General features: G+C 31.0%; 3 protein-coding genes across 3 annotated transcripts; 1 reads left to right on the top strand and 2 right to left on the bottom strand.

The window, feature by feature from the left end:
* Positions 1 to 28,078: 28,078 nt before the first annotated feature.
* On the bottom strand, positions 28,079 to 28,510 carry LOC140448927 (protein FAM200A-like). Its single transcript, XM_072542062.1, has one exon. It carries the CDS (start codon positions 28,508 to 28,510, stop codon positions 28,079 to 28,081), a length of 432 nt encoding a protein of 143 aa, XP_072398163.1.
* A 308-nt stretch (positions 28,511 to 28,818) lies between these two features.
* LOC140448928 (zinc finger BED domain-containing protein 5-like) lies at positions 28,819 to 29,226 on the bottom strand. Its single transcript, XM_072542063.1, has one exon. The coding sequence runs from the start codon at positions 29,224 to 29,226 to the stop codon at positions 28,819 to 28,821; it is 408 nt and encodes a 135-aa protein (XP_072398164.1).
* A 15,747-nt stretch (positions 29,227 to 44,973) lies between these two features.
* Positions 44,974 to 49,557, top strand: LOC140448929 (uncharacterized). Its single transcript, XM_072542065.1, has one exon. The coding sequence runs from the start codon at positions 44,974 to 44,976 to the stop codon at positions 49,555 to 49,557; it is 4,584 nt and encodes a 1,527-aa protein (XP_072398166.1).
* The last annotated feature ends 22,532 nt before the right edge of the window (positions 49,558 to 72,089 follow it).

The following is a 72,089-nucleotide window of genomic DNA, read 5'->3' on the forward strand; positions in this document are numbered from 1 at the left end:
AATTGACAAGCTTAAAGTTGTTTTCTCTACTCATGGCATAATAACTAAATTTATGTCTGATAACCAACCATTTAACAGTAAGCAATTTAAAGACTTTGCTAAAAGTTGGGAAATAAATTTGATAACCTCCAGTCCAAAATACCCCAAATCAAATGGACTAAGTGAAAAAGCTGTTAGTATTTGTAAAAATACCCTTAAAAAAATGTTATGATTCAGATAATGACATTCATAAAGCCTTATTAGAATATAGAACATCCCTCCTCTCTGGTCTAAATATTTCCCCATCAGAGCTATTGAACAAACGATTGCTTCGAACCAATTTACCTGTTACTAGGATATTATTAACAGAAACAGCTGATTAAAACTAAAAATTTATATAACAAGCAAGCTCACGAAAGACCTTTATTTGTAGAAGGGCAGAGTGTAATGATAAAGAAAGACAATCATTGGGTACCAGGTGAAGTGGTTCAAGAACATAGTACTCCTAGATCATATTTGGTGAGGGAGGATAGGGATAAGGTTCTAAGATGGATTCATCGTTCTTGAGACCAAATCCAAATCCGGTGTCTCTGGAATACAATAATGAGGATTTATTACCTATGTGCAAAAATGATGTCTCTAAATCAAAATTTGAGATTCAAACAGAAACATCTATTAGTAATGAAAAATCAGATAAAACTCAAAGTAAAACAATTATACCAGTAACAGGCCCTAACAAAACCCGCTCTGGTCGTTGCATTATAAAACCAGCTAGATATAGAGATTAATCATATTTTAAATATTGTATTTTTTAGTTTAGTGTTTTCAGTTGTTTTTAAGTATTGTAAAAGAGGGAGATGTAACATAAACAGCTGAGTGTGAACCAACCTTAACATGAGATAGTGCACCTGTCGGTGTTACGTCTGTCACTTGTCACTAGAGAACAGACATTGTAAAAGATATGTAGAAGTCTAAATAATAAAGATTTAACTAACAATAGTTGTCTCAATAAAACATTACACGAACGACGTCCTTATAAACTTCCCCAATTAGGACCGTTGTTAGGTCAAAAACCTTTTGATATATTACATATCGATCTATTCCACTGCAATAAAAACCTGTATCTCATAATAATAGATTCTTTTTCCAAATACGATCAATGCTATAAGCTCACCGACAAAACCTATGTCCATACTAAATAAATTAAGACACTACTTTTTGCACCACAAGTATCCAAAAAAGATCGTATGCGACAGCGGCACCGAATTCATTTCCACAGTCAAAGAATTCCTAAATATCCACAAAATCGAAATACATTTTACAACAGTAAACAATTCTTCCTCAAGATCTCCAGTAGAGCGCGTTCATTGAACTCTTATTGAAAAACTTGGGACCTTACAAGCCCAAAATCCAAATGATTCGTTAGATGACATTCTAACACATGCCATTCTCATTTACAACCAATCAATCCATAGTTTCACAGATTACTCCCCTTTCTCAATTCTGTACGGACCATATGCAGAAGAAATACATTTTGACTTTGATCTTCCGATATAAGGAAACATATAATAAAAGACATAAAGAAGAATTCCAACCCTTTATTGCAGAACTATATAATAAACAAAAACAAAAAAGACAACAACATATAGACAAAACGAAAATGCCGAAGATATTCTGGAAATAGACCTCACAAAATCCCTATATGTTTCTAAGTAAAAACATAAGTCTAAATTACAAGCCCCCTTTCTCCACTATTCATCCAGAAACACAAGACAAAACAAAAATTATCGGTAAAACAGATAAACAAAATTTAACAAGGACTCACCTTAAATATGTAAAAAGAATACGAAAACATGTAGACAAACCTACTCAAGACCCAAATTTTTCACAGGACAATCCTCGCCCTGGTCCATCCACTCAGTATTCAGGAGATTCTGAATAACGGTTATAATCCAGTCGACTCTGACTTAGACTTATTAAAATCACACATAATCTCTTTAGAAAATAAACAAAATAAAATTATTAAAAAAATTTAATAATCAAATATCTTAAATATCTTATGGAAACTCTTTTAACACGAGATTCGATAAACTCTTAGAAAAACTAGATTCTGATAATTCAATTCTAATATCTGCACTTAACAAATTATCAGCTGATTTCGACAGCTATATCATTCTACACAATGAGATAATAAATCTACAAAATATAAACGAATTTCTAATGAAACTTATTAGAACCTACCTACTTGTATAGGACAAGGTGATAACATAGTTTGTTCCAACTATGTACAATCCAAATGTAACATACCCAATGTAGATAATTGCACAAAAACATTAATCACAGAGAACTTTTTTCAAGAAACCAGCAAAGTCATATTGCTAGGAATAGTTCACCCGACGAGAATCCAGCAGATAGAAATTAATTCAACCAGCCTCTTGACGACAGATGTACCAATAATGATCGAAGGTATCCAATTTAATTAAAAGACATCACAAGATATTTCCATTCCAAAAATTGTTCCAATAAAATTAATACCAAACCATGAGATGAAAATCGAAAAATTAACAATCCCAGAGACACATGGCCAAATTCAACCACTAGATACCATAGACGTACTACCCCGATTATGAATAGGACTGAGCACCACTTCTGTTATATAATATTTTTAACTATTTTAGCTTTCCTAATAATCTTCCTAATTAGGAAAAGAAAACGAATTTCCAAAATACTATTTGGAGAAAAATTGCATCCTGCCCAGATCCAGATATTGGACGATCTGATAGCCGAAGTAACCAAAACTTCGAGGACGAAGTACCAACCAATGGAGGGAGGAGAAATGTAGCCATAAGCTTAACTACTATTAAGAATCAGCAGATTCCGATGTCCGATGTTATAAATAGGAAGAAATCAATATTTTTATTATTATTGTAATTATTATGTTTCAATAGTAAGTTTAAATCATTAAATGTAGTAGTTGGTAGTATTTCTCAAAATTGTAAACTTTTAATTTCGAAATAAAGATTTTTTTTGGAAACTTAACGTTGAAGAAACATTTCTATATATATTGTTATAATTCATTTTATCCGCCAAAGATAAAATTAAAATTACTAAATAGACCATCTAAATAGATTTTCAAGATATCCTGGAGAGTTTTTATGCTATGTAAAAATACAAAATAATATTGGTTTGCTCTTAATATTTCAAAGTATAAAATATTAAACAAATAATTCACCTAATAAACTATAAAAAATATTTCGAAGAAATGAAAGTCCATTATCTTTGGATTACCTGTAGTAAACAAAATTTAAAGATATGCATAAATTATTTTCTTTGTAAAATATTTTTGATGGAGCTTAACCCTTCAAAACCTACTGTCTAAATATCCATACGCAAAACATACCATTTTTGTTTACCTTTACAGCGAAAAGACGGCGCTGGTTTCTGTTTATTGTGTCAAATATCAATTAAACAACGTGTGGTGTTTATATTTTACCGGTTAATTGGTGTATTTAGTTAAAAATTTGGCTTCTAAATCAAATCAAACTGACGTGACAACTAAATTCCGTCAAAAGTGGGACAGGAGGTAAGTCTTTATACAAAAATATTGCTAAGTTGTTATGTTTTTAGTCAGATTCTTTGTTTATTTTTTCATTTAAAGGTTATATTACACCACTGTTTATATTTAGTGGTATACAGAATAACTTTGTGTTACCGAGGGTATTCAAAAATTAAGCGTATGAAAATTCATACGTTAGGATTTTATGACCATTAGTTTAGTTAGGCATTGTAATTTTATATTTGTTTTTTTTTAGGAGACCACTCACTACCGAAGAGCTAATAGCGTGTCTGGAAGAGTCCGATAGTGACGATGAACTTGCCGGTGCACAATTAATAGACATTACATTGTTTCCCCCTGAAAACGACGGAGACACGGATACCGATGAAGTTCCAGAGGAAGAAAATTTGGTGAATACTAATAGCGTAAATTTATTGGGCCCTGGTCTACTAGCAGAGTGCTCTCAGGTGGAAATAATTACACACGACCGTGAAAGGATGGAATTGAATTTGGAACCCTCTACTTCAAAAATGAGAACAGGATTAGCATACCTAAGCCTAAAAAATTGAAAGTCGAAAAAACAAGACGTTCGTGGAAACCCTTGCATTTTGTAGAAGAGTTGCCAGAGGATTCTAATTTAAAAACAAAAAATCAAATTCAAAATCGACCTCAAACCATAAATGATATGATCGAGTCAGGAGGTCGCCCAATTGATTTTTTTAAGCTTTTCTGGCCATTGGAATTTGTTCAACAAATTTGCGAAGAGTCCCAAAAATATGCGAAGTACAAAAATGGAAATGAATCTTTTACAATTGCTCCTGAAGAGTTCTATAAATTTTTGGCTATTTTGTTGCTTTCTGGATATGTGAAACTTCCAAATCGAAGAATGTATTGGGAGAAATCGGCTGACACCTACAACCCGACTGTGTCAAATGCTATGTCCCGTGATAGGTTTCTGGTTATTTTTAAATACCTTCATTTTAGTGATAACAACGAAACTGATCCACAGGATAAATGCAGAAAAGTAAGACCCCTTTTGAAGCATATGTCATCAAAGTTTCAATTGTATGCAAACCCGTTACCTACTGTATGGTCTCTAGATGAGGCGATGGAACCCTATTACGGTCGTCATCATTTCAAACAATTCATTAGGGGAAAGCCCATTTGATTTGGGTTTAAGTTTTGGTGTTTAAATACTCCTAATGGATACTGCGTTAAGTTTGAACTATATGAGGGGAAAAGCCAAAGAGATACTAATATACCTTTAGGCAGTTCTGTTACAAAAAGGATGGCTTTAGGATATGTTCCTGAAGGAAGTGAAATTTTCCTAGATAATTATTTCAATTCCTTGCTATTACTTGAAGAAATGAATGATCTTCGTACTCCTACACCTCAAAGAACCTCAAATGTCCTTGATGAAGTTCGATATGACAGACTGAATCATTGGCCGATCAAAAATCAAACACAGAGACGTTGTGCAAGATGCCATAAATGTGTAACTTTTATTTGCACCAAATGTAATGTTGGACTTCACATTAACTGTTTTAAATTGTACCACTTGAGATAAATTTATTTTGTTTATAATTTTAAGTTTTTTTTGTAAACGTTCATTAGTTCATTAGTTTCGTTTCTATTATTGTATAATTTCTAATAAAAACATGGTGTTGTGAAAGCCTAGCGTATGAATATTTAGACAGCTATTTACGACCACCTAGGTATATTTGAAACAAAAATGCCTGAAGTATATTGTATCTTAATCCATTTTATTGCCAAATTGAAGAGAAAAACATTTTTGAATAAGTTTTAAGGGGGTCAGGTTTTGGGGGGTTAAGTGAATTGAACAATACGACCGGGTTTTCCAAATGGACTTGTACAGTGAATAAAGACAATAGGGTAGAATTTAGAAATTGTATTTCTCCGTTGGTTCTTAAGAATTGGTAGAAACCGATTAGCATGTTAATAGTTTTTAGGAAATTTATAATTCTAGGTAAAATTGTTATTTGTCATCTAAATGGTAGATGGTAGGAAGTATGAGGAACTCTGATTGGAGGACATTGAAAAAGAGGGAGATAGCTATGTAGGAATGAGAGTTTAGCTGGATTTTTGAGGGAGAAAATAGGTTCAGTTGTTTTCCAAGGGTGCAATGCGAACAGTCGTTGTTCTTTGGCGGTTCCCAAGTGATAGTAAGCATTAGAAGTGAATGTTTGTGAGTTTTCGTGGACTAAGTGTATCCTGACGGAGGCTGATCCAGTAAAATATTGTAAGTCATACTTCATCATCATCATTGGTGCTACAGCCCTAAAAAAGAGCCTCGACCTTCCCAAGTCTATTACGCCAGTCAGTTCTATCCATTGCCAACTGTTGCCAGTTTGCTGCGCCTATTTGTCTACCATCCTCATCTACACCATCCCTCCATCTGAGTTTTGGTCTACCCCTTTTTCTAAAAAAGGGGTAGACCGTAAAATATTGTAAGTCATACTTTTCTACTTATATATTCCAAGAGTCACTGTTCAGACCAGAACGAGAGATTCAGTTTATCGAGAGGAGAAGAGGCTAGCATCTTTTGAACGATACGTGCATCTGAAGGAGATCATTGAAGACGAGAAGCTCGCAATAATTTGTTGTAAGATTGCTGATTACCTATGGAACTGATAGAATAGATAGTGTAGGCTACAAGGAACAAGGATTTGGACAACTCATCATCAGAGAGATAGTTTTTTTTACCATTCGTCAGTTTTTCCTGTATCAACAAAGTTTTTTTTTTGTTGCTTTAGAAAAGATAGAAATATTTATCAGGAGATATAGAACAACAATTTTGATTTGAAATTTTCATTTATATAGTATATAACATTAATTTTTAAAGGTTCACGTACGTAGAACAAAATTTTGATAATCCTTATATGAGATATTTTTTGTTTAAGATATTTGATTGTAAATTTTATTTCAATATATAATTTTGTATCATATATGTTTATTATTCCGGTATCCCTCAGACCTTACCTATCATATGTAAAGCATAGATATTGAAGCACGAATATAACCCTGAGATAAGAGAAATAAATAGTGTGATAAAATCATAATTGCATCATTTAAATAAGTTTAATTAATTAATTAATTAGCTAATTAATTGCTTGGCGCACCTCTGACTTTTATTATCACATTAATATATATATATATATATATATATATATATATATATATATATATATATATATATATATATATATATATATATTGTGACAATTGGGGTTTATAGAAAATAATTTATAAGTTATATACTACATAATATTAGATATAAAAAAGTATTTGATTATTTTAAATAAGTTATATACTAGAGAATTTAATAAAAATATATTTATGTGAGGGCATTTTTAATAAATTAGCATATAATAATTGTAAAAAGTTGTATTTTAATGTTGTAAATATATTTAAGTGAGCCATGTGCATAGGCAACCAACTATACAGTGAGTTATAGACAGATATACATACTCTGAAGTGACGTTTAAGAATAAATACGAATATAAGTGGGGTTATAATAATATTGTTAGTTTAAAATGTTTAATTTATATATATTTAATGATTTAAATGTTTATTCTGATCTGAAAAGCCTAAATGTCAACAAAATTATTAATAGAAAAGAATGGAATTCTCTGGATCACCGGAGATGGCCATGTTTGCGAAATGGTTTGTTCCAGAAAATTCAGACATGTATTTAATAGAACAAATTGGAACATGATCTCTTACCAGATGGTTCTAGAATATCCAAAAAGATATAAATACCCGTGATTTGGATTCAAGATGGCAGTTTTTAGTCAGAAGTCAGGCCAGTTCATTATGAAAGTTAGTAGACACATTTAGTTAGTGAAGTAAATTGTTCAGAATTTTCAAGAAGTCAGTCAGAAAAGTTTAGTAAGAAATATGAAAGTTAGTTGGAGTCAGTGAATCAAGTACAAATAGTCCAATTGTTTAATATAGTGAGTTAAATGAAGATTAAAAATTATGCATATAATTTAATGCACATTTATAATTATACACAAATAATTATTGAAGATTATAAAAGTATATTAGAAGAATATTGGATGGACATTGGAAGGAATTAAAATTATATTATGATTGGAGATTAGTATAAATCAACTTATAATAATTGGATATTGGTATATTGAAAAGAAGAATAAATATAAATGGTGTTTGCTGGTTTGCTTGGTGGTGTAAAAATGCTGGTGAAGAAAAATATATCTTAAATTGGTAGAAGCTGATAATTGGAAAAAGAAATTTCACAAAAACAAGGATAACCGAAGTACGAAGACATTCAGTGGTGATTAGAATATATATAGTGGAAAACAGTTCATTTAGGCATTCAGTGAAAGAAAGGTACAAAATGTTGTTAATATAATTTAGTTAGTGTTATAACAATTTCAATTTTGAAGATAGTTTGTTTAAATTTAACATTGTCTATAGAATTTAATTAGTTTTATAAGAACATCAATTTAAAGATAGTTTATTTTAAATTTACATTGGCTAGGTTAGATATACATGTGTGTTTCATAATAGTTATAATAAAGATAATTTAAAAAAGTACTTACAAGCTAATTCTTTGAGAACCGCGATAAAAACCCTATATATTATATTATTAAAAATACTCATTGCTCATCATTCAAACAAAAAACACATCATAACAATTTGGCACCCAACGCGGTGGCTCTCTATTTAAAAGAATTAGTTTGGGAAGATAAGTGCTCTCATATAATTAAATTAATTTTCATTAGAAAGAAAAAATTATAGATTTTATTTTTAATTATATTTGAAGAAGTAAAGTCTCAAAATGTCTCAAGGAAAGAAAGGTACAAGAAACAAAAAGAATGAAGAAGATGTGGAAGTAGAAACACAACCTATACAAGGGGAGAGTTTAGTTCAAGTTCCACAAGATACTGCAGAAATGAATCCAGAAAGAGAGGAAAATGTCAATATGGCAGCTTTGATGTCATTAATGATGCAGATGAACAAGACAATAGAAGAGAATACGAAAAAAATGGAAGAGAATTCAAAAGAAGTCAAAGAAGACATGAAAAAAATAGAACAAAAAATGGAAGAGAATTCCAAAGAAGTCAAAGAAGACATAAAAAAAATAGAACAAAAAATGGAACAGAATTCAAAAGAAGTCAAAGAAGACATGAAAAGAATGGAACAGAAATTGGAAGAGAATCATAGAAAATTAGAAAAGAAAATAGAAGATAATAATAATAGAATTGTAAAACAAATGGATAAAAAACTTGAAGCTGCAGAGAAAAAAGTAGCAAATGAAATAAAAAGTATACGGAATGACTACAAGAAAAGGATAGACAATGAGAGGACAGAAGTAAAGAGGATTATTCAAGATAATAAGATAGATATAGAACAGAAAATAGAGTTGCAAAAATGTAACTTAGAAGTAAAAATTAACGAAGACAGGAGAAACACAGAAGAAAAATTAGACAATATACAACAAAATATCCAAATAAATTGTAATCAAATAAGAAATGTGGAACAGAGAATAGATGATATTTCACAAATGAGAGACATAGGGAGACCTTACTTAAATTTAACAAATGAGACTGGGAGTAAATTCTCTGGTAATATAAAAAATTTGCATCCTAGAGTATACATAAATAGTTTAAAACATAAATTAAGATTTGTGAATAATATTAATGATATTAAAGATTATATTAGAATGACATTAAATGACAATGCAGCAACTTGGTTTGCTAGTATTGAGAATGATTTAGATAATTTTCAAACATTTGAAAATAAATTTTTAAATTATTATTGGGGTGAATTAGAGCAAGCCAAGTTTAGAGAAATTCTATATTTTGGAAAGTATAATCAAAATTTAAAATCAAATATGGTAGATTATGCATTGAAACTGATAACAGTTGCAAAATATTTAGAACCACCACTTAGAGAGGATGAAACAGTCTTAAATGTATCTAGACATTTTGATGTTGATGTTGTGCAAACAGTAACTGTACAAAATATTCAAACAATAGATAGTTTTATTAATTTTATTCAAAGAATACAAAGAGGCAATATGACAAGTAATAATAACAACAGAAAAAACAATAATAACTTTCAATATAATAAAAATGATAATCAACAATATAGACAATCATATAACAATAATACTAGGTATGGTGATAGTTTACAAAATTTTAATAATAATAACAGTAATCCAAATAGACAGAACTTTAATAATAATACTAGTTATAATAGACAAAATTTTAATAATAATACTAATTATAATAGACAACATTTTAATAACAGTACTAATAATAATAGACAAGATTTTAACAATAGAAAAAATACAGAGCGACCTAACTATAACAGACAGGTAAATTGTGTTCGAAGGAATAGAAGCTGCGAAGACAGGGAACGAAGTAGTACAAGGCAGGAAAATGTGAGTAGAAGTCATAGTAGGGAAAGACATAGGACATCAGATCCAAGTGGTCAGATACAATCTGACAATTCTAATAATCAAAATTTTGTGCAGTAAACTTTCTGAATTACAAGTTAGGCCATTGCTATTATGAAAAACCTTCTGAATTTATTTCTTTAGATGAAGAGAAAATTATTGAATCTATTAATTTAATTTATATAAATGCTTTGGCCAAAAATAAAATGATTAAGATTATGATAGATACTGGTTCACAAAGTACTTTAGTCTCGGAGAATTTTATTTTTAATACATTAAAATTATCAGATATAATAAAGATTCCAAAAATTAAAATTGTTGGTGCAAATAATAAGAAGTTGGGTGAAATTGATAAACTAGCCAATTTTAAAATTAATATTCTTAATAAAGAAATTAATATGCAAGGATTTATTGTCAAGGATTTATGTGTTGATATATTAATGGGAAATGATGAATTGGAAAAGAAGAAAGTAAAGATAGATTTTGAAGAAAGAATGGTAACTTTGGAAGGGCAAATAATTAAATTTATGCAGAAAGATGAGGTAGAAGAAGGAATAAGAGTTGATAGGATATTATTAAAAGAAAATAATGATGTTTATGAAGAAGAAATGTATTTTGATGATAGGGATATGCCCAAAAAGAATGTAAAGAATAATTATTGTAGTGAATATTTAAGGAATGGAAATTTTAAGCAGATGGATGCCTACGAGGTGGAGTGCGTAAAATTGGAAGCAAGGAATAATGAGTACATAATGAAGAATAATGTTATTTGTAAAGAAGAAGATATGATGAAAGTTTTAAATTGCCCTGAAGAATATAAATCAATAGTCATTTCCATATTGCAGCAACACAAGGGACTTGTCAATAAAGAAAATAGAATTGCACAAAATTATATCCATAGTATAAAAGTTAAAGAAGAAAAAGATTTTAAAACAAAATCATACCTAATACCATATAAATACCGAGAAGAAGTAAACAAAACAATTAATAATATGTTAGAAGATGGGATCATTGAGAAGGCAGACACACGTTTTATTAACCCCATAGTAGTAGTACGAAAAAGATCAGGTGAAATCAGGTTATGTTTGGATGCAAGGAATATTAACAAGATTACTGAAAAGCAATTTGAAGCACCAATGAGTATAGATGGAATACTAGGAAGAATTACAGGAATGTCATTTTTCACTAAAATCGATTTACAGCATAGTTTTTGGTTAATACCTCTAGAAAGAAAAAGTAGACAGTATACAGGATTTCAGATAGATGGAGTAGTATATCAATTCAAAGTAGTACCATTTGGACTTCAATCATCTTGCAGTGCTCTATGTAGATGTCTTCATGATATTTTGGATCAATATGAACATTTTGTAATTCACTACATTGATGATATATTAATTTTTTCTAAAACGGCTGAAGATCATGAGAAACACCTAAAAATTATAATAAATAGATTAGACAAAGTTGGACTAAAAATAAATCAAGAAAAATGTACATTTTTTCAAAAAGTAGTGATATATCTAGGTTATAAACTTAACACTAACGTAGATTTCATTATTTTGAATCAATTTGACATCATACTTGTTGAATTTTGTATATATGGAAATTAATTTGTACCCTAAAAATCATAATTTGGGGTTAGACACAAAATTGATACTATAATTGCTATAAAAATGTCTTTCTAATATAATAAAGTGGAAAAACTTAGCAATTTATATTGATGAAAGTTATTTTGAATGGAAATAATTCCTAGATTTTGTTTATAAATAAACAGAACACAATATAGATTATATTTTAATTAAGGTTATATTTTATTCTCTGATAAAATCCATTCTCCATTTGACATGACAGTTTGACCATAGAATAGCCGAACTGTGCTACGTTGTTCTCTGCTTTGATATAGACAGCGAACAGGGATGTATTTAACACATTTTAAATAAAAAAAAATTGATTTATTAAATTTAATAAGGTATGAGAAAATTAATATTTAAAAAAATAATAAGTAAATTATTTATTTTAAATATTATTTTGGGGTATTGTGACAATTGGGGTTTATAGAAAATAATTTATAAGTTATATACTACATAATATTAGATATAAAAAAGTATTTGATTATTTTAAATAAGTTATATACTAGAGAATTTAATAAAAATATATTTATGTGAGGGCATTTTTAATAAATTAGCATATAATAATTGTAAAAAGTTGTATTTTAATGTTGTAAATATATTTAAGTGAGCCATGTGCATAGGCAACCAACTATACAGTGAGTGATAGACAGATATACATACTCTGAAGTGACGTTTAAGAATAAATACGAATATAAGTGGGGTTATAATAATAATGTTAGTTTAAAATGTTTAATTTATATATATTTAATGATTTAAATGTTTATTCTGATCTGAAAAGCCTAAATGTCAACAAAATTATTAATAGAAAAAAATGGAATTCTCTGGATCACCGGAGATGGCCATGTTTGCGAAATGGTTTGTTCCAGAAAATTCAGACATGTATTTAATAGAACAAATTGGAACATGATCTCTTACCAGATGGTTCTAGAATATCCAAAAAGATATAAATACCCGTGATTTGGATTCAAGATGGCAGTTTTTAGTCAGAAGTCAGGCCAGTTCATTATGAAAGTTAGTAGACACATTTAGTTAGTGAAGTAAATTGTTCAGAATTTTCAAGAAGTCAGTCAGAAAAGTTTAGTAAGAAATATGAAAGTTAGTTGGAGTCAGTGAATCAAGTACAAATAGTCCAATTGTTTAATATAGTGAGTTAAATGAAGATTAAAAATTATGCATATAATTTAATGCACATTTATAATTATACACAAATAATTATTGAAGATTATCAAAGTATATTAGAAGAATATTGGATGGACATTGGAAGGAATTAAAATTATATTATGATTGGAGATTAGTATAAATCAACTTATAATAATTGGATATTGGTATATTGAAAAGAAGAATAAATATAAATGGTGTTTGCTGGTTTGCTTGGTGGTGTAAAAATGCTGGTGAAGAAAAATATATCTTAAATTGGTAGAAGCTGATAATTGGAAAAAGAAATTTCACAAAAACAAGGATAACCGAAGTACGAAGACATTCAGTGGTGATTAGAATATATATAGTGGAAAACAGTTCATTTAGGCATTCAGTGAAAGAAAGGTACAAAATTTTGTTAATATAATTTAGTTAGTGTTATAACAATTTCAATTTTGAAGATAGTTTGTTTAAATTTAACATTGTCTATAGAATTTAATTAGTTTTATAAGAACATCAATTTAAAGATAGTTTATTTTAAATTTACATTGGCTAGGTTAGATATACATGTGTGTTTCATAATAGTTATAATAAAGATAATTTAAAAAAGTACTTACAAGCTAATTCTTTGAGAACCGCGATAAAAACCCTATATATTATATTATTAAAAATACTCATTGCTCATCATTCATAAATAATACATCATAACAATATATATATATATATATATATATATATATATATATATATATATATATATTGATACGATTACGGTTTATAGAAAATAATTTATAAGTTATATACTACATAATATTAGATATTTGGTTGTTTTAAATAAGTTATATACTAGAGAATTTAATAAAAATATATTTATGTGAGGGCATTTTTAATAAATTAGCATAATAATTGTAAAAAGTTGTATTTTAATATTGTAAATATATATAAGTGAGCCATGTGCTTAGGCAACCAAAAATACTCTCGGAGATTGACAGATATTTATACTCTGAAGTGACGTTTAAGAATATTTACGAATATAAAGTGTGTTATAATAATATATTGTTTAAAATGTGTATTTTATTAAATTAGAATGTTAAGTTACTAATTTAATTATATATTCTGATCTGAAAAGCCTAAATGTAAACAAAATTATTAATAGAAAAGAATGGAATTCTCTGGATCTCCGGAGATGGCCATGTTTGCGAAATGGTTTGTTCCAGAAAATTCAGACAAGTATTTGATAGAACAAATTGGAACATGATATCTTACGAGATGGTTCTAGAATGTCCAAAAGATATAAATACCCGTGATTTGGATTCAAGATGGCAGTTTTTGGCAGTTTTTTGAAAGTTTTTAGTCAGAAAAGTTTTAGATAGTGCAGTCAGAAGAGTTTTGGGCAGTTTTTGAGTTTTTAGTCTGAAGTCAAGCAGTTTTTGAAAGTTTTTAGTCAGAAAAGTTTTAGATAGTGCAGTCAGAAGAGTTTTAAGAAGTTTTTAAGTTTTTTAGTCAGAAGTCAAGCAGTTTATTATGAAAGTTAGTTGGAGTCAGTGAATCAAGTACAAATAGTCAAAATGTTTAATATAGTGAGTTAAATGAAGATTAAAAATAATGCAAATAATTTAATGCACATTTATAATTATACACAAATAATTATTGAAGATAAAAAAAGGTATATTGGAAGAAATTAAATTATATTATGGTTGGAGATTAGTATAAATCAACTTATAATAATTGGATATTGGTATATTGAAAAGAAGAATAAATATAAATGCTGTTTGCTGGTTTGGTTGGTGGTGTATAGATGCTGGTGAAGAAAAATATATCTTAAATTGGTAGAAGCTGATAATTGAAAAAGGTAATTTCACAAAAAACAAGGATAACTGAAGTACGAAGACATTCAGTGGTGATTAGAATCTATATACTTAGTGGAAAATAGTTCATTTAGGCATTCAGTGAAAGAAAGGTACAAAATTTTGTTAATATAATTTAGTAGTGTCATAACAATTTCAATTTTGAAGATAGTTTGTTTAAATTTTAGATTGTCTATAGAATTTAATTAGTTTTATAAGAATATCAGTTTAAAGATAGTTTATTTTAAATTTACATTGACTAGGTTAGATATATATGTGTGTTTCATAATAGTTATAATAAAGATAATTTAAAAAAGTACTTACAAGCTAATTCTTTGAGAACCGCGATAAAAACCCTATATATTATATTATTAAAAATACTCATTGCTCATCATTCAAACAAAAAAACACATCATAACAATTTGGCACCCAACGCGGTGGCTCTCTATTTAAAAGAATTAGTTTGGAAAGATAAGTGCTCTCATATAATTAAATTAGTTTTCATTAGAAAGCAAAAATTATAGAATTTATTTTTAATTATACTTGAACAAGTAAAGTCTCAAAATGTCTCAAGGAAAGAAAGGTACAAGAAGCAAAAAGAATGAAGAAGATGTGGAAGTAGAAACACAACCTATACAAGAGGAGAGTTTAGTTCAAGTTCCACAAGATACTGCAGAAATGAATCCAGAAAGAGAGGAAAATGTTAATATGGCAACTTTGATGTCATTAATAATGCAGATGAACAAGACAATGGAAGATAATTCAAAACAAATCAAAGAAGCCATGAAAAAAATGGAAGAGAATTCAAAAGAAATCAAAGAAGACATAAAAAAATTGGAAGAGAATTCAAAAGAAGTCAAAGAAGACATGAAAAAAATGGAACAGAAATTGGAAGAGAATTATAGAAAATTAGAAAAGAAAATAGAAGATAATAATAATAAAATTGTAAAACAAATGGATAAAAAACTTGAAGCTGCAGAGAAAAAAGTAGCAAATGAAATAAAAAGTATACGGAATGACTACAAGAAAAGGATAGACAATGAGAGGACAGAAGTAAAGAGGATTATTCAAGATAATAAGATAGATATAGAACAGAAAATAGAGTTACAGAAATGTAACTTAGAAGTAAAAATTAACGAAGACAGGAGAAACACAGAAGAAAAATTAGACGATATACAACAAAATATCCAAATAAATTGTAATCAAATAAGAAATGTGGAACAGAGAATAGATGATATTTCACAAATGAGAGACATAGGGAGACCTTACTTAAATTTAACAAATGAGACTGGGATTAAATTCTCTGGTAATATAAAAAATTTGCATCCTAGAGTATACATAAATAGTTTAAAACATAAATTAAGATTTGTGAATAATATTAATGATATTAAAGATTATATTAGAATGACATTAAATGACAATGCAGCAACTTGGTTTGCTAGTATTGAAAATGATTTAGATAACTTTCAAACATTTGAAAATAAATTTTTAAATTATTATTGGGGTGAATTAGAGCAAGCAAAGTTTAGAGAAATTCTATATTTTGGAAAGTATAATCAAAATTTAAAATCAAATATGGTAGATTATGCATTGAAATTGATAACAGTTGCAAAATATTTAGAACCACCACTTAGAGAGGATGAAACAGTCTTAAATGTATCTAGACATTTTGATGCTGATGTTGTGCAAACCGTAACTGTACAAAATATTCAAACAATAGATAGTTTTATTAATTTTATTCAAAGAATACAAAGAGGCAATATGACAAGTAATAATAACAACAGAAAAAACAATAATAACTTTCAATATGGTAAAAATGATAATCAACAATATAGACAATCATATAATAATTATAGATATGGTAATAGTTTACAAAATTTTAATAATAATAACAGTAATCCAAATAGACAGAACTTTAATAATAATACTAGTTATAATAGACAAAATTTTAATAATAATACTAATTATAATAGACAACATTTTAATAACAGTACTAATAATAATAGACAAGATTTTAATAATAGAAGAAATACAGAGCGACCTAACTATAACAGACAGGTAAATTGTGTTCGAAGGAATAGAAGCTGCGAAGACAGGGAACGAAGTAGTACAAGGCAGGAAAATGTGAGTAGAAGTCATAGTAGGGAAAGACATAGGACATCAGATCCAAGTGGTCGGATACAATCTGACAATTCTAATAATCAAAATTTTGTGCAGTAAACTTTCTGAATTACAAGTTAGGCCATTGCTATTATGAAAAACCTTCTGAATTTATTTTTTTAGATGAGGATAAAATTATTGACTCTATTAATTTAATTTATATAAATGCTTTGGCCAAAAATAAAATGATTAAAATTATGATAGATACTGGTTCAGAAAGTACTTTAGTCTCGGAGAATTTTATTTTTAATACATTAAAACTATCAGATATAATAAAGATTCCAAAAATTAAAATTATTGGTGCAAATAATAAGAAGTTGGGTGAAATTGATAAACTAGCCAATTTTAAAATTAATATTCTTAATAAAGAAATTAATATGCAAGGATTTATTGTCAAGGATTTATGTGTTGATATATTAATGGGAAATGATGAATTGGAAAAGAAGAAAGTAAAGATAGATTTTGAAGAAAAAATGGTAACTTTGGAAGGGCAAATAATTAAATTTATGCAGAAAGATGAGGTAGAAGAAGGAATAAGAGTTGATAGGATATTATTAAAAGAAAATAATGATGTTTATGAAGAAGAAATGTATTTTGATGATAGGGAAATGTCCCAGAAGAATGTAAAGAATAATTATTGTAGTGAATATTTAAGGAATGGAAATTTTAAGCAGATGGATGCCTACGAGGCGGAGTGCGTAAAATTGGAAGCAAGGAATAATGAGTACATAATGAAGAATAATTTTATTTGTAAAGAAGAAGATATGATAAAAGTTTTAAATTGCCCTGAAGAATATAAATCAATAGTCATTTCCATATTGCAGCAACACAAGGGACTTGTCAATAAAGAAAATAGAATTGCACAAAATTATATCCATAGTATAAAAGTTAAAGAAGAAAAAGATTTTAAAACAAAATCATACCCAATACCATATAAATACAGAGAAGAAGTAAACAAAACAATTAATAATATGTTAGAAGATGGGATCATTGAGAAGGCAGACACACATTTTATTAACCCCATAGTAGTAGTACGAAAAAGATCAGGTGAAATCAGGTTATGTTTGGATGCAAGGAATATTAACAAGATCACTGAAAAGCAATTTGAAGCACCAATGAGTATAGATGGAATACTAGGAAGAATTACAGGAATGTCATTTTTCACTAAAATCGATTTACAGCATAGTTTTTGGTTAATACCTCTAGAAAGAAAAAGTAGACAGTATACAGGATTTCAGATAGATGGAGTAGTATATCAATTCAAAGTAGTACCATTTGGACTTCAATCATCTTGCAGTGCTCTATGTAGATGTCTTCATGATATTTTGGATCAATATGAACATTTTGTAATTCACTACATTGATGATATATTAATTTTTTCTAAAACGGCTGAAGATCATGAGAAACACCTAAAAATTATAATAAATAGATTAGACAAAGTTGGACTAAAAATAAATCAAGAAAAATGTACATTTTTTCAAAAAGAAGTCATATATCTAGGTTATAAACTTAACACTAAGGGAATCGAAATGGATCCAGAACGGACACAAGTCATTCAGGAATATAAAACACCACACAATTTAAGAACTTTAAGAGGATTTATTGGAATAATTAATTATTATAAAAGGATGATACCAGATCTAAGTATAAAAGAAATTCCATTACTTGAACTACTGAGAAAAGGTGTAAAATGGAGATGGGATCAGAGAAGAGAACTAGCATTCCAAGAAATTAAAAACATTTTTCTGTCAAATTTGAAAATATACTATCCTGACTACACACAACCATTCATATTAAGAACAGATGCATCAATAGAGAGATTATCAGGGGTATTATTACAAATACATGATGGGGTCGAATACCCAATACAATTCATTTCAAGAATTACAAAGCCGCATGAAAAGGGTTACTCAGTTTCAGAATTAGAACTAGCAAGTATAATACACTGTGTCACAAAATTAAGATTTTATTTGTTGGGTAATAAATTTACAATAGAAACAGATCACCAAGCTTTAACATCTATATTAAATAACAAATATGGAAACAGTAGAATACATCGGTGGAGTCTAATATTGAGTGAATACTCATTTGAAATCAAATACATTTCTGGAAAATCCAATATAGTGGCAGATGCTTTATCAAGGTTAGAAAATATACCACAAAAAGGGCAGCGAACAATAAAAATTGGATTAAATCAATTAGTAGAAAGTACTGGATTATATTCTAAAGAAGAAATTATAAGAGATCAGATCAATTTGAGTGAAAAACAAAAAGTCCTTAGGAAAGATGGGGTATATTATAAAATAATAAATGGCATAGAAGTATATGTAATAACTAGAACTTTAGCAAAGAAAATATTGAAAAATTTACATAACAATTATATGCATATTGGTTCAAGAAAGCTATGGATGCTATTTAGGGACAATTATTTTGCAAAGAATGACATAAGTATAGCAAAAGAAATTACTACCCAATGCCCAATATGTCAACTAAACAAAGAAAAGAATTTCAAAAACCAGAACACATATAAATCTAATGTTGTATATGAAAAACTAAATACAGTTTCCATGGATTTTATTTCAAATTTAGTTCTCAGTCCAACAGGAAAAAAGCATATACTAGTGATAGTTGATTTATATACAAAATTTATTAAACTATATCCCTGCTCCAGAACAAATGTTAAAACATTAAAATTATATATTAATCAATTTTTCGAAGAAATAGGACCATTTAGAAATTGCATAATAGATAATGCTACATATTTTAACAACCAAAAATTTCGGACATTTTGTGAGAAAAAGGGAATCAACATTCATTTTACAAGTATCAGACATCCTCAGGCAAATCCTGCAGAAAGATATATTAAAGAAGTTATAAAATATTTAAGGATACTGTGCCAAAATCAACACGAAACTTGGCAGCAACATATACCACAAGTAGAGTATTTTTTAAATAATACACATAATTTGAATACAGAGGAAGTACCAGAATATTTAATGTTTGGCCATATAGGAAACAGAAAGTGGATTAGTGAATATAATCAGGATATGTTAGAACAAGTAATGCAGAAAGTGAATAACCGAATTAGGAGGAAAGCTGAAAAATATATCAGAAGACAAAATCGAAATATAAAAAAACCAATCACATTTAAAAAAGGAGACATAGTGTTAATTCGTTCACTTAGAAAAAGTAATGTTAAAGAAAACCGTTGTAAGAAATTACAACCAATGTTTGAAGGTCCATATACAATTGAAAATCAGAATGGACTAAATAGTTATGTGTTAATAGATGCAGAGAAAAGACTAAGAGGCATATTTCATATCAACGACATTTTTCAATATCATGAAGAGATTGAATAATGATTTCTATACCTTTAACACAAATATAATAACACTAATAACTTACTGATATATCCATTTTATTCAATAGACTTGATTTGTTAAATGGTAGATGGTAGATTTCATTATTTTGAATCAATTTGACATCATACTTGTTGAATTTTGTATATATGGAAATTAATTTGTACCCTAAAAATCATAATTTGGGGTTAGACACAAATTGATACTATAATTGCTATAAAAATGTCTTTCTAATATAATAAAGTAAAAAAAAAAAAAAAAACTTAAAAAAAAACTTACCAATTTATATTGATGAAAGTTATTTTGAATGGAAATAATTCCTAGATTTTGTCTATAAACAAACAGAACACCATATCGATTATATTTTAATTAAGGTTATATTTTATTCTCTGATATCGCATCCATTGCTCCATTTGACATGACAGTTTGACCATAGAATAGCCGAACTGTGCTCCGTTGTTCTCTGTTTTGACATAGACAGCGAACAGGGATGTATTTAACACATTTTAAATAAAAAAAAAAAAAAATTGATTTATTAAATTTAATAAGGTATGAGAAAATTAATATTTAAAAAAATAATAAGTAAATTATTTATTTTAAATATTATTTTGGGGTATTGATACGATTACGGTTTATAGAAAATAATTTATAAGTTATATACTACATAATATTAGATATTTGGTTGTTTTAAATAAGTTATATACTAGAGAATTTAATAAAAATATATTTATGTGAGGGCATTTTTAATAAATTAGCATAATAATTGTAAAAAGTTGTATTTTAATATTGTAAATATATATAAGTGAGCCATGTGCTTAGGCAACCAAAAATACTCTCGGAGATTGACAGATATTTATACTCTGAAGTGACGTTTAAGAATATTTACGAATATAAAGTGTGTTATAATAATATATTGTTTAAAATGTGTATTTTATTAAATTAGAATGTTAAGTTACTAATTTAATTATATATTCTGATCTGAAAAGCCTAAATGTAAACAAAATTATTAATAGAAAAGAATGGAATTCTCTGGATCTCCGGAGATGGCCATGTTTGCGAAATGGTTTGTTCCAGAAAATTCAGACAAGTATTTGATAGAACAAATTGGAACATGATATCTTACGAGATGGTTCTAGAATGTCCAAAAGATATAAATACCCGTGATTTGGATTCAAGATGGCAGTTTTTGGCAGTTTTTTGAAAGTTTTTAGTCAGAAAAGTTTTAGATAGTGCAGTCAGAAGAGTTTTGGGCAGTTTTTGAGTTTTTAGTCTGAAGTCAAGCAGTTTTTGAAAGTTTTTAGTCAGAAAAGTTTTAGATAGTGCAGTCAGAAGAGTTTTAAGAAGTTTTTAAGTTTTTTAGTCAGAAGTCAAGCAGTTTATTATGAAAGTTAGTTGGAGTCAGTGAATCAAGTACAAATAGTCAAAATGTTTAATATAGTGAGTTAAATGAAGATTAAAAATAATGCAAATAATTTAATGCACATTTATAATTATACACAAATAATTATTGAAGATAAAAAAAGGTATATTGGAAGAAATTAAATTATATTATGGTTGGAGATTAGTATAAATCAACTTATAATAATTGGATATTGGTATATTGAAAAGAAGAATAAATATAAATGCTGTTTGCTGGTTTGGTTGGTGGTGTATAGATGCTGGTGAAGAAAAATATATCTTAAATTGGTAGAAGCTGATAATTGAAAAAGGTAATTTCACAAAAAACAAGGATAACTGAAGTACGAAGACATTCAGTGGTGATTAGAATCTATATACTTAGTGGAAAATAGTTCATTTAGGCATTCAGTGAAAGAAAGGTACAAAATTTTGTTAATATAATTTAGTAGTGTCATAACAATTTCAATTTTGAAGATAGTTTGTTTAAATTTTAGATTGTCTATAGAATTTAATTAGTTTTATAAGAATATCAGTTTAAAGATAGTTTATTTTAAATTTACATTGACTAGGTTAGATATATATGTGTGTTTCATAATAGTTATAATAAAGATAATTTAAAAAAGTACTTACAAGCTAATTCTTTGAGAACCGCGATAAAAACCCTATATATTATATTATTAAAAATACTCATTGCTCATCATTCAAACAAAAAAACACATCATAACAATATATATATATATATATATATATATATATATATATATATATATATATATATATATATATTATATATATTGTCCTGAATGACACAAGTCATTCAGGAATATAAAACACTACACAATTTAAGAACTTGAAGAGGATTTATTGGAATAATTAATTATTATAAAAGGATGATACCAGATCTAAGTATAAAAGAAATTCCATTACTTGAACTGCTGAAAAAGAGGTGTAAAATGGAGATGGGATTAGAGAAGAGAACTAGCATTCCAAGAAATCAAAAATATTTTCCTGTCAAATTTAAAAATATACCATCCTGACTACACAAAACCATTCATATTAAGAACAGATGCATCAATTGAGAGATTTTCAGGGGTATTATTACAAATACATGATGGGGTCGAATACCCAATACAAGTCATTTCAAGAATTACAAAGCCACATGAAAAGGGTTACTCAGTTTCAGAATTAGAACTAGCAAGTATCATACACTGTGTCACAAAATTAAGATTTTATTTGTTGGGTAATGAATTTACTATAGAAACAGATCACCAAGCTTTAACATCTATATTAAATAACAAATATGGAAACAGTAGAATACATCGGTGGAGTCTAATATTGAGTGAATAATGCTTTGAAATCAAATACATTTCTGGAAAATCCAATATAGTGGCAGATGCTTTATCAAGGTTAGAAAATACATCACAAAAAGGGCAGCGAACAATAAAAATTGGATTAAATCAGTTAGTAGAAAGCACTGGATTATATTCTAAAAAAGAAATCATAAGAGATCAGATCAATTTGAGTAAAAAACAAAAAGTCCTTAAGAAAGATGGAGTTTATTATAAAATAATGAATGGCATAGAAGTATATGTAATAACTAGAACTCTGGCAAGGAAAATATTGAAATATTGAACAATTACATGCATATTGGTTCAAGAAAGCTATGGATGCTATTTGGGGACAATTATTTTGCAAAGAATGACATAAGTATAGCAAAAGAAATTACTACCCAATGCCAAATATGTCAAATAAACAAAGAAAAGAATTTCAAAAACCAGAACACATATAAATCTAATGTTGTATATAAAAAACTAAATACAGTTTCCATGGATTTTATTTCAAATTTAGTTCCAAGTCCAACGAAAAAAACATATACTAGTAATAGTTGATTTGTATACAAAATTTATTAAACTATATCCCTGCTCCAGAACAAATGTTAAAACATTGAAATTATATATTAATCAATTTTTCGAAGAAATAGGACCATTTAGAAATTGCATAATAGATAATGCTACATATTTTAACAACCAAAAATTTCGGGCATTTTATGAGAAAAAGGGAATCAACATTTATTTTACAAGTATCAGATATCCTCAGGCAAATCCTGCAGAAAGATATATTAAAGAAGTTATAAAATATTTAAGGATAAATAATATGTCAAGATCAACATGAAACATGGCAGTAACATATACCACAAGTAGAATATTTTTTGAATAATACACATAATTTAGATACAGAGGAAGTACCAGAATATTTAATGTTTGGCCATATAGGAAACAGAAAATGGATTAGTGAATATAATCAGGATATGTTAGAACAAGTAATGCAGAAAGTGAATAACCGAATTAGGAGGAAAGCTGAAAAATATATCAGAAGACAAAATCAAAAAATAAAAAAACCAATCACATTTCAAAAAGGAGACCAAGTGTTAATTCGTTCACTTAGAGTAATGCAGGAGAAAACCGTTGTAAGAAATTACAACCAATGTTTGAAGGTCCATACAGAATTGAAAATCAGAATGGACTAAATAGTTATGTGTTGATAGATGCAGAGAATAGACTAAGAGGCATGTTTCATATCAATGACATTTTTAAATGATTTGAAGAGAATGAATAATGTTTTCTATACTTTTAACACTAATAATAACAACACTAACAGCTTACTGATAGATCCATTTCATAGATAGATGGTAGATTTCATTGTTGTGAATAAATTTTACATCATATTTGTTGATTTTATCCATATGGAAATTGTTGGTGCCCTAAAAATCATATTTTGGGGTTAGATACAAAATTGATTCTATAATTGTCTTTCTAAAAATAATATGATAAAGTGTAAAACTTACCAATTCATATGGATGAAAGTTTTTTGAATGGAAATAATTCCTAAATTTGTATCCTAATATCCATTGTAAAATGTAAACACACAACACACAAATTTCCCTTTGACATGACAGTTTGACATAGACAGACAACAGGCATGTATTTAATAGAACAATAAAATAAAAATAAATAAGAAATTAAATTAGTTAATTTATTATATTTACTAAGGTATGTGGATAAGAAAATTAATATTTAAAAAAATAATAAGTAAATTATTTATTTTAAAATTAATTTTTGGGGTATTGAGATGATTGGTGTTTAAAGAAAATAATTTATAAGTTATATACTAGATAATATTGGATATAAAAAGTATTTGGTTATTTTAATAAGTTATGTACTAGAGAATTTTATAAAAATTATTTGTATGAGGGTATTCTTAAGAAAGTAGCATGTAATAAGTGTAAAAAGTTTTATTTTAATAGTTATAATGCTGTGAATGTATTTAAGTGAGCCATGTGATTAGGCAACCAGATATACCTACTCGGAATAAATGACAGTTAGAGAAATTAATAATTTGCGAATGAGAAATAGAGGGTTATATGTTGTTTAAAATGTGTAGTTTATTAAATTAGAGTGTTTAAGTTACTGATTTAAATTTATATTCTGATCTGAAAAGCCTAAATGTCGATAAAATTCTCGATAGAAAAGTAAGGAATTCTCTAGATCACCGAAGATAACCTATTTTAAAAATGGACTATTTCAGAAAATTCAGATATGTAGGAAATGGAAAAAATCGAATAAGATTTCTTGCCAGATGGTTCTGGAACATTGAAAAGGGTATAAATACTCGGTGATTTAGGTTCAAGATGGCCAGTCAGTTAGTAAGAAAGTTAGTTAGAAGATAGACACATTTAGTTGGTGAAGTCAATTGTTCAGTTCAAGATAGTCAGTCAGAAGGTCCGGATGTTCAATATAATAAGTTCAATGAAGATTAAGAAACAGTATAAAGATAATATTATTGAAGATTAAAAATTATGTTATGTAAAAATGGTAATTGGATAATGGAAGGAAGTATTAATTGAAAATTAAAATTATATAATATATTTGGTGATTGGATATTGGTATATTGAAAAGAAGAATAAATATAAATGCTGTTAAGAAGAAAAATATTTTAAATTGGTGGAAGCTGATGATTGGAAAAAGTAATTTCACAAAAACAAGGATAACGAGGCTGAGAACGAAGACATTGAGTGGTGATTAAAATCTTTATTTTGGAGAACATTTTCATTTAGGCATTCAGTGAAAGAAAGGTACAAAATTTTGTTAATATAATTTAGTAAGTGTCATAAGAATTTCAATTTTAAAGATAGTTTGTTTAAAATTTACATTATCTATATAATTTAATTAGTTTCATAAGAATTTTAATTTAAAGATAGTTTATTTTAAATTTTACATTGGTTATGTTAGATATATATGTGTGTTTCATAATAGAGATAAAAAAGATAATTTAAAAAAGTGCTTACAAACTAATTCTTTGAGAACCGCGATAAAAACCCTATATATATATATTATTAAAAACACTCATTGCTCATCATTCACAAATAATACATATATATATATATATATATATATATATATATATATATATATATATATATATATATATAAATATATATATATATATATATATATATATATATATATATATATATATAAATATATATATATATATAAATATATATATATATATATTTATAAATATATATATATAAATATAAATATATATATATATATATATATATATATATATATATATATATATATATATATATAAAAGTGGGCAGGAACAAAGCGCAACTTTGAATGTGTCCTACTAGTCACCACATAAGGCTCTGAAACATAGGTGTTGGATCAGAAGACATCTACTAAACTATAAGTACACCAAAGACATAGAAAAAAAACTTTTAGGAATAACTTTAAAGGATAGAAAAACTAACATATGGATTAGGTAACGGATAACATTCGAAAGAGTATGCTTCTTAAAAAGTAACTAGTCCAGACATAACTATATTCAAACTGGGACAGCAAAAACGAAATACAGGTAATTTGCGAAGGCTACAGCAACTGAATATTTTGGAAGTAAGCATAAAATGATGCATAGTCTAACTATACAGATGTGGGACCTTTTTGTCGGATACTATTGGGTTATTGGGTAAGTACCATTTGGTACATACCTTAAGATGGTCTATATAGTATTTAAATGGAAAATTTTACGGTACATAAAAAGAGTATATTAGAAATATAAAACCCCTGACTCATTCCCTTACTCACCGGCGGCATTGTACCATTTGTACTGCAAAAAGAAACAAAATAAAATTAGAACAGAAAGACGGTATTAGATTTAATATTAATTAATAAAATTAATTTTACTCTATGTACATTTAATATGTTTTATTATAAAAGATTAAAGTAAAGGTACAGCAAATACTGAAATAAAATCAACAATGCTTTTTTAATACGCGTCATAAATCCCGCAAAGAACATACCTTTAGAACTGATTATTGCAAGTCTTTAGCTTTGGTATGCATTTTTTCGTAAAATTTCTTGAAGGTTTGACATAAAGCTAGGTATATAGAAAATTAAATGTGTGAGAATATGAGTATAGACGCATGTTATAAAAGTTGATAGATGCTTTAATATAAAAAATAGTCTGCGATAAATTTATTGTATACATTTAAATGAATAAATATTTACCAATTCGCCTGAATAATTATTGTCGAAACTGGAACACAGCTTCAATCCATAGAACTTCATACCCAGGAAAATCATTTTATCTTCGTATTTAAGCAATATCACATATCCCTGATATGTATATTCTTAGATTAATTTATAAGCAATAAAATCAATAATTTATAATTTTTGTATAATAAAAGAAGTACTAAATGACTACAAAGACACGTACGTTATTAAACCTTTTCTAACTTACGGATTATTTTTAACATGTTTAAAACTAAAAACGACTAAAACTTTCCAGCAAACAGTTGTTTACTACCGAAATTAACAAACACCGACGATGTTTAAAATTACACTGAAGAATAAAAGTCAGGTGATACTGGCTGGTGATTTCATTTGATAAAAAGTATTTTACTCATCGCTAATATAAGTAGTGTACTATTAGTTTTTATTTTAGACATGTCGACCTGCCGTGATTATTTTAATATATTGGTCATCAGTTTTCTTAATTTAGGGATACTTTTATTGGAAGTTTAATAATGTGATTAATTTTTCCTCCTTTTTAATTACAAATAGATATTAAGAACAATATCGTCATGTTTTATTTCTAACTATTCTTCTCTTTGTTTTTTTACATACATTACTTTTTTATTTATTGTCATTTTTTAGTAAATTCTCATGTAGTATTATGTAAAACAGCGGTCCGCAACTTTTTTGATATTGCGACCCCAAAATTAAAAAAAGAGTTATGAGCGACCCCAGAAAAAAATCACTAAATTAACAAGGGCAAAGGTTGGTTCAGGACAAAATTAAGGTAAACTTCAATTATCGTCCATGTTGTACGTAGTTGTTTTTATTTCGTAAATTATGTTAAGGAGTTTATTTATTTTGGAAAGTAAGATTAGAGCTAACTATGCATTTAATATAATATTTATGATGGCATTAAATGAGACAAGCAATTATTTTAACATTTCATTTTTTTAAAAAATAGGTACATATACGTAATTTTACAAACTAATGTGAACCTTGTGCTTGCACACTTGCAGTCAGTATATTAATTCTTGGTGATATATTATCAGAAGGAGACACCCTCAAATCAGGTTCTACGTTAAGTCTGGAGTGATATTTTGTTTTTATAGCAGTCAATGTGGATAAAGCTGTCTCGCACAAGTATGTAGATGCAAATGGCAGCAATTTCAGCAGAGATGTTTTGTATAACAGTGGATATTCCTTTTCCATCATTATCCAGAACTTGGATAGATCCGTGGTTTTGAAAATAGATCGATGGGTTTCATCGGACAATAAATCGATCAGCTGCTCATTTTCTTTTAACTTCATCTTTACAGTGTTAAGATCACAAGTGAATGGATTAATCATCCATTGGTTGCTGTGTGACGTATCTGGGAATCGTATTACCATGTCTTGCTTAAGGCTTGTAAGATGCATGATGATTTTGGTTTTAATGCCTTTTTTGAGTTTTATATTATTTTCTTCAGAAAATTTCTTTAAACATGCAAACATCTCGTAGTTTTCAGCACTGATTTCGTCTATCCACAAACTTAATTTCCTACAAAAAGCTTTTATTTTGTTAACCAAAATCAATACATTTATCTGTACTTTTCCCTTGTAACGATTGATTTAAATCATTCAGTTCTTCAAAAATGTCCGAAAAGTAGCTAACTGTTGCCAGCCAATTTTCATTCAAGAAATATTCCGCCAGCTTTGGTTCCCGTTCAAGTAGAAATATTCTGATTTCATCTGAGATCAAATACACGTTGGAGTATTTTTCCTCGCGATAACCACCTGACCTCCTTATGTAACAATAGATTTTCGTATTCTGATCCGAATTCGCGGCGACACATTATTTTGAAAAGGGGACTGTTCAATGCGTGAGCTTTAATAAAATTTATCATTGTTACGACTTGTTGCAACACTTTATTTACAGCATAACCGGTTGTTCTTCCTTCTAATATCAGAAGTTCAGCTACATTAGTGCTTTCATCCAGCTGAATAGCATAATAGGGACTCCCTTTTACGAGATCTATAAGTTGTATTTTGATATTATCAGCAAGTAGATTGACACGACGATGAACAGTGTCACTTAATAGTGGAATTGTTTTCAGTACATTGCCATACGCCACTCCTTGCATGATCGAAAACATTTTTATTGCAGCTGGCAAAATGAGTGCCTCGCCAATGTTGTGAGGTTTTTTTAGTTTTGGCAATCAAAAAGGCAACCTCGAAAGATACTTGTAAAGCTTTTTGGTTAACTGTTGTGTATTTTTGATAATTAACCTGCTGTGACGTTAGTTTGGTGGCATGTCATTTAAAATAAGATTCATCTTTATTCTTTAACTGTGGATGCTTAGTTTCTAGGTGCCTTTTCAATTTAGCCGGCTTCATGCTCTCGTTTGCCAAAACCTCCAAACAAACAACGTGCTGTGCACGTTGTTCAAAATTAAACACTGTACATTTAAAATCAAAGTGGATGTACGATTCTTTAAAAATGCGTTGACGCTTCCCAGTTGTCTCCGATGTAGCTGTTGCTTATTAAGTTAAAGTTGAAGCGTCACTCTCTGTATCGATGTGTACGGTAGATGTGGCTGTTGAACGTGAAATGACTCTACAATCATGGCTGTTATGACTAATAGTTATAGTAGTAGAACTAGATGTTGCTCTGCTATTATCGATAGTAATAACACTACTAGTACTTGAAGTGGTGGCATTGTTTTCACGACTCATATTACTCGTAACAGTAGTTGTCATTGTAGAATCTGAGGCGACACTGTTGTCAAGAACTATGTATTTAATTTTTTTTTTGTTTTGTGATGCGTTATCAGGACTTACGCCACCTGCATCTTTAGATGTGCGTTTTATTAGCCACTTATCTATTGTTAACTGCAATAATAAATACGTATTAAATTATGGTACTGGCATAAAACATGGCATCGCCGCGATGGCGCCTCACTTTATTTTCTAAGTATGAGTGCGCTGTTACTTATTGTGTGCGTGGTTATCCACGAGAACAATAATCTTCTAAAAAAGCTTTCTAGGGAAATAATCTTTGAAATCAATTTAGTACTTATAAATATAGAGGTTTGTATTTGCAATCGACAAAGCGGCAATGCGTAGGCACGTGCGGATAGAACTGACTGAACAGACAGACTTGCTGGACTGAACCAGAGAATAATCGAACACACAGAGAAGCGACAGAACGGTCCAAAAGCGTGTACCATTTTTGTATACGCATGCCCGATTCTGGTTGTTTAACTGTCAAAAACACGTGCTTATTCTTTAATTCTGGTTGTTTTCGATAGTCGGTAGTCGTCTATGGTAAATACTCGACACAACAAGTGCATTTGACCATTTATATAATTTATTTATAGTTAAAAAATTATAGTTATAGTTTATAGTTGTAGTTAAATATATTAGTTTATAGTTATATATATATATATATATATATATATATATATATATATATATATATATATATATATATATATATATATACAATAGCACTAAAGACCTTAGAGGCCCATGGCTTAAAAAGTTTGTTCTTTCTTCATTTTCGCTTTCCTTTATGTACTGAAATTTTCTCTGGCTCGATATGTGATTTTTCTCCATTCTTTCTTGTTATTCATTTTTCTTTTCTGGCCTTCTAGTCCAATTTCTTCCATATCTTTTTCTACCTCCTGATTCCATCTATTTTTTGGCCTTCCTTTTCTCTTTTTTAAAGTTATAGTGTAGTTCAGTACCCTTCTGGAGTCCTCGTGTTCGACATCCTTTCTAGGTGACCTCGCCATCTTAGTCTCTGTGCCTTTATGACTCCTATTATGTTAGGTTGATTATATAATTTCTTTAACTCATCATTTGATCTTCTTATCCATAAACCGTCCCTTATTATTCCTCCATATATCTTCCTCAGGATTTTCCTTTCCCATCTCTCCAGTAAATTTTGTTCATTTTTTGTCATTGTCCATGTCTCACTGCAGTACGTTACTATTGGTTGTATAGTTGTTTTGTATAACTGTATTTTTGCCTTTCTTGATAAAAACTTGCTTTTCAACATTCCACTAAGAGCATGTACACTTCTATTGTCTACCATTATTCTAGCTTGTATTTCTTCTTTAATGTTAGGTTTGCGTGATATTATTGTACCTAGGTATGTAAATCTTTCTACCATTTCGAATTCGTATGATAATCTTTCTTCTACTTCTACTTTAAACTGTTGTCCATCCTTGAACTGATCATCTGTCCACTGCATACATTTTGTTTTAGTTTCATTTATGTAAAGTCCCATTTTCTTTGCTGCTTTTACTATTCTCTGTACTATCTCCTGTAGCTCTTTTTTTCCTCTTGCCAGCAACACTATATCATCCGCAAATGCCAAAACTTGGTGTCTTTTATGATATAGGAGTCCTTCTCTATTGATTTTCGCTTCTCGCATTATTTTTTCTAGGCATAAATTGAAGAGAAATGATGACAAAGGATAGCCCTGCCTTAATCCTTCGTTTACTATAAATTTGTCAGATACATGATTGTTTATTTTGACTCTGTTTTCTGTATTCTCTAAAGTAAGATGTATCATGTTACGCAACTTTCTGCTAACTCCCAGTTCCTCAAGGGTCTCTTTTAATTCCTTCCTTTTTATTCTATCGTATGCTTGCTGGAAGTCGATGAATAGCGCTATTGTTGGTAAGTTGTGTTCATAGCTTTCTGCTTGTAATTCTCTGATTATGAATACTTGGTCCGTTGTGCTTCTCCCTCGTCTAAATCCGCACTGATATTCGCCTATTATATTTTCAACTTCTTTTTCTAGCTTATCTTTTATGGATTTTGATAGGATTTTATATACGGTATTTAGTAACGCTACTCCTCTGTAATTACTGCATTCTGTTTTGTCTCCTTTTTTGTGTAATGGGCAAATAATGGCTTCCTTCCAATCTTCTGGTATTCGTTCTTTTATCCATATCTCCTTTATGATCTTGTATATCCAATTATTTAGCAGTTTTCCACCATATTTCATCATCTCTGCTGTTATGTTATCGCTTTCAGGGGATTTGTTGTTTTTTAGATTTTTTATGATTTCCTTGATTTGTTCTTTGCTGGATGAATTATCTTCTATGTCTTCTAAGTGTTCGATTCTTGCTTCTGCTTCCATACATTCTCTTTGGTTTGACTTATTATTGCCATTTAGTAATTCATCAAAATACTCTTTCCATCTTTCGGCTATTTCTGCTTCCCCGCTTATATTATTTCCTGCTTTGTTTTTAACGAATATGGGTTTTTGTTGGAAACCTTTTTTTCATTTCTAGCACCTTGATATAGGTTTTTTATTTTTTTATTTCTGTAATTCTCTTCTATTTCTTTTAGCTTATTTTCTATGTGTTTTCTCTCAGCACCCTCTTTACTTTTTGTCTTTGCTCCCTATATCTATTCTTTGTCTCTGTTGTTTCTTTCGTGATCATTTCCATCCTTAATGATTTTCTTATTTCTATTTCTTTTTGGCACTCTATGTCGAACCAGTCTTTCCTCTTTTTATTCTCTTGTTTATTACATTCTTTTGCTGCTTTGTTCATTATTTGCTTTATGTTTTCCCATTTGTTCTCAGTTTGCTCTTCTATTTGTATCTTTTTTAGTTCTCTTTCCATTGTTTCCTCGTATATTTCTTGCTATTTCTTTGTTGCTAATCGAATTGGGTTATGTATACATTTCTTTTTTTTTTATTTTGTTTTTATTTTCTGGTATCAGTTGCTTAATTTTGATGCCCACCATGTAATGATCTGAGTCGGCGTCTGGTCCTCTGTATGTTCTTATCTTCTTTATACATTGCTGTTCTTCTTTTTCGATGAGCACGTGGTCTATTTGGTTTTTAGTCTTTCTATCTGGCGATATCCATGTTTCCTTGTGTATTTCTTTTCTTTCGAAATATGTGCTCATTATGATCATATTTTTTTCTCTTGCGAAATCTATCAGGAATTGTCCGTTCTCATTAGTTTCATTGTGTTTACTATATTTTCCTATTGTCGGTCTAAATACTTCTTCCTTCCCTATTTTGGCATTTGCGTCGCCTAGAATAATCTTCATATCATATCTGGGTATATTTTCGATTGTTCTGTTTAATTCATTGTAGAAACATTCTTTGACATCATTATCTTTTTCTTCTGAAGGCGCGTGAATATTTATGAGGGTGATTTTTTGGTATTTTCCCTTGAACCTGATACTACATATGCGGTCTGATACTGGTTTAAACTCTACTATTGCTTCTTTTAGCTCTTTTCTTATCATAAAACCTGTGCCTAACGTTCGATTCTTTCCGCCGCTGTTAAAAAACATTGTATCTTCTATTTCTAATATATCATTTCCCAGCTGTTTCGTCTCCTGTAAAGCTACTATGTCAAAATGGAACTTTTCGATTTCTCTCGCTAAGTGATTAAGTTTGCCTTCTCCATATGTGCCTCTTACATTCCATGTTCCTAAAAGTAAGTATTCTTTTCGTAATGTTTTCTTGTGTTTTGGTCCGGTTATCATTTTTTTCCTCTTTTTTCCTTTTTTGTATTATCGCTAACCTTGTTCTGTGCTTGTTTCGTCAACTTTATTCCAGTAGTACATTTAGTTGCTAGTTTTTTGATGTTTTTTTACATATTGCGCCTTCTTTGTCATTCCAATTCCATTCGCTGTTATTTACCCATATGTTTTTTACTCCAATCTTGACTTCATTTCCTTTATTTCTTTCTTCTTGAGCAATGTTCCTAATTGTTTTCTGTATTTCTCGTTCTTTTATGGTTGCATCTTCGTTGATATATATTTTGTACTCTTTAATTTCTTTTAACTTGTGCTTTTTTTCCATTATTTTTCTTTTTTCTTCTTGGTTTTCCAATTCAATTAAGCATGTTTTTTCGCCTAACTTGTGAGCATTCTTTATTTTAACCTCTACCCCTATATGTTGTTTGATGAAATTATTGATTGTTCCTTTTAACCCTGCTTGCTCATATGTGTCTATCTTTAGGCCGTACATAACTATGTTATTTATTCGTCGGTGTTTTTCCATAACTTCCATGTTTTTTGTTATTTCTCTGAGTTACTCCTTAATCTCTATATTTTCTTGTTTTAGTTTTGCATTTTCTTTTCTCAGCTCTCTGTTTTCCATTATGAGCTTTTCTATCGTTTCCTTGCATTCTTTTTGATTTCTTTTTATTTCCTTAATATCATCGGTGAGGTGGCTCACCATTATTAGTAATTGATCAATTTTTGTTGCCTCATTTTTTTTCTCTGGAGTTTTTGTTGGTGTTCTCGAGAACTTCTTGCTCTTTCTGAAAATGTTATCTTCTTCCTCGCTGTCTTTATATCTGTCCTTCCTTTTTGCCCCTCCTTCCGAAAGTGTATCATCACTGTCTAAATTTTTCATGTATTTTTCCATTTTCCGGCGCCAAATACTGTCTTCCACCTCAACAGTTCAGAGAAGACAGCGTTTACCGTATTTATTTTATGTTTATTAACCGTTGTTATTTTTCTGTGTCTACCCCGAAAGTCTACTTAGGCTTATCAATTACAGCGATCTTACTTTATATAGGGCCTTGGTGTTTTCGGATGTAATTTCACCGATTTTAAAGTTTTTTCTTAGCACTCTCCTTCACTTAATGTCTTATATTGTTCACTGGATATTTTCAATAATTTATTTCCCGTTACAACTCTCAGAAATTGAGTTTATTGCAGACGACAAATAAAATATTTGTTTACGTTTTGGTTACCGTGTTGCCAATTATAGTTATAGTTTATAGTTAAAAGTTTAATTTATATTTAAAATGTCTGGATATATTTGTGCGATTCGCGGATTTTCATCTGTGACAGGAAAAGGAATAAGTTTATTTAGATTTCCTAAGAATAATAACAGGTAATTACTATTGCTTTGTAATTATTATTAGTTATTACATAATAGTATTGGTTTGACTTTCGAACAGTAAGCCGACGCCGACGTGTCTGTCCGAGCTATAAAAAATAAACTTTGGTCTGCCAAGGGATAGTTCAAAATGAAAACTGTAGTAATAGGCCACATGAAAAAGAAGAAGAGGCGTGGCACGATGAAGTTAGAGATAGATGTTAGGAAGTTAGCATAAAAAGATGTAACCTGTATATTGTTAATCTTATACTTTTATTAAATATAATATTTAATAAATACCGAGTATTGTTATTACATGGCGCAGTCAGTACAAGAGCCAAAAGTACAGTTATCCAGAATGGAAGGAAAAGTGCCAGAATCCATGAAATTCGAGGGGAGCCTTCATGAAAATTTTAGACGGTTTTACCAAAATTTTGAAATGTGTCTTATTGCAACTGAGAAAGATGACAAAGCCGATAGAGTAAAAATTGCTTTGTTTTTAAATATGATTGGACCAGAAGGAGTTGATATATATAACATTCTCAAAATACCAGAACCGAATAAATTTGATAGTGTCATATCAGAATTTAAGAAATATTGTGCTCCCAGAAGAAATAAAACATATGAACGTTTTGTATTTAATAAAAGAATTCAAGCTGCAGATGAACTTTTTGATAGTTATCTTAGTGATATAAAAAAGTTGATACAAAGTTGTGAATATAACAAACAGGAAGACAGTATATTGACAGATAGGTTAGTTTTAGGAACAAATAGTCCATCAGTTCAAGAAAAATTATTAAATGCTCAAAAGTTAACGCTTGAAACAGCAATAGAGATATGCAGAAACTCCGAAATAACATAAATAATAAAAGCAGTTAGAATCTGTTAAAAACAATGAAACTTTGGAAGTAAGTGCAGTAAAAAATAGACAAGACAGTGGAAATACACAAAGTGAGTTAAAATTTTTGTGTAGAAAGTGCAAACGTAAACATGTAGCTGCCCAGTGCCCAGCGTTTGGAAAAAATTGCTTTAAATGTGGTGCAGCAAATCACTTTAGTAATGCGTGTTTTGCTGAAATGTCCAATCAGCAAAGATATAAAAGGCAAAATGTTAAAAAAGTTAAAGAAATTAGAAGACATGACGAGAACATTGATGGCTCTTCAACAGATGATGACATGCATGTGCATACCGTGAAAGGAGTTGGGGCAATCAATAGTAGAAGTCGTAATCAGTGGATCGAGGTATTCAACATAAACAACCAAGACATTGAGTTCAATATGGACACTGGATCAGAAGTAAATATATTACCCAGTAATATTTTAAAAGTCGTATTCAGAAACAGTAAGTACAAAATTAAAAAGTATAATACTATATTAGAAGCTTATGGAAGTACATGTTTGAAAACTTTAGGGAAAATTACTTTAAATTGTAAGAGGCTGGATAGGAATTATAATTTAGAATTTGTAGTTGTAGATTTAAAAGTCCAGCCAATTTTGGGTTTAAAAACATGTTATTCTTTTGACTTAATTAAAGAAACACAGAGTGTAAATGTTGATGAGGAACTTACTAATAAGGAACAATTATTACTAGAATATAAAGATGTATTTGAGGGAATGGGCACATTCACAGGTTTTTGTAAAATACAATTAAAAAATGATAGTGTTCCAGTAGCTAGACCAGCTAGAAGAGTACCATTTACTATAAAAAATAAGCTAAAAGAGAAATTCGGTAAATTAGAAAGTAGAAATATTATATCCAAAGTAACAGAAGCATGTGAATGGGTTAATAATATAATTATAGTTGAGAAGCCAGATGGTTCACTGCGTCTGTGTCTAGACCCTCAAGAGCTTAATAAATGTATTGTTAGGGAATATTTTGAAATTCCTAGTTTAGAGGAAATAAGTTCGAAACTGTCAGGAAAAAAATATTTTTTAGTATTAGATTTCAAAGATGGCTTTTATCAAGTTAAATTAGATGAAAAATCTAGTTCCTTAACAATATTTGCAACTCCATTTGGGTGTTACAAATTTCTCAGATTACCATTTGGTCTAAATATGGCCCCAGAATATTTTCAGAAATTAAACTGTAAAAATTTTGGTGACATTGAAAATGTTATTATATATTTTGATGATCTATTAATTGCATCTGATTCCATGGAGGAGCATGACAAGATACTTAAAAAGGTGTTTAATAGAGCTAGGGAAATGGGTGTAAAGTTTAAGAAATCAAAATTTCAGTTTAGACAAATCACAGTGAAATACATGGGACACATTTTTAGTGAAGATGGTATGAAAATAGATAATGATAGATTGAGGGCTATAAATGACCTAAAAAACCCGTCAAACAAGAAAGACCTTCAAAAACTGCTGGGTGTGGTAAATTATGTACGAAAATTTGTCCCGAAATTGGGTGAGATTGCAAGCCCACTGTATCAATTACTGAAAAACAATGTTATTTTTCAGTGGCTTGGAGTTCACAGTAAAGCACTGGAAGTGATAAAACAGGAACTTGCTAAAAATATATCTCTAAAGAATTTTGATTCTAGTAAAGATACTGTAATTCAAACAGATGCGTCTCAGTTTGGTTTGGGATGTTGTCTAATGCAAGGTGGAAGACCTGTTGCTTATGCTTCTAGAGGTTTAACAGGTACTGAGAAAAATTATGCTGTTATAGAGAAAGAGTTATTAGCCGTAGTGTTTGCATGTCAAAAATTCCACAATTAGATTTATGGTCGCTCTGTAAAATTCATAACAGATCACAAACCTAATGTAAGTATCATGAGTAAGCAAATAAAGTCAAATTAGTTCTCCTAGGTTGCAGAGGCTAAAACTGAAGCTACTGAAATATGATATACAAATTCAGTATGTACCTGGTAAATATTTACATATTGCTGATTATTTGTCTAGAAATGTAAGTGATGAAATTGCAGAGAATGATGCTGATATGAATGAAATGGTGCATTCACTAGAAAAGCATTTAAGAATGAGTGATACTAGAAAGATTCAGTTTAAAGCAGAAACAGTAAAAGATAATGTACTGAGTAAAGTCATTGAGTGTTGTCTGAGAGGGTGGAAGAATACAAAGTATGAAGGAGAGATGAAAGTTTTTCACGAGTTAAGAAATGAGTTGTTTGTTAATGATAATCTTTTATTTTTCAATGATAGAATTGTTGTACCTAAAGTTTTGCGAAAAGAGATGCTTTAAATTGTACATGAAGGTCATTTTGGTATAAATCGTTCAAGAGATCGAGCAAAAGATGTCTTATTTTGGCCAGGGATGAGTGTGGATATTGCGAATGAGATACAGAGTTGCAAAATTTGTGAAAAGTATAGGTATGCAAATAGTAAAGAGCCATTAATATCTCATGATGTCCCGGAATTGCCATTTCAAAAATTGGGTGCTGATATTATGGAACATGGTGGCAAAGCTTATTTGGTTGTTGCTGATTATTTAACGAAGTGGCTAGAAATAATCCCTATAAGAGGTAAACAATCTTCTGATGTTATAAATGCACTCAAGCAGATATTTGCAACACATGGTATACCAGATGTAATTATAGCTGATAATATGCCTTTTGGATCGTATGAATGCAAAAAGTTTGCAGATAAATTTGAGTTTAAATTTCAAACTAGTAGCCCCCATTACCCTCGATCGAATGGTTTAGCTGAGAGGTTTGTACAGATATCTAAAAATATTATTAGAAAATCAGATGACATGTGGGTTGCTCTAATGAACTATCGTAATACTCCTGTTACTGATCTCAAGAGGTCACCAGCTCAACTTTTATTTGGCAGAAAACTAAAAACTAAATTACCAGTTGTTGAAAAGCAAAATGATAATATCAAAGAAGTTAGGTCAAAATTAGAAGAAAGAAATAATACTTATAAGGAATATTATGATAGACAGACAAGAAATAGGCCCCAATATAAGCAAGGTGAAAATGTGGTATACAAAGATAATAATCAATGGAGTCCGGCTGTTATTGTCAATAAACATGAGTCTCCAACGTCTTATTTAATTGATAATGGTAAAAATGTCTAAAAATGTCGTAGAAACAGCTATCACCTGCGTAAGTCAAAAATTGATCATGATATTAGGCAGACTCAGAATTTAAGTTATGACAATGATAATACACCTAGTTGTAGTAAAGCTCAGAGATCTAGCAGTTCAGAGTGTGATACTGACATGAGCTTGAGACCATCACGTACTATCATACAGCCTGCTAAGTGTTCTGATTATATTTTATATTAGTACAGTTTACTCTGATTGTATTTTGTATTAGCATAGTTTTTTTTGTATGATTAAAGTTTGTTAAAAAAAAATATCTAAAAGGGGGAGATGTAGTAATAGGCCACATGAAAAAGAAGAAGAGGCGTGGCACGATGAAGTTAGAGATAAAGGTTAGGAAGTTAGCATAAAAAGATGTAACCTGTATATTGTTAATCTTATACTTTTATTAAATATAATATTTAATAAATACCGAGTATTATTATTACAAAAACATTAAATTTGGTGTCAGCGCTATTTCTTATCAGCGCTAATAGATCCGTAAGTCTCCGAAGGCTCAGGTTAAAAAATAAACAGATGGTGGCCGGGTGTCAGCGCTCTCGAAGACAACAATACGAATATAGTATTTTTAGGAAATAAAAATATATAGAGGATTTTATACACGAGAATATTTGATTTAAGAGCGTAGGCGCAAAATTTCATGCCAATGTTTTTTAATTGTATTCATTTTTTTCGAATCCTGAAAACACCAATAAGTATTTGTGAAAAATTTAAACGCAGAATGAAAGACTACATTATTACTGAGTGCCGAAAGTCCCCGAAAACTTCTATAATGTTTATTTTAATACGTTACAGGGGTGAAAAAAAAAAGAGCCTACTAAGCCTATCTATGGGAGTCTTATCTTTTAATTAGAATAAAAATTATTAATTGTTAGGGCTGATCTACAAGCCACATTAAGTTTAATGTTGTTATTATTATTACCAAAGCTATTTTCAACACTTTTCAGAATCCTTGTTAACCCCGGAGTGATATCTCTGAAATATGGTAATGAAAAATATTTGTTGATAGGAGTATCCGAGACTGGGTTCCCACTTAAGACATCAGGATCAGCATTGTTAGTCGGGAAGGAAGGTGAAGTATCTTCGTTATGGATAGTATTAAACAGAATCTTATTCACTAATGGTGTTGGATAAGCGTTTGAAATAAAAAGTTTCTGTAGGATTTGTAGGTTTTTTTGTATGAAATGAAGGATCTGATAGTTTTATTTGTCAGGTCGGATAGTATAATTCAGCCAGAAAAAACAGGATTCGTTCGTATAGGCATTTATTTCGAATTTACATATACAAATAAAAAAAGTAAATATCGTTAAGTGTCTACTGAATACAATGTTTGAATACAAAGACGTACTGTTTATTTATTTCGATAGATGGTGTGACGATATTCGATATGGTAAACTAAAATACGGCGATCGAGGAATTGAGGTCGTACTCGTACCTCAACGCAGAACGAGTATTTGGACAGGGATAAGGATGTCTATCTAGTTCAACGCACCAGATAGAAAGAATACGCCAATATCGTTCAACGCACCAGATTGACGCAGCCAGAGGAAGGATTGTCAATCTCGCTCAACGCGCCAGATCGTCTGGGTTCGGAAGGATTTGGGACACGTTCAACTCACCTGTCCCCAAGGTCAGGTATTCTCAACTCAACGCGTCGAGAATGGTTAGCTGTCTTTCAGTTTCGACTTTTATACTATTGGGGACGGAACAAAAACATGTTTTGTTTAACACAGAGGCGTACTCTAGACGATAAAATATATTATCGTCACACCCCCATCTCTTAAAGAAAAATTTTGAACAAAATTTTGAACTATAGCCCTTTTCTATATACAACTTACAACTATAAAAATATACAACAAAACATCTTTTTAACATAATAAATACCATGTACACATACACACACACACACACACATATATATATATATATATATATATATATATATATATATATATATATATAAACTAAGGTACACTCGAAGAGTGGTGGCTTTTTCGGTCAAAGTGAAGAAATAAAAGACAAAGAAGGTGGCTACTTCATCTATTTATTAAAGACGTTTCGCTTTCTGCTCAGAAAGCATCATCAGTTCATCTATAAACAGACAGGTGAGGGCACGATTACTTAATTTCCATATTTCTAAGGTTTACACTGATATTAAATTTATTATTTCTCAAATCAATAATGTCACTTCTTTTCTTGATAATCACCTTCCTGACAATTTGTTGGACACTTTTGAGTCATCTTTACATAAGAAATTTAATTTTGTATATCATAAATCCATGGCACACCTTCGTAAGAAGATTAATAACTTAGACACTCCCCAGTTTAAAAAAATTCCATTTAATCCTAAGTGGATTAAAAATCTATCTAGTACTGAGGTTCCTCAGGACATTCTCAAGTTGTTATCCTTGGGCCCCAAATTTGGCTTACAGCCAACTTTCAGAGATTATTCTGTTAGTAGAATTTTAGCAGATGTGGAAAATATTTTGTCACATGCTGACAATTCTGACCTTTTATCTCTTAGGTCTTCTTCCAATAATATTCTGTTGAACTATTCTAATCGCCCTAGACAACCCATATCGGAGTTAGATAAGATTTACAGGAAGACGGTATCGTTTTTAAAAACTCACCCTAATCTTCTCGTTCTTACAAGTGATAAAGGGAATGCCACTGTCCTCATGGATAGAGATCAATATTTTAACCTCAGTCAATCGTTGTTAGATGATGATAGATACTATCAACCTCTTTCTACCAACCCTTGCTCTAAATTTACAAATAAAATAAATAAATTCATTACACACTTAAAAAATATAAAGATCATAGATCAACCACTTGTGCCTTTGTATTTGAATTTTCTTTTGAGGTTGCTATAATATATTCGCACTCGCGGCCTGGAGTGAGTGCTAATGCAAAACTGTCCGATAACGGGCTCGTTATTTCCGGAATTTCCAAAATGTCTTCCATTTGGTGGAACCCAGGACTGTTTATTATTTCGCAGTTCCTGCCTGGAGTCAGCGGTGGTCTTCTGATAGGGCTGTCTGGCAGAGGGTTGTTTTCCATACTGTTCCTGCAATACAGGCGTGTTGTCTTATAACTTTTGGTGAAAAGGGTGGTGGGGATGGTTAAGGTAGTGTTTGATTGGGATTACCCTCGGTACCCCTATGGGAGCAAAGATTTCTCCTATAATTGCAACTTACGTTATGGATTATGTATTAGACTCAGTCATTCCTTTACTATCCTTTCAAATTCCATTTATTAAAAAATATGTTGATGTTATCATTTGGCTATACCCAATGACAAGTTAGATGAACTATTAGATACTTTCAATGGTTATGACCCCTACATCCAGTTCACTATAGAGAGGGAAGATGGTAATTGGTCCGTCCCCTTTCTCGACATAAGGATGATCAGGGAAAACAACATTATTAAAATATATTGGTATCAAAAACCGACCCATTCTGGTAGATACCTTAACTACCACTCTTACCATAATAATTCTACCAAAGTCAACTTAATCAAACAGATGAAAAATAGAGTAATCAAACTATCAGATCCTTCATTTTATACAAAAAATCTATAAATCCTACGGACACTTTTTATTTCAAACGCTTATCCAACACCATTAGTGAATAATATTCTGTTTAAAACTATCCATAACGAAGATACTTCACCTTCCTTCGCGACTAACAATGCTGATCCTGATGTCTTAAGTGGGAACCCAGTCTCGGATACTCCTATCAACAAATATTTTTCATTACCATATTTCAGAGATATCACTCCGGGGTTAACAAGGATTCTGAAAAGTGTTGAAAATACCTATATTTTATAGCTTATAATAACTCTACAATTCTAAGTTACGGTAAGATCAATAATGTTTTTAATAGATAATATATGGTAGCTAATTATAATTTATTCTCTTCCAGCCCTGAAGAAGCCAAATTAATTCTCTTTGGCGAAAACGTTCGGCGAAACAATTGATACTCATTAGAGTCTTTCTTGCAGATTTCCCCAATATTTAAGAGTTTACTATTTTTTAACTTATCTGCAAAGATTAAATTTCTTTTCTATATATATATATATATATATATATATATATATATATATATATATATATATATATATATATATATATGTATATATATATATGCGCGTAGCGCAAGCGGTAGGATGCTTGCCTCGCATGCCGGTGGTCCGGAGTTCGAATCCTACCGCCGGCAAGAATAACTAGATATTTTTAAAAATGTCTATAGGCCCCAGGTCTACTCAGCCTGAAATAAAATGAGTACCTTGGGTAAAACCAGGGGTAATCATAGGCGGTTGAAGCGTAGCACTGGCCATGTTACCTTCCTTGTATACCGTAGGCCCTAGATATAGCAGACTACCCTGCTATACTCCCAAAGCCGCGAGCGGTATAAAAACGGGAGACTATTATTATATATATATATATATATATATATATATATATATATATATATATATATATATATATATATATATATATATATATATATATATATATCTACGGCATAAAGTGGACTCCGCCCATGTTAAAATTCAGGTTCAAGTGAGCTCCATGGTCAAGTGGCCACCGATATACGGAGCTCACTTGACTATTCCATAATATTGGCTCTGTCGATTCGTCACCATGTATAGTTTCATAATTTTTAAAAATTTTGTGGAGCCCCTATGTACCCCTGTATCATGAATGTATATCGCTTAGTTCACGTGTATATATTATAGGGGTCGTTCAGATCTTTTTCCGTGTATATTGGAACCATAAGTATATCGGTTTAAGTAAGCTCTGATAGTTTGGCAACTATGGGATTAAGCCGTTTATTTCCAGCGGATATTCTAAACGGTTCATATGGACTCCTTACTTTTGTTATCATTCATACGCATTACAGTATGTAACAGATATGTGTACTACCAAATACCTGTTTTTGGTAGGTACGTGCTTTTCTAAAAATAGATTTATAGATACAAAAGGATTTCATTACCAAGTTGGATGTGTTTTTCATGTGCGAAAATTATCTAATATATTTTGTTAACGTGAGTATGTCTTTATACGTTTTATTTAAGAATCCGGTTAATAAGAACTTCTTTTATTTCATCCATTGTTTCATGATATCTTACATACAGCTGTACGCGCCAATCTCCCCTACTTGACTTTAAATTCGGTGCGCATAGATGCTACGCACTTCAGTCAGAGTCAGAGTTCACGTTCAGAACTAAAGACACATAAAATCATTGTGCTATCTTTAATGCAATAAATACAAAGCATTTATAGTGCAGTTTTATTTTAATCCAGCAAATACAGAACATTCCAAGCGTAAGCTACATATTTGGTCCTTCGATTCAAATAATACACACGTCCACAGTTAATTAATTCATAAATAATACAAATACAATAATACATAGTGATTGTGAAGTGACGCCAAGCCGAAAAAACCATTAAAAACAAGGACATTTAAACCCATATACAGAACCAGTTCCAGCCGATCAGCCAATTCAAGGTTCAGCATTCAAGAGCGGTGCGCTGTATCGATATTCATCTGGACGACAACAACTTCATCTGGGCTTTCAGCGACTAGAACTCTAGAATACTTAAGGCGATACACTCGATCATATTGGCAGCAAAACTGTAACGTATTACTTATTCAATAAGAGCTATATTCCCTACTACCTTTCATTCCTATACCAAAATTAAAAATTTGCATTCTTTGTTTTTATATTATTTCACGATTTTACGGTATATATTTTACCATCATATTAAATATTACGCAGACATATTTAATACAAATAGTCAATTATTTATTTCTCGTATTATTTTAGGATATATTTTACTATTATTAAATATTATTACAAAGAGGCATATTCAATACATAAATAGTTCAGTTTTATTTGCATTCTTACAAAGCAGTTGTTGATTTATTTAATATTTGCTTATTTGTTTTTAATAAAAATGGAATCAGCACAAGATTTAAAAAGACTTCGTGTTAAGCGAGGTGGTTTGAAAGCTCGTTTAACAAATTTTCAGACATATGTAAATAAATGCATGTCTCAAATTGATTCATTTGACGATAGGGACTTAAAAAACAGAATTGTACATATTGAAAGTCTACTAGCTGAATATTCAGTTATGCAGGTAGATATTGAATGCTTGGTAGAGGAAGAAAACTGGCAAAACGAATATAAAACACGCGAAACCTTTGAAAATGATTTTTATTCGATACTTGCACAAGCGCAAGCCCTGATTAAGGAAAATAGCACAGATAATGCAAGTTCCATTGAGAATTCAAATAACAATAAATTCGATTTTTCAGAAGTAAAGTTGCCAGCCATCAATTTGCCAACATTTTCAGGCGAATCAGGTGATTGGCTACAATTTAGAGATTCATTTGACAGTTTGATAAATAACAATAGTTCAATTAGTAATGTACAGCGGTTTCATTATTTAAAGAGATCTTTACAGGGCGAAGCATTCGAAATTATTGCAAACATGCAGGTCACACATGATAATTTTCCAATAGCTTGGGATTTATTGTGTGACCAATATACAGATAAAAGGGCATTGTTACATGTACATACCAAGGCGTTATTCGACATTCATCCAATAAAAAGGGAATCTTCAAAAGGTTTAAGCCACTTGGTAGATCACGTAAAAATGCACTTAAGATCTTTAAGGTCATTAGGACAGCCTACAGAGTCATGGGATACTCTAATTATATATTTAGTGTATACCAAGCTCGATCCAATTACAATTAGAGAATGGGAATCTAAAGATTCAATGAACGATTCACCCAATTTAGAAGTTTTTCTTTCATTTTTAAAGCAAAAGTCAAAAATGCTCAAAAAAATGGAGGACAAACATACAGAGGCGAATTCAACCCAAAACATAAGGGCACAGCCATCCAAATCACCAACAGTATCTAGTAATAGATTAAATTCTCATGTTCAGAGAAGTTTTCATACTTCAAACCATACCTGTTCATCATGCAATGCTCCAAATCACAAAATTTATACATGTACAAAATTTCTAAAGTTGTCTGTTCCTGAACGAATCGATTTAGTAAAAAGGTCCAATTTGTGCATTAACTGTCTAAATCGTGGGCATCAATTAAACAGTTGCAATTTTGGTCATTGCAAAAAATGCACTGTGAAGCATCATTCTCTGTTGCATAATACAAAACCTTCTACATCTGAGACACATGCACAACAGTCTCTCTTCACATTCAGTTTAAGTTCGAAACAAGTACTTTTATCTACTGTTTTATTAGAGGTTGTTGATACAAAGGGAAATCGTCATGACTGCAGAGCACTTTTAGATCCAGGGAGCCAGTCGAACTTTATTAGTTCAAATTTATGTCATAAACTTGGATTACCAAGAAAGCCTACAAATATTACAATTTCAGGGGCATTTAAGGTGGAATCTACAATTCAATCCATTTGTGAAATCCAGATTTTCTCTAAAAACACTCCATTTACAGCTCCTCTAGTCTGTTTAGTAGCTCCAGAAATATGCGATGTCGTACCTGAAGCTCCTATTGACCCGATGTGTCTTTCGATACCTTCATGTCATAAATTAGCAGATCCTGATTTTCATATTCCCAAACAAATTGATCTTCTCATAGGTGCTGATTTGTTTTGGGAAACATTATGCATAGGACAAATTCGTCTTAAACCTTCAGGTCCATTTCTTCATAAAACTAAGTTCGGTTGGATAGTGAGTGGGCCACTTACAAAACCTCTTCTTTCAGACAAATCAAGCTCTTCTCAAAGGCATTCCCAAAACTTAAGCATACAAACTCAGCTTTCTCGCTTTTGGGAAATAGAGGAGTGTGCTGAGTTAATTCAGTCTCCAGAAGAAAAATCTTGTGAGCATATGTTTACTTCAACTCATTACAGAGACAATGAAGGTCGTTTCGGGGTCTCAATACCTTTGAAGGAACCTGTTTCTAGACTAGGTGACTCAAAATCTATTGCTCTTCAACGGTTTTATAGTCTAGAACGTAAACTTCAGCGGAATGTACAATTTCGAGATCTATACATTTCATTTATGCGAGAGTATCAAGACTTAGGACACATGTCCCAGGTAGAAACGTCGAATCACACAACACAGTTCTTCTTGCCACATCATGGAGTACTAAAGGAAGATTCACTTACAACCAAACTACGAGTTGTGTTCGATGGTTCTTGTTCCTCATCTTCAGGCTGGTCATTAAACGACATTCAAATGGTAGGACCAACCATTCAAAATGATCTCTTTCACATTTTACTTCGCTTCCGGCAACATACATATGTCGTTTCAGCTGATATATGTAAAATGTATCAGCAAGTTTCAATTCATCCTTCACAAAGAAATCTTCAGCAGATCTTGTGGAGAGAAAAGCCTTCAGATCCTCTTTTGGAATTTCAATTAAATACCGTTACATACGGCACCTCTTCCGCGTCATATCTAGCCATAAGATCTATTTTTCAGCTTGCTTTAGAAAATATGAGTGCATCTCCAGCTTCTTCCAAGGTCATCCAAAACGACTTCTACGTAGACGATCTACTTACAGGCTCTGATTCATTAACAGAGCTGTCCAATATTTGCAAGGAAGTATCTTCAATCCTCAAACAAGGTTGTTTCGAACTGCGGAAGTGGATCTCTAACGAACCTCAAGCTCTTATGCATATTGCGGATTCCAATGTGCAACTTAACACATTGAACTTAGGTTCCAAGGAAAATGCGAAAACTTTAGGCATATTTTGGTCATCTTCGTCTGATGTCCTAACTTACAATTCAGAGGTTTTAGTGGACAGCTCCTGTAAAACTATTACAAAACGTCTAATTCTATCCAGTGTCTCTCAGATTTTTGATCCATTGGGCTTACTAAGTCCTTGCGTTATCATAGCAAAAATTCTTCTTCAGAAACTCTGGATGGAACGTTTATCTTGGGATGAGTCTGTCCCAGCATACATTCATACAATATGGGTAAATCTACGCGATGAGCTTAATAATATTAATAATTTCACAATTCCTAGACATGTAAGATGCATCAACCCTGTCCTTACTGAACTCCACACCTTTTGTGATGCAAGTGAGAAGGCCTATGGTGCCTGCGCATACATTCGAACAATTGACCTTCAAGGCAACATTCATGTTCATCTGCTTTGTGCCAAATCTAAGGTGAGTCCAATCAAGGCTCTTACAATTCCTCGATTGGAGTTATGCGGTGCTCTTATAGCCGCCAAATTGTCTCATCATATTCAAAGGGCTCTCACAGTATCGTTTAGCAGCATATTTCATTGGACAGATTCCACAATAGTCTTGGGTTGGATAAACTTGTCATCTTCTTCACTAAAAACATTTGTTGCAAACAGGATATCTGAAATTCAGAGCAAGACTTTATGTACAAATTGGTACCATGTGAATTCGTCTTCGAACCCAGCCGATCTATTGTCGCGTGGTGCCACTCCGACTTCACTAATGTCATCTACCTTATGGTGGCATGGTCCAGACTGGCTTTCACTTTCATCGGTGAAATGGCCCATTGCTTCAGCTTTCGAAAAAACCTCCCAAGTGCTACAAATGACGACAAGAGTTTCTTCAATAATAGACATTGAGCGATTTTCAAAATTTTCAAGACTTCATCGCTCTATGGCATTTTGCTTACGTTTCATTCATAACCTTAAACCAGGTAACGATAAGTTCCATGGGCCATTGCGCAGTGTAGAACTTTCAAATGCATTAAACATTCTTTCAAAGATAATTCAAGCTGAGCATTTCAGCTCAGAAATAAACTTGTTGAGTAAATCCTGCAAAATAAGAAAAGGTTCTATTAAGTTTCTTTCCCCATTTTTGGATGACAATGGTATCTTGCGAGTTGGAGGTAGACTCAAACATTCCCCATGGTCATTTGAAAAACGCCATCCTATTCTACTTCCCAAGGATTCTCATTTCACTAAATTACTTTTTATACATGAACATAGGAGGCTTCTTCATTTAGGTCCCAACCATCTACTTTCATCTATCAGGGACAAGTTTTGGCCAATTTCAGGCCGCAATATTGCTCGAAAAACAGTACATAATTGCATAACATGTTTCAAGGCAAAACCTTCTTTTCAAACCCCTACAATGGGTGATCTGCCCAAGGAACGGGTTACTCAAACGTTTCCTTTTCATTCAACCGGTGTAGACTACGCTGGGCCCTTTTTACTAAAGGATAGAAAGGGTCGCGGGTGCAAAACGTTTAAGGCTTGGGTTTGCCTCTTTATATGTCTTACAACCAAGGCTATACATCTTGAAATAGCTACAAGTCTTACTTCCGAAGCATTCATTGCCTGCCTCAAACGCTTTATAGCTAGAAGAGGGCGGCCTTTACAATTATTTTCAGATAATGGCACTAATTTTATAGGAGCCAAGAGTGAGTTAGATGAAATTTCAAGTTTTTTAACTAATAACAAAACTGAACTAGCCTCATTTTGTGCAAATGATAAAATAGCCTGGAAATTTATTCCAGCAAATTCTCCACATTTCGGGGGAATTTGGGAACAGGAATAAAGTCAATGAAGGTTAATTTACGACGAACAATGAAAAACAACTTACTTATTTTCGAAGAATTTTAAACACTTTTAGTTCAAGTAGAGTCAGTATTAAATTCCCGACCACTCTCACCTCTTAGTTCCAATCCTAATGATTTTAATCCTATCACACCAGCTCATTTTCTTATCGGGAGACCATTCACATCATTACCAGAGCCCGATCTTACGGACATATCTACAAACAGGTTGTCTCGATATCAACATCTTCAAATGATGCACCAGCACATATGGCATCGCTGGTCCAAAGAATACATGGGAGAGTTGCAGCAACGTCAGAAATGGTTTTCTGACCCTCCACCCAACATACGAGTAGGACAATTAGTTCTAATCAAGGACATACGTTTTCCACCTCTATGTTGGCCATTAGGCCGTGTGACAGCCATTCATCCAGGACAAGATGGTGTAACTCGTGTAGTAACAGTGAAAACAGCCCGCGGAGAATACAAACGTGCGGTTAAAAACATTTCGCCATTACCGAACATTTAAATTTTCATTTTAGTTAAGGACTTACTGTATATACATAATTTGTGTAATGTATTGAAATGTATTTCAAGGCGGGGGGCATGTACGCGCCAATCTCCCCTACTTGACTTTAAATTCGGTGCGCATAGATGCTACGCACTTCAGTCAGAGTCAGAGTTCACGTTCAGAACTAAAGACACATAAAATCATTGTGCTATAAATACAAAGCATTTATAGTGCAGTTTTATTTTAATCCAGCAAATACAGAACATTCCAAGCGTAAGCTACAACAGCTTTTTATTATTTTATTTCTTCTATTTTATTATTTTATTTTTTTATCTGTGTACTACATATAATTCTGGATAGAAGGTTATCTCAAAATAAATATTTAAGTGTTAAAATAGATATTTTTTGTTAAAATGGGTAGTAGTGCACAAAAAAGGGAAGACTGATTAATTTATCTAACACAAATTATACAACTTCACCAATATTACTTATTTCTGAATGTTTTATCTCCTATTTAGGGGTAATATGTAATCAATATAAGTGGAGTTAGTGTCAAATTTGCAATGATCTTTATAAGTAATAGCTTACTGACTGTACTTTACATGTTCAGTTCACATAAACAAACCTTGTCCCTTCAGAAAAGAGCGATTCGAATGGTAAAGTTTACTAAGAAAGTGTAATAAGTCTTGTACCACCCCACATGCACACAACTTAACCGGTGTTTGCAGGCCAGAGTCCTCCTGGCAGATTTAAGAAAGATAACTACCATAAGGAAGTTCCTTTCGAGGGATCAGATGGCGAGGAGCAGCTTATTTTTGTTTTTATATCTTGCAGATTTGTTGATATAGCCATTTTTTCCTTGATTTTAGTCATAAAATGGGCTGATATTCGTGGAGTGGATGTTACGAATCTGGACTTTGTTTCTTTTGCTCTCTAGCTACTTATCTTCGGATATTAGGTGGATTGATAGCTACGATATTGTAGAGCTTATGTATGGATGTGAGTCTTAATATTTGCTGAATTTGGCTGACTAATTTATAACTAAATCTACGTGTTAAGTATGTGTTGGTGTCACTTATACTATCAAGGTATATTAGGCAGCAGAAGTATAGAGTTCAAGCGTCTACGTTTTAAGGGTGGAAGGATGTGCTTTACATTTTTAGCTGACAAGTTTGCAGAGAATATTATTTTCTGGTTCTAGTTTGGAATTTGATTTTAAAAAAAGTACTGTGAATGACAAAGTGTGATAGAAACTATCTTCAAGCTATTTATAGCGAGTCCAGAGTTTAAGGATTTCATGACACTATTGGTTCAGGTATATATTCAGATTTGTGAAAGTGTCTCTGTTAGGGACATTGAAGGAGCACACCTCACTTTTTTCGGGGTTTGACTTAAAATTGAGTTATAATCTATTTTTGTTGTATTTAAGGTATGATTTAGATTTTTCTCCACTTCACCAACAAAAGTTTTTGGCTGTGCAACAATAGATTATATATCGTCTACATAATAAAAGTCCTAGTATTTACTGGTATAAGTTGTATAAATGTTATACAGAGTAGGTGCCATTACAGGACCCCAAAAAGACAGTTATTCTACGTTCTCCATCTGCTATTCTTACCATTGAGTGATACGAAAAATTTTCTGTTGTGTAGGTATACGCGGATAATACAAGTGAGTTTATTACCTCAGGGGATATTACATAGATTTTGGAGAAATACCCTATAATTTAAGGTGTCGTAAGTGGCATTAAGATAAACAAATACCACTCCTCATACCTGATATTTTTCGTACTTCTCTTTGCTGTGTTGGGCAAGATTTAGTATTTGTGACGTATATGATTTAACCTGTCATATATGGCCACTTTTTTTTATTTTGAGTTTTTCTTCTATTATCGATTTATATTAAGGATCATGTGCAGAAGTATTTTGTATAGCTGACAAAATAAATAGATATATTGGCCGATAGCTTTTGTGGTCGTTGGAGTGTTTGCCAGGTTTAAGCAAGGCAACAACTTTGTCTTTGCTTTGCTTGTCTAAAGACTTTGGATATTAGCCATTGTTGTATTTTTGGTTCAAATTTTAGAGTTAGTTTTATGCTCAGATCCTCAGCCAGGAGCCGTAATATTGTTCATTATATACGTGGATAGCGGATCCAAGCTCAACATCGTTGAAAGGTTCTCTCAGCTGACTGGTTTTGTTTTCTTTGATTATAAGTTTTTCTTTGCTTCTTTGCCTGCATTTAATATGTAATTTTCAGCGATCAGCTTAATACCAAATACCATAGGATTGGCCATCTATGTGCTTCCTGCATTTTGTTAAGCGCATATGTAAAGTGGAGTGTCTTTATCTCTAGATATACTCTTAATATTTATACACATAATTTGAATAGTTATAGACGAAAAATATCCTGGCTTAAAAACATAAGGGAATGGTTTGAAAGCAGTAGTGCAGAACTTTTTAGAGCGGCAGTCAACAAAGTCCGTATAGCCATGGTGATTTTCAACCTTCGATAGAAGATGGAACTTAAAGAAGAAGGTGGAAAAAAGCATAAACTATCTACGTAATAAATCCCATTAACCTGTTAGTAATGGATAACCAGATATATTAAAAAAGATTAAGTGCCTTTCTTTTTATTTTGGATTTTGAATTTTGCATAACTAGAGCAAGCGACTAATTTTTGTGTATTAGTTTTGCATCAGTAAACAAAGCGCCTCTTGCGAGCGTTTTAATGATTGTAAATCGAATATTTGGCAACATATGTACATAAACGTTGTTAACAATGGTGACGTTGGCAACTTGTTGAGGCGTTTAGATTAAGAAGTAGTGGCAGTTATTGCTTAAATTTTTCTATAATACTCACATTACAGAAGAGCTAACACAGAAAGAGAATACCTAACAAAAGACATAACACTAAGTAAAATGTATGAATTGTATATTAAAGAAGCAGACAATGACCTTGTTAAATTTTCGTTTTACGAAAAAATGTTTTTAACACGATTTAATCTTCAAAGAAAAAAGTTGAAAAAGGTTTCTTGTAGTAGATGTGATTGTTTCGAATTAGAAATTAAAAGTTGCGCAGATAACGAACAATTAAGCAAGTTAAAAAAAAGAAAAAATGTGCACTTAGAAGAAGCTGAAAATGCACAATCTAGAAGAAAGCTAGACATGAAGATAAGCAACTATCAACCAGAAGTGGAAACCTTTTGTTTTGATTTAAAGAAATCAAGCGAGAATTCTAATAAATATTGTATATTATAAACGTCAATTATGTATTTACAATCTTGGTATCCATAGCGCCAAGGATAACAAAGGTCATTGTTATATTTGGATAGAAGGTGAAGCTGGTCGGGGAGCCCAGGACGTAGGCATTTGTCTTAAGAAATATATTGAAGAAAATGTTACTTCTGCAAGACATGTAATTTTTTGGTCAGACTCTTGTGGCGGCCAAAACCGCAACATCAAAATAGTTTTGATTCTGAAAACGATTTTGGAAACTCATCCTACCATTGAAAAAATTACATTACGCTATTTCCTTCCTAGTCATAGCTTTTACCCAATGGTAGTGATTTTAGAGATTTTGAAAATGCCCTAAAATTTCAACAACGTTTATATATCGTTGATGATTAAATAAACGTGATGAAAAAATCCCGTAAAAAGAAACCACTAGTAGTTCACAGAACGAAAAAAGAAGAATTCGTTGAGACAAAGAAGTTAGAAACTATGATTACAAACCGTAAGTCAGACATAGAAAACAGTAAGGCTGGTTTAAAACAAGAGAAATTTAAATAAGAAAGGATATAACACTCATTATTTTTATGAAAACTTAACACTAGCGAAGTTGAAGTAAATCTTTACAAGGATTTTTAAAAAGGACGGCCTGTTGCAATGCAATCCGTAAGTAACCACTTGATTCCTCTTTGGCCCACAGGCAAGCGACTTTTTGTGCCTAAGCTTAACGACAATCTTTAACGCACCTAATACCAAATGATGCAAAACCTTTGTATTGCTCTCTTTTCAGAAACAATACAATAGAAGACGACATTAAAAGATTTTATATTTTTGATTAATTTCTTAAGTAATATAAAATATTCAAAAACAACGACTATTTTTGTCATACCCAAAAAGAAATAATAGCTTGTGGCCTACCAATAATTCACTAAAAGTGATATTTTAGTTACTCATCACTAGACCAAACGACCTCCATGTCGCTTGGTCTACTGATGTATAACACAAATTACACAATGTGGCGAAAATCGTAAGTCGACAAAAAGACTTTTTTTTTTTGTTTTTCTTTAATATTGGACTAACTACATAAGTAGTTATTATCTTATAAGTTACTATTTCGCACTTATAAGAAACATAAAAAACTGTATTCGAAAACAAAAAATTACGACAATTGTAACATATAGTGAATTTTAATAGAGTGAAAACTTTAAAGTCAAATATCTCAAAATCATATTTTGGCGCTTGGTCAAGTGATGAATTACGCCGTCCATATAAAATTACGAGACAATATTCATATGCTGTGGACAAATCGTCATAATTGCGTTATATTTTTTGCCGTATCGTATTTTAGCATAGTCTTCTGATTTATTTTGTAGTATGTAAACTAAACCGGTTTAGTTTGCGTGAAATGAATCCACAATTCGTCTAATAATATTATGTTTTTAAAACAGTTGTGTTTTTATGCTCATCCGTTCACTTTTTGTAAAGCAGTCTGTGTAAATATTAGGGATTTACTTATATAATCTTTTTGTATATATAATTTGTTTATTGATTTTACTTTTTAGATAAAGTTTTATAATTATAGTCCTCTTGCTTTTATTATCTATGGTAATACATATACATACCCAATTCGAAAGGGAGAAAACCAGCGGTTTCTAGATTAAACATAGACATTCTTCTCTCTATCTCCCTCTATGTTATATAAAGATCATCGTCATCGCATAGTCAAAACACAGCAAGATTCTATTGCCTTTTCTTCTTTTTGTCTCCTCATTTCTATTGTAAACTCAGCCACGTAAATGACGTTTTAAAAATTTATGTCAATATTTCTGAAGTGCCTTTCCTGGGATAATTTTTTTAAGCCTAGTTCGTTTGATTACAAGTAATTGATTTCATAGCTTCCAACAGAGAAGTATTGATTGTAGGTAGAATAGCAAGTGTTGATAAATATGATGGGTCGGTAGGTAGTCTCATTATTCCTAAATCTGATGATATGTTACCTCCACCCTTCATTTGTAGACATCGTCTCGTGGCATTCTCCCAATTTAACTTGGTAATGCAGTTATCGAGAGAGCCTTTGGATATAGCTAACTGAACGTTGGAGTTGAGATTGAGTCTCTTGTACGACATTGCTATCTTTATATATGTGTTTGACATTGGCATTAGTTCCGTTCGTATTGGTTAGTACTCGGACCTTTGTAAGTCGGAAAATACCTCTGATGGCTTTTCTAGCAATCCTGATTCCTGATCTAATTAATACGTTCTTGTCACATATCCACACATTAGCTATCAAGTTTCAAGGCGCTATAAAATTCCAAGGGCAACCCTACAATTTCGATAAAGTAAAAAATTTACGAAAGGAAATTTAGTACCTAATCCAGTTCTTCTACAAGAAGAAAAAATTTTGGTGAACTGTATTTTCGAAAATCATAGGAAAGGGTTCCACGTCGGAAGGAAGATGTATAGGAATCAGTTAAGCAGTTTCTTGATACCAATCCCAGAGATAATCAATCCTTTTATTAATAATCGTCCTGGCGAAACTTGGTACAAAGCTTTCCTACGAAGAAATACCGAGATTTCTTTGCGTACAGCAGAAGCTGTAACCGCGGCTAGCGCAAATGTTTCGGAAAGTGACATACGAAAATGGTTTTTTGAAGTTAAAAGTTTTTTCATAGACAAAGGACTTACGGAAGTGTTACAGTGCCCTTACAGTTTAATCACTGTTTTATATATCCTGCTTTTAGAGATTCGTATTAGACTTCTGGATTTAAAAGTGTTATAAGGGTTATATATACATCAATTAGCTACCTGAATATTCCCTTTTATTTCTTATGTGACAACGTTATCTACGATATCTAAAACGCTGCAATGTTTCAAAATGATATGGCTTTATCGTATGGCGTTACGTTATGCCCCACTCTACATCCTCTCTTTTGTATGTTAAAGAACATTTATTTGATTTTTTTATTAGTGACTATTAGACCGTTTTTTTGCTGCTAATAGCATTATTTTATAGCATTCTAATATTTAATTTATGGATTAAATCCAGATAGCAAATAGATATTCTTCACTTTCTCGAAGAAATATTATTCTAACACACAAAATTAATAAATTGCCAAAACCTTCCTTGCATATTCTGTTCACTTATGAGGGGCAGCAATATCAGTACCAAAATAAGGCGTATAGTCCTGGACTGGCTAATTGTTGGATAATAGGAAGCATGAGTCTAGCAATTTTATTGCTTTCGGGACTGCACCAGGTATCGGGGAGCAGAAATATCATTACCAAGTTAATGCATATAGGAATTGTTGCTTGAACTTTATTATTATTAACATCATTTAATCTTCGCTTATCCACTGCTGGACATAGATCTCCCTCATAATTTTCCATCTATTTCGATCTTGTGCCTCTTGCATCCAATTCCTATGAAAACGTTTTAGATCGTCAGTCCAACAAGTTGGTGGACGACCTCTGCTTCGGTAGGCATCATCTCTTGGTCTCCATTCCAGTATCCGCTTGTCCATCTATTATCTGTCATTCGAGCCACGTGACCTGCCCAGTTCCATTTCAGTGTTGCTACTCTCTCTACTGCATCAGCCACTCCTGTTCTTTATCGTAGCTGGCGATTTTGGATCTTGTCTCGTAGTGAAATGCCCAACATAGCACGCTCTATCGCCCTCTGACACACATGGATCTTTTGAACTGTTCTCCTTGTCATGGTCAACGTTTCCGCACCGTAAGTTAACACTGGCAAAACACACTGATTAAACGTTTTTTTTTTTTAAGGCATATTGGTATATCAGACGATTTAAAAATATGGTTCAGCTTGCCGAAGGCTGCCCAAGTCAGTCTTATATGACGGAGAAGCTCAACGGTTTGGTTATCTTTTCCTATGCGAATCTCATGACCTAGGTATTTATAGGCCATTACCTGGTCTATGGATCTTGTTCCTACGCATATATCTTCGCTGACTACAAGATTTGTCATCATCTTTGTTTTAGATATATTTATTTTCAATCCCCCTTCTAGCGAGGAAAGGTAGAGCTGATTTAAAAGTTCTTTGGCCTCATCTATCCTATCAGCTATTAGTACAATATCATCTGCAAACCTTAGATGGCTAAGCTTTTCTCCGTTTATATTTATGCCCTTGTCGGTCAGTTTTGCCCTTTTACATATTAATTCCAAAAGCGTAGTGAACAGTTTCGGTGATATATTATGGTGTCCCTCTGGCGTACTCCACGTTGTATCGGGAATTTCTGGGTTTGACGATCACCCACTCTAACACTGGCTATTGCGTTTTGGTATATGTGTTTAATTAAACACATTATTAAATAACACTATATTTCCTAGTAAAATCATCATGACTTTACAATAAGACAAATTTTCGATTGTTGGTTATGAAAATATCATGTACATATGATAACTATGCATACACCACACCTCGGTGTGGATATGCTGGATATCCACACCGGGTTCCCTATGTGGATATCCAGCAAAATCCTTATACTCATGATACGGGAAACAAAAAACCAAAGATGAAAATATGCACCAAGAAACACTGAGTTATAAAACAGTCGAATAAAATATAAATTCTCGATTCAAATAGTCAAAAAATTAATGAACATCTTACTAAAATAGAAATGAGGCCTATTTAAGATGTAATCTATTAACGGGCCAACGTACAAAGCACTCCTAGCATGTGCTAATGATATAGATCTCATAAGAAACTCTCCCGTCCGCAAAAATCTTCAATAAAGTAAAGAGAGCACGAAAAACGTTTTACTTAAAATCAACGAAATGAAAACCAAATACAAGCGAATCAACAGAAGAGACCAATTTAATAAATCTTGATAAAATATTAAAGTTAACAACTACAATTTCATTAATATGGAACATTTTAAATATTTTAGATAAATAATCACGGTTAATAATAATGCCACTTAAGAAATACAGATCATAATTTAAACTGTTTACCTATTTTAATACATAGATGCGAATCATGGACAATGACTAAAACAGATAAAGAAGAACTACGAATATTTGAAAGGAAGATAATAGGAAAATTGTTTTAACCTCATTATCATATCGCTACAAATCCGTATAGAAAAAGAACACATACCGAATAAAGAAAGCTCTTATAACGATATTGTTTAGGAAAATAAATTGCTTAAGGTAGATCGGACACATGCATAGACGCCAAGATGTCAAACTTGTAAAACTGGTATGGAAGGAAGTTAGCATAGAAGAATGCCACTTGGGCGTCTCAGTATGCAATGAAGAGAAAACATCCAATCATATCTCAAAAAATTAACATCGTGAAGGTTCTTCTTTGAACCCCATAACAAATGGCTAATCTTTTACTTTTCATTAAAAATTTAAATTTTAATAAGCCACGTAAATAACGTTTTAAAAATTTATGTCAATATTTATAGACATAATTAGAATAGTTGGTCCTAAAAAGGGCCGATTTGACAAAAATCATATTGAACGGGTGACTAGCCGATTAATTTTTTGTTCATTACCCAGGGTACGTCAGATTGCGGTGGTCTTATTAGTACTTAAATTTTCGTGAAGGCTTCTCTTTTGAACTCCATAATAAATGGCTAATCTTTAACTTTTCATTAAAAATTTAAATTTTACATACTGTTAGTTTTCGACGATATTTCGAATCAGATATGTATAGTAATCACCGTACTTAATATAGAGTCTCTTTGTGAAAAGTACTTAATATAGAGTCTCTTTGTGAAAAGTAAGTGAGTTTATCATATCGGTGACAACTCATATATGGATAATAAGGACATAAACGGGTAAAATAAGTGTACAAAATTTCAAATAAATATATCGACGGTATTGCTCAGAAGATGGGTTTATCCCAGAGATCAAAGGTTACAGGTATATTAAAGGCTCTGTTTACGTATTTTCATTTCTAAAAAAGTATATTTAAAATAAAAGCTTTAATGAGTGAAATCGATATGAATAAAGAAAATGAGGAAAACTATGGCAAAAGGTAAAAAAAAGTAGTGATTAAAACATGAGAGAGATACCTTGTGGACAACATGTGCTTAATTAGGAACGAATTGAGATACATAATCAGAAGACGACAAAGGAAAATCTATATAATATATAATACTCTATATAAATGTATACCATTTTTAACAATCCATATTTATAGCTCGTTTCCAGAGCCAATGAAACCAAATGAAACTTTTTAAGGTTTTTAATGTTTGTATGAAAGATGAAACCGTATGACACATAACCGTGAAATTTATATACCAACCTATAAATCTCTTTTAAAAGAATACTGACACCTACACATTATCACAATACTACATATCATAATACTAAGAAATTTGTTATTTTAATCTAAGAATAGGCTTTATAATTTACGAGAGATTTAATTTAATGTAGGTATTTAAAATTTTACAGGATCCGGTATAGATATATTAGATATTCTTTTAGATTTTTTAGATATATTATTTCTTTAACACTGAAGTTCGTCCAATCTCTGATATTTCTCTGCCAGATTTTGTCTTTCTTTCCAAGACTTTTCTTCCCTCTACTCTTCCTTGCATGATGACGCGTAGAAGAGAGTATTTATCGTTTCGAACTGTAGCCCAGATACGATGTCCAGATAGACAATTCGTCTTAACGCTTCTTCGTTTGAGACTTTTACAGTCCAAGGAATTTTAAGAATACGCCTATATAGCCACATTTCGAATGCCTTTAATTTTTTTACAGATTTGGCTGTCAGGGTCCAAGCTTCTACCCCATATAGCAGTTGCGACCATACATAACATTCGACGATCTCAATCTGATAACAACACTCAATTTCTTATTTGTAAACTTTGACTTTTATCTGTTTAGTTTAGTCCTATCTTTTTGCTTTATCTGTTAATGATTTCTAGAAGAATTTGTAAATCCTCTATATTTTCTGTCATAATTGGGGTTTAGTCTGCAAATTTTATGTTATTAATGATGCTCACTCCATTCCTTACTTCTTTCCCATAATGTCTCCTAAAATATTAGTTGACAACACACATCTCTGGCTGACTCCTTTTTGAATTTCTGCTTGATTTGTCTCTCTATCTTTCACCTGCATGACCGCTGTTTGAGTTTAGTAGATTTTTTAGTAAATTAATATCTTGGTATCTAGGTGTATGTATTTCAATGCATGTATGGGCTTACCAGGTTGAACTATGTCAAATACTTTTGAAAATCTATATTAGATATGAATACGTTTTCATTATAATCTCTGCATTTTTGTAATAGTACCTCCATTGCGCACAATTCCTCTTTTGTTCCCAATCCACTTCTAAATCCAAACTATGTGTTGTCCAATTGTTCTTTACATTTTTTATTGACAGACGATTTAATGTTGTTATTAATCGGATGACATTTGTGACTTTTATTAAATTTTGATAATCGTTACAAATCAAGTCTTTTAGTGACATATTATTCTTTTAATTTTTACTTCTCATTTAATGTCTATCTTTTAGTTATTTTTAGAGTAAATCTATGATGACTGACATTATTCCCAATTGATTCTTTTGTTTCAGTTATTGCTCTAGCCTAATTTGACATTTTCTTTCTTCAAATCATCAAATTTTCATGGTTTGTTTATATTTCGTTATAGTAAAATTCATATTTTCCACTAAGCCTAACATAAGCAGCAGCAGTGTCATCAAACCGAAATAATCCAGTTGTGCATAACGTTTTTGCTGATCGATTTACAAATAAATTTTAACAATCAAATTGATAATCCTTTTTACTTTCGTATACGATCATACTTATCCAAATTAAATTTTCAATTTTCAAAAACTTATGATACCTCCTCAATTCACAACCCTGCGCCATGGACAATATCTGTTCCGGCTATCGACATCAAACAAACCTAAGAAATCAGAGATATCGTCAACCGTCATTAAACAAAAGTTTCGTACACTATTAAACAGATATGGCAATACCTACAGCGTATACACCGATGCATCAAAAAATGAAGACAGAGTTGGAGCAGCAATTTATTCGGAAGACATCTCAGTTAGTTTCCAATTGTCGTCAATTACAACCATCTTTTCGGCTGAATTATTTGCAATTCTAAAAGCACTATCGTTAATACAAAACAAAAACCAAGAAATAAGTATAATAATCACAGATTCTCTAAATTCATTTTCCTCACTGACTCAATTGTACTGTGACAACCCCCTTCTACTTCTTAGTAAAAAAGAACATAAAAACATTTCAAATAAGAAAATCCAAGTTCATTTTTTATGGGTACCTTCTCATGTCAGAATTGAAGGTAACGAAGTTGTAGATAAACTAGCTAAAAACGCATTAACTAACCTAATGTCCGAAGAAAGTAACATATTGGTACAAAACGATTTAAACTATAAACTTATACTACAAAAAATAATGCAAAAATGGCAACAAACTTGGAACAACACTCCATCAAGGCTATATGAAGTCAACAAACATCCACATCTTTGGAAACCAAAAATAAAAGACAGAAGAGAGCATGTGATATTTACCCGTCTCCGTATCGGCCATACACGACTTACTCATGGCTATTTACTACAGCGCAAAAATAAACCAGTTTGTGAAGTGTGCAACCGTGTTCTAACGTTAAAACATTTTTTAATACAGTGTCCTAAATATAACAGTGAACGAAATATAGCATACCCAACTGCCCTAGAAGAAAATACAGATAGAAAAAGAATAATTTCTTATCTTAAAGACTGTCAACTTCTTCATAAGATTTAAAACTTACATTGTAATACACATACATATTATTATTATTAATTGTGAACTAATGTATATACACTATTTGTATCAACTGTAACATTAATCTAAATACGCTAATGCCTCTGCGTGGTAGATGCGTTTAAAAAAAAAGGTATTTATATTAGACTATAGATTATATTAGATTTATATTAGATTATATATTCAGTTTTGTGAAAGCGCCTGTCTTAGACAAATTGAAGGAGCGCTCCTAAGATTTTTCGGGGTTTGGCTTTAAATTAATTCGTAGTTTATTTTATTATATTTAAGGCAATCATTTAGATTTTTTTTACTTCAGCAACAAAAGTTTTGGTTGTGCAATGTATCGTCTACATGAAAGTCCTAGTATCTACTGTTATCGGTTAATCATTTGTGTAAATGTAATACAGTGTAGGTGCCATTACGCTACCCCAAGTGAGACCATTCATCTGCGTTCTTTATCTTACCATTGAATGATACGAAAAATCTTCTATTCTGTAGATATACGCGGATAAAACAAGTAATGTTTTTATCCAAGGCGATGTCATGCAGCTTTGGAGAAATGTTCTCTTATTTAATATGTCTAAGTGGCATTTAGATTGACAAATACCACCCCTGATACCCGATATCTTTCGTACTCGTTGTTGCTTTTTGTAAAAACGGATACGTTATTACGTACGTTAATAAGTATTACGAATAAAAATAAATAAGCAAGAAGAATATAAGTGATCTATATTTAAACTAAGTGACAGAAAAAAGAATATTATATATACATTTACTTCTAAATTAAAGACAAAGCATTTAAAACAATAAGACCGAACATATTATATGTAATTGTAATAGATATGTTGCCGAGAATCAAGATACCCTAAGGAACCCAAATATTTCTTCTTTTAGTATCTGCCATAAGTGTATCCATGTGTTTATGTGTATCTAAAATATAGTATATATAGGATATTGAATTCCCTACATTTAAAAATCGAAATATTGAAATTAGACGGTAAAAAATTGGAATTTTAAGAATGATTTATAAATTGTTCAATCGAAACATCGGAACGTACATTTATATAATAAATATTTCAGTGCCAACGCATTAAAAAAAAAATACTAATAAATAAAAATGAACTCTTGCCTTTTCCAAGTTTATAATAGGCACTACTTAAGTTTAAAAATAATTAAAGCAAGTAATATAAATTACCACTCTAAAATATTTAACTGCATTAACCAAGTATTTGTGAAATTTCTCGATGACTAAATTGATTGATATTTAAATAAATTTGAAGTTCCAAAATGTACCTGCTGTAAAATTTGAAAGTCTACGACTAATCAAATTATTGGCAACATCGCAAGAGTTTAGTTGTGTACGCGAAGGTATACATACGGATCCCAAAAGTGTTTTAACCTATTACAGAGTTCACTTAATCCTACGTGTTGCTCGGAGTCTACATAAAGCGCTACGCAGATAATAATATACACGGTGTATATTCTACTGGAGTTAGTATAATACCGTTTTAGAACGGAGCTTACATTAACCGCTAGATGTATATATATATATATATATATATATATATATATATATATATATATAGATCTAGCGGTTAATGAGAGCTCCGTACTAAAACGGTATTATACTAACTCCAGGCGAATATACACCGTGTATTTTATTATCTGGGTAGCGCTTTATGTGGACTCCGACCAACACGTCGGATTAAGTGGACTCTGTAATAGGTTAAAACACTTTTGGGATCCATATACATTTCTTTGCGTACCCAACTAAACTCCTCCGATGTTGCCAATAATTTGATTAGTCGTAGATTTTTAAATTTTACAGCAGGTACGTTTTGGAACTTCAAATTTATTTAAATATCAATCAATTTAGTCATCGAGAAATTTCACAAATACGTACTTGGTTATTGTAGTAAAATATTTTATGGTGGTAATTTATATTACTTGCTTTAGTTATAGATAAACTGAAATTAGTGTCTATTATAAACTTTGAATAGGCAAGTGTCCATTTTTATGTACTAGAATTTTTTTTAATACATTGGCACTGAAATATTTATTATATTATAAATGTACTTTCCGATGTTTCGATTGCTATAGTGTATGACTTACAATATTTGTTTCATCAAGCAGTAAAATTTAAATTATAATAATTTATAAATCAATCTTAAAATTATAATTTTTTACTGTCTAATTTAAATATTTCGATTTTTTAATGTAGGGAATTCAATATACTACTATACTTTAGATACACATAAACACATAGATATAATATTTCGGTGTCTTATGGTATAATTTTAGCCAACATATCTATTACAATTACATATAATATGTTCGGCCTTATCGTTTTAAATACTTTGTCGCTTGTGCAAGCTATCATTGTTTTCAATGTTAAATCATTGTTTTTTGTATCTTGCGTTGTCAGGCATATAATTTTTAATTTAGAAGTACATGTATGTATAATATTCTTTTTTCTGTCACTTGGTTTAAATATAGTACACTTACATTCTTCTTGCTTATTTATTTTTATTCGTAATACTTATAAAGTATGTAATAACGTACCCATTGTTGTAAAAATCAACAACGGGTACGAAAGATATCAGGTATTAGGGGTAGTATTTGTCAATCGAAATGCCGCTTACGACATATTAAATTAGAGAAAATTTCTCCAAAAATTCTATGACGTCCCCTTAGATAAAAACATCACTTGTTTTATTCACAATCTAGATTGAATTGCTCTCTTCTGTTGATTCGCTTGTATTTGTTTTTCATTTTGTTGATTTTAAGTAAAACATTTTTCGTGTTCTCTTCACTTTGTTGAAGATGTCGCAGACGGGAGAGAGTTTCTTATGAGATCAATATCATTACCATGTGCTAGAAGTGCTTGGTACTTTGGGCCATTAATGGATTGCATTTTAAATAGGCGATTTCTATTTTAGTAAGCTGTTCTTTAATTTTTTGAATATTTGAATTGAGAATCTGTATATTATTCGACTGTTTTATAACAGTGTTTCTTGTGTTATAGAATATAGTGCTGTTTATATAGTGCTGTTTAATAATAATAAAGTTCAAGCAACAATTCATATATGCAATAACTTGGTACTGATATCTCTGCTCCCCCATACCAGGTAGCAGTCCCGAAAACATTAAAACTGCTACACTCATGCTTCCTATTATCCAACGATTAGCCAGTCCAGGACTATACCCTTATTATGGTACTAATATTGCTGCTGTCCCTTATAAGTGAATAAAATATGCAAGGAAGGTTTTGGCAATTTAATAGGATTTTGTATGTTTCATCTATAGATGAAATATTAGAATGCTATTAGCAGCAAATAATATGGCAGATAATATGCTGAAATTAGCAGTAGCATGTACTAACAGTGGCCATACCTAGTCCACTGTTATTACATGCTTTTAGAAAAGAGAAAGCCAACTTATCCAATTTAAAAGCAGACAAAATAAATTCCAAATATGGATCGTAAGCCAATCCCTTATGTAAAGACTCTAAAGTAATAATTAGTGAAACTGTAAGCCAACAGCATAAAGTGCTGGTACTAGATATACAAGTAAAATATGAGATAAAACCAAAATATCGAGGAGAGTCACAAAAACAATTAATTGACGTTAACAAGCGACAAAGTAGTTCAATTTAGAACAGAAATAAAAAAAAGAATGTGTGGGAATATGGAAAAAGGTCATAATGAAATTTGGAGAAATGTGTCAAAAATTATTAAAGAGGGTGTAACTAAAATACTTGAAAAAATCTCAGAAAATTGACTTAAAAATTGGTAAATATAGATAGTCAGACGATGTTTAAGACAATATAAAAGACAAGAGAAGATTATATAAGGAGGGACAAGAAAAAATATCAGAATAAGATTATCAAAAGTATCAAATAGATAAAGAGGAAGCAAATGTGCGGTAGCACAATCTAAGGTAGCAGCGCATGAAAAGCTGTACAATGAACTGAGTACTAAGAAAAAAACATATACAAAATTGTTAAAAGTGGAGCAAAGAAAACCAAAGATTTTAATCAGATTAAATGTATACGAGATAAATACATTAAACTATTTATGCAAGGAAAGGATCTAAAAAATAGCTACAAGGAGTTCTTTAACGACCAATTAAACTAAGAGTTTGAGAAAGCATCTATAGAGGCAACAGAGACAGTAATAGCAATGGTGCCGAAAATGACGACCGCGGAAGTAATTCAAGAGCTACATAAGATGAAAAAAGAAAAGGCATAGGTCCTGATGGCATCCCTGGATATATATGATCAGCATTAGGAAAATCAGGAACAAGTTGGCTAACAGGACTATTTAATAGAATTTTGAAAGTAAGGCGAATACCGGATGAATGGAGAAGTAGCATTTTAGTACCTGTATACAAAAACAAAGTAGATGTTAAACTCTGTACAAACTATAGAGCCCTAAAACTACTCTGTCACACCATGAAACTGTGGGAGAGAATAATTAATAGTAGGATAGAGGAAGAAACAGAAATATTAGGAAATCAGTTTAAATTCATGCAAGGCATATCAACAACGGATGCAATTTTTATCATAAGGCAAGTAATGGAAAACTAATGTTAGAACAAGTGAGGGTAAGACTGATAAATTTCATTTGAGAATAGTATTGCATCAGGGGTCAGTGCTAATCCCTTATCTCTTCTAATTAGTGTTGGAAAAATTAAGGAAAACATGTTAAGGAGATATCCCTTGGTGCCTTATGTATGCTAACGATGTGGTGTTAGTAAGAGATAAGGAGAGATAATTGAATTAATGATTGAGACAATGGAGATGGGCGCTTGAGCAAAAAGGTCTAAAAATAAGGTAAACAAAAACAGAGTATCTAAAGTGTGCATTTAAAAATCAACATTAGATATTGATATTGGATACCCTATACTATTTAATCAACGGAAATACTAACATCACACGGGGAGAATAATATGGGTTATTTCTGGTTTCGTCAAAATTTACGCTGAAATTACTAACAAGAGAGTGCTCTCACTTCCACATGTTGAAATTGATATATAGTACCAACAGATGCTAGTCATATACCATCAGCACTAATAAAATGGAAACTATCAAATTAATGTCAATTTCATTTAATCAAACGTACTAACCTTAAAAATGATCGTTTAAGATAACACACCTCAAAAATATTGACAATAAATTAAAAATAGCTTAAGCGTTATAAAAGTAACAGAGCAGCAAAGCTCACAGCATGAGAATAGTGCCTCGTACTTTTATAAAGAAATTTGTTGACAGACAAATATTTATTTTTTTATATACTAGGTTCTAAGAAAAGTGTACTGAAAACGAATAAATATTATCTAACAAGTGTTTTATTCCAGTTTCATATGAAAGCACCAGATCTTAGATATTATAAATTTCGTCATAGGTGCAAATTATAAATGAAAACCAAATGATAGAGCATATAGTGAAATATAAATATCTTAGCCCTCTATTGCCCGACTTTTTTGTAAACTTGTTTGTTTATAAAATGTTTTAATTTGTATATGTGCTCAAATATCCATTTACAACAACTAGTAATTTTTTTAGATTTTTTAAATTTCGTTTGGGGAGAGTTTTGGGAGTGTTTAGCAAAAACTAACGAATTAAGTTATATACTTATTTATTATGTCATTCAAACAAACAAATATTTGTAGTTAGTTGTAAAACATAAAGCAACTTTACATTTATCGCACATTACTTTAGAAGTATTACAGCATCCTGGTTTTTTGCATATTTCCTTTTTTTCAGAAATTACTGGCCAGTGGAAGGTTTGGTCAAGCCTAACTTCCTTTGGTAGTACAATAGCAGTAGATCCTCTCCTCTGTTTTTTTACAATTTCGTTCTCAATTTTACTGAGCCTGGGACGTCCTTTGTTTTTGATCTGATCATTGCTTTCTAACGGTACGCTACATAAGTGGGACTTATGTAGCGTACTGGTTTTTCTTTTTAATTTCAAAGTAATCGCAATCACGACGATGCAACAACTAGCTGTTAACAACAGCTAAATCCAGAAGGTGAAAAAATATTTTTAGATACCACTTTTTAGATCTTATGTCTGTTCGGTAAAGAGCAATTAGTGAATCCATAAGATCGACACCTCCAATAAATTTATTATAAAATTGTACTGAATTTGGACAGCATACAATAATTCTTGATTTTTGTTTCTTATCCCACCTCTTGACTAACGAAGTAGGCTTAGAACCAACAAATGTACTAAGCAAATGAACCGGTTTATTATCGTACCACTTTAACGCTGTTTGTCTTATGCTATCTACTGTAGCGTGCTTTTCTTCTACAGTACCTCTGCCCTGTTTCTTCATATTCTTGTCATTAGAAAAATGGCAATAAGGCAATCTGTTTAGAAGAACAGTTCCCAAACATTGCAGTCCACGTTTTTCCATTTCAATCTGCAACTGAATGCCATTGAACCAGTTGTCAAAATATACTTTATAGTATTTGTTTGGTTTGATTATCTCACACAATCTTATTACTACATTACCGCTGGTGTCTACATTAGGTAAATGAAGGGGATCTTTAACAGTTCCTGTATATAATTCCCAGTTATAAACAATACCATTGCTATCACACAAAACAAATGCCTTGTATCCCCATTTTTTGGGTTTGTTCTTCATATATTGTTTTAAAGAATGTGCCTCTTTGAATGGTATCATTTGTTCATCAATACACAATTTTTCACTCATTGGAATACTTTGAAAATTTTAAAATAGACCGTTGATGAATGGTCTAATTTTGTATAACTTATCATTATTGTTGACCATATTTTCGTTATTATTGAAATGCGTTTTAGTTTTTATTTCTTCCCAGCGATTCCTAGATATAGTATCGACTATTTGAGCAATACGTGTTTCCTTCTGCCAAAATGATCTTGTCCTTGGCAAGCCATATATTGACATCAGTAGAACAGATCCAATAAATTGGTTTAATTCTGCTAGTGTCATATTCAATGGTTTATTTATATTCTTTTGCAGTGCATACAAATTACTTTGTTCTACTATGTTTTCCAGCATATTGGTAGATATCATCTTTTTAAAATAATGTAGAGAGGATTCCGGTTCTAATAATTTGCATGTTGGTAAATTACCTTTCCATTCTGGAATTGGAAATACTGTTCGAGAACCACTCTTCCACTGAATGTTTTTTACGATCATTTTTGACCTTTTGAGCACATTTTGTTCAGTGTGTTTTTCAGTTTTATCGGTATCGCCCTCATCTTCATCTTAGTCTAAATCTAAATTGGTATCCTGGTCTAAATTTGCTTCGTACAAATCGTCTTCATTTTCCATTTTATTTGATTCTGAATCGATTATTATCTGGGTACCTGGAAAATTTATTATTACTTTCTTATTATCACTATCAAAGTCAGAGTCTTTGGATTCCTCGGATATTTACTGCTTTTCCCGTAGAACGTTTTTGTATCCATCTTAAAGAAATAATTTAAAATAATATGGTAAAGTGTAGATTCAAAGCAACATACCTGTTTTTTATCACAGTACTGAAACAACACAATAAAATAAACAAATGTCAATGGTATTCAATATCTAAATGCTGATATAATGCCTCTGTATGTATTTTTATATAAATTGTACACAATTTATAACAATAAATCACGATCGAAAATACAAACTAATAAGGCAGTCATGTACATTTGACATACTGTTAAACATTTCCATATAGGTTTCGTCATAGGTTCATAGAGTGTATTAAAATGTATAACCAAATATTGCCTGAAATTAACAGAGGGCATACTAGAGTCGGAAATTGTTTTAAAAAAGTTTTCTGCATCAAAAACTCCTTTGTTACCTTGAGTACACACGGGGCTATAGAGGGTTAAAATAGCTGTATCGAGCGAGGATAAGGTTATTGATGAGGAAAAAAAGACCTATCGCTAAGGAAGTGAGAAAGTAATAGGCAAACGCAAAGAGCACTTTAATTACATTAAATGAAATATGCATTACAATCTATCATGACACACATATCTTGATACACATAAAACAAGACAATTAATAAACACGTTAAGAGAATCTTAAGAAATAATAACCAAAATTTAATTTTTAATACACAAAAGAAATAATGATATACAGAAGATACACAAATTAAAAAAACGTTATCCCCTTATTGTACGCAAGAGAGATACCTCTAGGAAAAATCAAAACGATCGAAAATATATACCAAAACAACACAATAAAAGTAAAAGTAGAAGACGAACTAACCGACCCTATTGAAGGTGACAGTAGAATAAGACAGGAATATTACCTGAGTCCTCTATTATTCAACCTGATTATGGATGAAATAATAAAAAATAAGAACTAAAAAAGGATACCAAATGGAAGAAAAACAAATTAAAATAATCTGCTGTGCAGACGACGCAATACTACTCTTTTAAAGTGAAAATGATTTACAACGTATGCTGTACCAATTTCATATAACCGCCAGAAAATTTAATATGTCAATTTGCCCAAAAGAGACAAAATGCATGGTTACAACAGCAAATTTACTAAGACGTTAATTGGAGCTGGAAGGTCATATAATAGAACAAGTGTTAGAGCTTAAATATCTAGGCATCACATGATCTAGCTACGGAAAGCTCGAAACTAAAGTGGAAGACCCAGTGAATAGAGCAAACAGAGCCACAGGCTGCATAAATGAAACATTATGAAGAAATAAAAATATCGAAACAGAAACGAAAGGCAGAATTTACAAAATAGTCATCAGACCAATAGTGACATACGCGGCAGAAACAAGATCTGACACAGAGAGGACAAAAAGGATATGAAACAGCAGAGATGAAAACACTTAGAAAAATTGATGGTAAGACACTATGGGACAGAGCTAGAAGTACAGATATACGACGTAGATGCAAGGTGAAGAACATCAAAAACTGGTTAAGAAATAGAAGAGTAGAATGAAACGATCATATAAGCCGAATGACAACAAATAAAACAATAAAGACGGCAAGAGACGGTTAACCCATAGGAAGACGATCAGTAGGACGACCACGAAAACGATGGAAAGGCAACTTACTGGAGGCACATTGAAAAACAGACAGTTATGTCTATATGAAAAGAAAAAGTAGAAGAAGAAGAAGATACACAGGATAACCATTAAAATAGTTGCAAGAAAGATAAAATAAATCAGTCATATTAATGTAGAATAGCAGAGGACAGAGTATTTGTCATAGCTTTGGACAAGTACCCAATTGAAAAAAGAACACAGGTCGTTCAAAAAAAACGGAACTCTAGAAAGAAAATAGCATAGATTTAAAAAAATAAAAGCATAAACATGTCTTTTTCTACTTTTTTAATATTGAAGATACGTAAATAGTACATTGAATTAAAATGTAACCTTTGATATCTGTGATAAACCCATCACCTGAACAGTGGCGCCGATGTATGTAGTTAAGATTGTTTACACTTATTTTACCTGTTTATTTTTTTATTATCTATATATGAGTTGTGACAGAAATCACAAACTTATTTATTTTCCACAAAGACGTTCTTTAGAACCTAAAATTATTACTATACAAATCTGATTCGACATATCTTCAAAAAGTAATACACGGCATGTAAAATTTAAATTTTTAATAAAAAGTAAAAGATTACGCATTACTTATGGGGTTTAAAAAACGAGCCTTTAGGAAGATTGAAATACTAATAAGACCACCGCAATCGGGCATACCCCGGGTAATGATTAATTAATTAATCGGCTAATTCTTCAGTCACCCCTTTAATATGATTTTGTCAAATTGGTCCTTTTTAGGACCAACTATTCTAATAACATATGTCTATAACTGTTAAGGGTATATCTAAAAATCAAGAAACTTTACTTTATTTAAACTTATCAGACATATGAGCTAAATACGAATCTGACTAATTTCTAGTACAGGAAACACATATAGGGCCTAACCTAGGGTATTTGGTATATAGCTGATCGCTTAAAACCACATTATAGATATAGACATACTATTTCTATCGGAAAAAAAGCAAAGAATAACTCAAAGTAAGA

The sequence above is a fragment of the Diabrotica undecimpunctata genome, chromosome 8 (genome assembly GCF_040954645.1).
Source record: "Diabrotica undecimpunctata isolate CICGRU chromosome 8, icDiaUnde3, whole genome shotgun sequence".
NCBI lineage: Eukaryota > Metazoa > Arthropoda > Insecta > Coleoptera > Chrysomelidae > Diabrotica > Diabrotica undecimpunctata.

What these genes read in the sequence shown, in the direction of transcription:
- LOC140448927 (XM_072542062.1), bottom strand. Translation starts at nt 28,510, where the DNA reads ATGCATCTTACAAGCCTTAAGCAAGACATGGTAATACGATTCCCAGAT.
- LOC140448928 (XM_072542063.1), bottom strand. Translation starts at nt 29,226, where the DNA reads ATGTTTTCGATCATGCAAGGAGTGGCGTATGGCAATGTACTGAAAACA.
- LOC140448929 (XM_072542065.1), top strand. Translation starts at nt 44,974, where the DNA reads ATGGAATCAGCACAAGATTTAAAAAGACTTCGTGTTAAGCGAGGTGGT.